This window comes from Triticum aestivum, chromosome 1D, assembly GCF_018294505.1.
Source record: "Triticum aestivum cultivar Chinese Spring chromosome 1D, IWGSC CS RefSeq v2.1, whole genome shotgun sequence".
NCBI lineage: Eukaryota > Viridiplantae > Streptophyta > Magnoliopsida > Poales > Poaceae > Triticum > Triticum aestivum.
In genome coordinates this window covers 490,502,844-490,574,397 of record NC_057796.1, presented here as the reverse complement: position 1 = coordinate 490,574,397, position 71,554 = coordinate 490,502,844, and the positions used below count along the sequence as shown (strand labels likewise).

General features: G+C 46.6%; 5 protein-coding genes and 1 long non-coding RNA gene across 8 annotated transcripts; 3 read left to right on the top strand and 3 right to left on the bottom strand.

The window, feature by feature from the left end:
- Window positions 1–8,270: 8,270 nt before the first annotated feature.
- On the bottom strand, window positions 8,271–9,495 carry LOC123178983 (uncharacterized abhydrolase domain-containing protein DDB_G0269086-like). The gene has a single exon (XM_044591524.1). It carries the CDS (start codon window positions 9,432–9,434, stop codon window positions 8,520–8,522), a length of 915 nt encoding a protein of 304 aa, XP_044447459.1. The 5' UTR covers window positions 9,435–9,495; the 3' UTR covers window positions 8,271–8,519.
- A 12,022-nt stretch (window positions 9,496–21,517) lies between these two features.
- LOC123183365 (disease resistance protein RGA5) lies at window positions 21,518–28,245 on the top strand. 3 transcript variants are annotated; one of them, XM_044596159.1, is made up of 5 exons: window positions 21,518–21,726; window positions 22,132–22,931; window positions 23,598–25,795; window positions 26,439–26,591; window positions 27,443–28,245. In XM_044596159.1, exons 2-3 carry the CDS (start codon window positions 22,132–22,134, stop codon window positions 25,528–25,530), a joined length of 2,733 nt encoding a protein of 910 aa, XP_044452094.1. In that variant the 5' UTR covers window positions 21,518–21,726; the 3' UTR covers window positions 25,531–25,795; window positions 26,439–26,591; window positions 27,443–28,245. The 3 variants fall into 3 exon arrangements, with proteins under 3 accessions (XP_044452094.1, XP_044452093.1, XP_044452092.1); XM_044596158.1 differs by lacking the exon at window positions 27,443–28,245 and adding an exon at window positions 26,703–27,021; XM_044596157.1 differs by lacking the exon at window positions 27,443–28,245 and having other exon boundaries at window positions 26,439–27,021.
- Window positions 28,246–30,120: 1,875 nt separating this feature from the next.
- Window positions 30,121–31,180, bottom strand: LOC123178972 (uncharacterized). Its single transcript, XR_006490005.1, has 3 exons — window positions 30,763–31,180; window positions 30,462–30,644; window positions 30,121–30,231 (listed from the first exon to the last, which is right to left on the bottom strand). It is a non-coding gene; the product is annotated as an uncharacterized lncRNA (long non-coding RNA).
- A 4,137-nt stretch (window positions 31,181–35,317) lies between these two features.
- Window positions 35,318–35,904, bottom strand: LOC123178959 (uncharacterized). The gene has a single exon (XM_044591521.1). The coding sequence runs from the start codon at window positions 35,876–35,878 to the stop codon at window positions 35,318–35,320; it is 561 nt and encodes a 186-aa protein (XP_044447456.1). The 5' UTR covers window positions 35,879–35,904.
- Window positions 35,905–54,169: 18,265 nt separating this feature from the next.
- LOC123178926 (uncharacterized) lies at window positions 54,170–55,134 on the top strand. Its single transcript, XM_044591517.1, has one exon. The coding sequence runs from the start codon at window positions 54,455–54,457 to the stop codon at window positions 55,013–55,015; it is 561 nt and encodes a 186-aa protein (XP_044447452.1). The 5' UTR covers window positions 54,170–54,454; the 3' UTR covers window positions 55,016–55,134.
- Window positions 55,135–59,633: 4,499 nt separating this feature from the next.
- On the top strand, window positions 59,634–60,994 carry LOC123178942 (uncharacterized). Its single transcript, XM_044591519.1, has one exon. The coding sequence runs from the start codon at window positions 59,715–59,717 to the stop codon at window positions 60,000–60,002; it is 288 nt and encodes a 95-aa protein (XP_044447454.1). The 5' UTR covers window positions 59,634–59,714; the 3' UTR covers window positions 60,003–60,994.
- The last annotated feature ends 10,560 nt before the right edge of the window (window positions 60,995–71,554 follow it).

Sequence of the window (71,554 nt, the reverse complement as noted above, 5' to 3'; positions counted from 1 at the left end):
CTGAACTTTTCCCAAGAATCAAGCTCTACTTCTGCTTTGGTACCCTCCTCAGTCATCATCGAGGAGCTATCTGATCATGCTAGCTTGGACAACACCAATGAGCCTGCCATGCTGCCCAACACTAAGGACGCCCCTATGGATACAGAACAAGTTGCGCACACTACAACTTCAGCACCTTCTATGATCTCGGAAGCAATTGCACCTAGGGCCACCACTGGTCCATGCTCCCATAGGGCCAGGGCTGCTGCTCCTATCTCCACAACTGAAGTGCGCCGCAGCCTCCGCTCCAACAAGTACGATGGGTTCAAGGTACCCCCCTCTCTGACATTCGCAAGAACACTTCCAAAGTTAAGCCTTGTGTCATTCCGTCTATTGGCACATCAGCTTCTGCTGATTCTTCTGCTGGTGAGATCCCCCCAACTCCTATAGCTTCTCTGCAATCCATTGGAGTTAACAGGTGTGCTATACCTACTGCTGAACTTTCTGAAGAAGCCCTGCTTGCTGAAACTGCCGCGGTGTCTGAACTTTCTGCTCCTGTGACTGACATGGCTGACCAGGGAGAGGATCTCTCCCACAACCCTGCCTAATCTTTGGAGTTCTCTATGACGCTGTTGAGCTGCTGGAATGTGCTCTCATGGAATATTCGAGGGCTCAATTCTGAGAAGAAGCAACTGGCTCTGAATAATGCTATCTCTACCAGTGGTTGTGCTATCGTTTGTCTTCAGGAGACTATGCCTGAGGTTACTTTTGCTTTTATTAAAACTTGCTGTCCTAGACAATTTGATCGTTTTGCTTTTGTCCCGTCGCGAGGCGCCTCTCGGGGGTTGCTAACGATCTGGAAAATTTCGGTCTTCTCTGGTTCGGTAATTTCGTCTGATCCATTTGCGCTAGCCATCGATTTCATTAGCACACAATCCTCTCAGCGTTGGACGTTAGTTAATGTGTATGGGCCTTGCACTGGTACGGACAGAGATGTTTTCACGCAATGGTTGTATAACGTTCAAATCCCCAATAATCAAGACTGGTTACTTTTGGGCGACTTTAACTACATGTGAGGCCCGGACAATTGTAATAAACCTGGGGGTAACATTCAATGACATAATTCGTAAGCAGCAACTGATTGAGCTTCCGGTGAAAGGGAGAACCTATACTTGGAGCAATATGAAGATCGACCCGCTACTTGAGCAGATTGACTGGTTCTTCACATCCTTGCATTGGACCAACGCATACCCTAAGACGCTCGTTAAACCCCTCGGCAAGCCTGTTTCTGATCACATCCCTTGCGTTGTCTCTATCGAGACCAAAATCCCCCGATCCAAGCTCTTTCATTTTGAATCCTACTGGACCCTGCATCCAGGGTTTATGGACACTGTTCGTGAAGTTTGGGAGCGGCCAGTTAGGGACGCAAATGCTGCCACGGTCCTTTGTCGAAAATTCAAAGCTCTTCGACACACTCTCAAAATCTGGAGTAAGCATATTTCTCGTCTTTCAGTGGCCATCACGAACTGTAACGATGTCCTTGCGGACTTAGACGAGCTGGAGAATAAACGAAACCTTTCAATCCCAGAAATGAATTTCAGACGAATCCTAAAGTCACACTTGCTGAGACTGCTCAAATATCAAAAACTCTAATGGAAGAAACGCTTTACTATTCGTTGGATCAAATTTGGAGATGAAAACTCAAAAAATTTCCAAGCAATGGCCACGGAACGCTATCGCCAAAACAATATCTCTTCCTTCACACTTGAGGATGGCACACTGGTTGACAATCATCCTGCAAAAGAAGCCCTCTTGTTTCAAACCTACAAAAACCGCCTGGGGACGGTCTCCCCTTCAGACATGAAATTTGATCTTCCAACCATCATCCCCCGTGCCACCGATCTTGATCAGCTCACCACTCCTTTTACCCATGAGGAAATCGACAATGTGGTCAAAGGTATGCCTCCTGACTGCGCACCTGGACCAGACTGTTTTAGTGGGGCGTTTTTGAAAGCATGTTGGCCCATCATTCGACACGACTTCTATGCCCTATGTGATCAGTTCTATGAAGGTACGTTAGATGTGACAAGTATCAACGATGGTCTAATCACACTCATACCTAAAATCAACTCTTCAGAGACAGTCAACGACTTCAGACCCATTACTCTGCTCAACTGCTGCCTCAAGTTAATTACCAAACTGCTAGCAGACAGACTTCAACGTGTCATCCTTACCCTTATTCACCGCAATCAATATGGGTTCATTAAAGGGCGCACTATACAGGACTGTCTGGCATGGGCATATCAATATCTCTATCAATGTCAAAGCTCGGGTCGGCCAATCATTCTTCTTAAGCTTGACTTCGCCAAAGCATTCGATATTATTGCACACGAACCGATGATTCGCATTATGCAGCAAATGGGTTTCAACGACAAGTGGGTTTCCTGGATCAAGTGCCTCTTCTCCTCGGGTCGCTCGTCCGTCCTTCTTAATGGGGTCCCAGGCCGACAGTTCCTTCGCCTATGCGGTGTGCGGCAAGGTGATCCTCTGTCCCCCCTCATCTTTGTCCTCGCAGCTGAGCTACTTCAAGGCGCGGTCAATGATGCTTTCCGAAGTGGAGATATCAGCTTGCCTTTCCCCTGCAATGGGCAAAATGACTACCCAGTGATCCAATACGCGGACGACACCCTCCTTGTTTTGCCTGCCTGCCCACAACAAGCTACCCGTGTCAAGAACATTCTTTCTGACTATGCATCCTCAATTGGCCTCAAAATTAACTTTCATAAATCCACGCTCATACCAATCAACCTGGACGCAAGTACAACGACTAGCCTAGCCGCTATTTTCGGTTGCAATGTAGGTACAATGCCTTTCACCTACCTTGGCCTACCGCTCGGCACTACAAAACCAACCATCCAGGAATTCATGCCTCTAGTTTGCAAAATGGAGCGTCGCCTCACTGCCACGATCGCCATGATGTCCTATGGGGGCCGTCTCTCCTGGCTCAATGCATCTGTCACATCCCTTCTGGTGTTTGCCATGTGCACGCTCAAGTTCCCTCCGAAACTGATTGAAATTCTAGACAAGATTAGAAGGAGATGTCTCTGGACAAAGAAAACCGATCAAGGCGACAAATGTAATTCGCTAGCAGCCTGGGAGCTGGTGTGCAAGCCCAAGAGTAAAGGTGGGTTAGGAGTGATCAACATTAAAATCCACAATGATGCCCTCTTGTTTAAATTACTGCACAAGTTCTATAACAAACTGGACGTACCGTGGGTTACTATGCTTTGGGATAATCAGTATGTCCACCATGTGCCTCATGCGGTTGATTTGGTCGGATCTTTTTGGTGGAAAGACATTCTCAAGTTAACGCCCATTTACCGGGGAATCACCCGTGTCCAAGTGGTTGATGGCTCGACTACGCTGCTCTGGAAGGACTTGTGGTCAAATGATGTGCTCCAATCATCACACCCGCGTGCCTTTTCTTTTGCTCTGCATGAAGACATGACGGTCGCTGACTTCTGGGCCAACACAGAGCTGCATGAAACCTTTCACCTACCACTGTCCGCTCGTGCTCTCAATGAGGTGCAATATGTCCAACATGCAGCATCCAACATACACCCATCAACAACAATTTCTGATGTCTGGCACTACACTTGGGGTGCCGCTGAGTACAGACCAAAAGACTACTATAACAGCTTCTTCCGTGACGCAACAGCTCATCCCGTTTTTCGGCCCCTTTGGAAATCAAACTGTACGATGAAAATCAAAGTGTTTGGATGGCTACTGCTACAGGACAGGTTGAACACACGTGACATGCTAAGGAGAAGACACTATGACATTGGGGATGATTTCACATGTCTCCTTTGTGGGCAAAATACGGATGAGACTCTCGAGCATATGATCTTCACTTGCCAGTTCAGCGAAAGGTGTTGGGCCAAGATACGTATTGACTGGCCTGATTTTCAAAATAGGTTCGCTGCGTTGCAAAACGCACAACCCAATTGGCCCAATCCTTTCTTCTTTGAAGTATTCTTCACTGCTGCCTGGAGTTTGTGGAAAGAAAGAAACAATAAACACTTCAGAGGTGTCGCCCCAAGCATTGCATCTTGGTTCCATCGATTCAAAGAGGACCTGGGGCTTTTGCAACATAGAGTTAAGGTTGCACGTAGAGCTGCCTTGCTTTCATACTGTGACACACTTAGTTGAGTCCTACTTTGGCTTTTTTTTTCTTTTTTAAGATACATAGAGACAAGTGTATAACAGTGATCATGGCGTAGTTGCCCGCCCCCGGTGGTAACACCAGGAGTGGAGTTGGATGTATGTGAGTTGTATGTCTATGTAAACACCCCATTTATATAGATATATGAAAAATACAGTGGGAGTTCTCTCCCACTGTCAAGTTCCTCAAAAAAACACTAGTTAATTAGATTAATTAAACAGAATTAATTAACTTAGTTAATTCATTAATTAATTAGTTAATCAATTATTTATTTATTTTAATTATTACTTATTTATATTTTTATAATTCTTTTTTTAAACGTTCCAGGGGCGTGGGGCCCCCATGTCATAGGGCCAGGGGGGACTAGCGGGGCGGGCGTTGCAGGTGCCCGACCCGGGCGACGACCAGCGGGTGCGGAGGGGGTGACGACGCCAGGCGCCGGAGATGGCAGCGGCGAGGCCGCGGCGGGGCGGCGCCGGGGCCGCCCTAGTGCGGGCGCTGTCGGGCGGAGCCGGTGCGGCCAGGGCGGAAGCGGGTGAGGGAGTGGGGCGATGCGAGGGCCGGCGGGTGCGGCAAGGCGCCGTGGGGGAAACCGGTGGCCAGGGGCGGCCGGAGCGGCGGGGCTGCAAGGGCGGGGCGGGCGGGGGCGCACAACAGCAGAAGCCAGGGGCGGCGGCGACGGGCGGTGACCGGGGAGCAGCAGGGGAAGCGGGCGGCAAGGCGGAGCAGTGCGAGGGAGGCATGGGCGCGGCAGGGCCGCGGTGAGCGCGACGAGCAGCCGGAGTGGTGGCCGCGGTGGGCGCTGGCGCGCGCCTGCGCGGGACAAGGCCACGGCGAGTGAAGCGGCAGAGCGAGGCGAGGTTCGGGTGTGCGCGCGCGGGGGCACGCCGGGCGGGGCGGGGCGCGGCGCGGCGATGTAGGGACGAGCGAGAGACGAGGAGAGGGGGGCTCACGAGGGGAAGTAGGGGACTGGGCAGCGGGGCTCGTGGTGGGGGGACGGGGACGTCGCGACGGAGATGAAGCAGGCCGGCGAGGGAGTCCGGCGGCGATGGACAAGGGCGAGGCGATGTCCGGCGACGGGGTCGGGGCGGCACCGGGCGGCGGCGTCGGGGGGGAGTGCCCTGATCCCGATCTGGATCGGGGGTAGGAGAAGAGGAGCGTGGGGGTCGTGGGGGAGGAGTGGGAGGTGCTGCGGTGGTGGGCTAGGGTTACGGGGGATAAGGGGAAGCGAGGGTGGGCCGGTTGGGCCGGCCTGGTGGGTCGTGGCCCAGTTGGGCCGGTGGCCTGCTAGGCCGGAGCCCAGTGGGGGGTGATTGCTTTTCTTTTCCTCTTTTTTTGTTAGTTTTGTTTTTTCCTTTTTCTTTTATTTATTTCCCTTTTCTGTTTTAATTCAATTTAAAATATTTATGCATTTTCTAAGCATGTGTTTTCTTCACCAAATTAACTATGTAATATTGGGCACAAACCGAACATTTTTGTTTTAATGTTTGAAAACTTTTATCGTTTGACTTAATTTCAAATTTGACTTTGAATCGGTTTTGAACTAACAAGAGATTAGCAACAGTAACAAAGGTGACGTGGCATCATTAGCAGAGTTTTACTGTAGTCTAATTATCCGGGCGTCACACTCATTTCCCCCGCCTGGTGCTTCGCCGAGCTCCAGCGCCCAGATCCAATCTCACACTCTCCTTCCTCAGCAAATCCAAGCTCCCCCACCCAGCCATGGCCGATACCCTCAAAGGGCACTGGGTTGGCTCCATCATGACAGAGGCCACCATCACAGAGCTGTGCGATGCGGGATACGTCCCCGCCAACGTCACTACACGCGCTCCTGGCGCCAACGAGCAGGTGCCCGCTCCCAACCCAGGGGAGCGGGTAGTCTTCGTCCCCACCTCATCCGAGGCTTAGGGTTCCCGGTGCACCCGTTCATGCGCGGGATGATGTTCTATTATGGGCTTGACTTCGACCACATGGCCCCGAACTCCATCTTGCGCCTCGCCTCCTTTATCACAGTCTGTGAGGTCTTCCTCGGCATTGAACCACACTGAGGCCTATGGCTGAAGACTTTTGGCGTCAAGCCGAAATCCAGCGGCTCCGATCTGGCGGAGTGAGGAGGGGCCATGGCCATCAAGAACCAAAATGCTAATTGGTTCAAAGGCACCTTCATCGAGATGGCCAAGGAATGGCAGCGTGAGTGGTTTTATATCGCTGAGCCGCTTGCCCCTGGCCAAACCGAAGTCCCAGCCTTTTCGGTCGGGCGTTCGAGGAAGCTCAAGTTCTGAAAGGAGAAGGGCGTCATCTGGGGGAACCCAGAGGAGGCGGAGACCCTGATCAAGAAGATCAAGTGGTGGTCCATTGAGAAGGACCTCCAACTCGCTGACGTAGTCAACGTCATGCTCAACGCCGCATTTTCCCGCTCTAACTCCAGGCCAACCCGATGTGGCAGCACAAACCCGAGGACGTGGGGCCCGTCCTCCACTTCTTCCACAACACCTTGGCCGGCACGTGGACGCGCCTTTTGAAGCTGGCCAAGGACAAGATCCCTAAGGAGGGGGAGGACCTCGGCTTCGAGGTCGGCTACGGAGCCCCATCGGTAAGTGTTTTAACACACACGTTGATATTCTTCCTTTCATGGAAGGTGAGACAGATTTTGATGAATCATCCTGTTTTAGAATTGTAGAAATGGTCAAATAGCTCATAGCTCTCACCGAGTTATATGCTCAACTTAAAGCCTCTACCTTTATGTCTCTTGCCACCATTCCTCCGGTTGATATGCATGATGGGGCTTGTTCTTCTAATTCTACACTTGACTATGCATCCGTCCTTGAGGAGAATAAGAAGTTGAAATATCAACTAGAGAAAGGGTTTGTGTCTTGCATTCAAAGGGAAAATAACCTTAATGACCTCTTAATCAACGGAAGGGAATGTGCTGCTAAGGAGGGGATTGGGTTTGATCCTTACTCTAAGAAGAAGAAGACGATGAACAAGAAGAAATATCAAGCTCCTCCTCCACAACAAAAGATAGCTTTTGTGCGAGAAGGGCACAATGAAAAGGAGCAGTGAAAGGAGAAAGTTGGGGATGGAAATGTTACTAGGAACAAGGCCATTCCTAATGACTTTGTAGGAAAGAGTTGGAGGAGTAGGATAGTTGTCATGGAGTTTGTGTTGGGTCCTAGATGCTGCTGAAGGTGGGCGAACATGGTCCAAGAAATAGCATCTGGTTTCGGCTAAGGGTCACTGGTTGTCGCAATGACGAGGTAGTAGCCGGCGGTGGGAAGTCAAGACTAATAGGTGGTGCTGGCATGCACCACCGTGCCATATCACATCATGCGGATACTGGGACGATAGACTGAAGTCTGGACTCTGGAGTGGGGCACGCATAGGGAGTTGTAGAGATGAGGGACGAACGGATTTTTTTTTGAAAAGGAAGTTAAACCTCCGGCATATACATCAATCGATGCATGTAGCCATTTTATTAGTTATTCTCTGAGGGTCTGACAAGAACATACATCAAGCCACCCGAAACCATCACTCACACCTACAAACTTGATAATGTGGAGTGCTCTCACTCCCCTTATCTATAACCGATGTCGTCCCCGATCTATCCATATAATGTATCGTAACAAACAACTGGTGCAGCAGACCTAAAGTATACACCACATGCATACGTTTTAGAAGCCGCCATCATCATCGAACCGTTGTCCCATATTTAGAGATATCCGCATCATCCTTGCTAGTCCGGCCATCCTTCGACGCCACCACAACGCGCAATGACTCCACCGCCCTGCGCTCGTCTATCCCAACGCGGAGACTCTGGAAGATCTGTCGTGCGTAGCACCTGCCGACCAGGCATGACACAACGTAGCACCTGTCGGTCAGGCATGACTTGACATCTCTTACCAGACGCATCTGACGCCGTGGATAGAACGCCACTCTTCCTCCCAACCTCCACACCATTGTCGCTACTGGAGCTGACACGCGGAGCCCTTCACCCACAGCAACTCTTCCCCGAGCACCCAAGCCTCCCAAGACGGCGCCTCCATGAAGGGACGGACGGATGAAGTTAGGATTTTCATCATATATTTTGTACTATATGCTCTTGAGTCAATATCATATAATTCATGGTCGTATAGGACCAGATATGATGATTGACTCCATGTCTGTTGTCTGAATGTACACACTTTGATTGATTCCACAGATATCTTACATGGTTGTTGAGTCAATGTACATTTTACTAACACAACAATAGCCTGTACATATTACGTACCCACTGTTGGTGTATGTATGTGAGATGGTCGTCCTTGGTACGCATTGCTGCTCACTTACCGAAGAGCCGCTGGGAGACGAAGAAGCCGAGCGAGAAGGCGGCGACGCCGACGGCGACCACCTCCTTGTTCTTCCTCGCAATCTCCAATGTGTTGTCCGCCCACTTCATGTCTGTCAGACCCTTCAGCTCCCCTACAATGCGCTCCTTCCAGGCGGTGCATGTCGCCGCCGCCGCCTTCTTCTCGTGCTCCGCTTTCGCGTCCATGGCTGTCGGCGTGGCAGCTGCCTTGGCCCTCACTTCTTCACCGTCGCCGCACAGCCTAACCCTGTCCTCCAGGCTCTCCCGGTCAACTGCCGCCTTGTCCTTCTCGCCGATGGCAGGCTCTTGCTTCTCGGGTGTCGCCGCAGCTGCTGCCGCCGCTTGAGGAGCCTTGGGCCTCGGGTGCTGGTCCTTCTTCGCCGCCGGCGCTGGCTTCTTCTCTTCCTCTTGCTTGCGTCTGTTGGCCTCCTCTTCCATGCGCTGAACGCGCTCGGCGACCTGCCGAGTCGTCCGGCTGAGCGTGCTCTCCTTCACGGCTCCATCGGTGGCTTCCTTTTTCTGGACGGTGTCGCTGAGTCTCTCCTCCTTGGCCACACCGGCACCGGAAGAGGCGAGCTTGGGCACGGTGAGCGTGAGCACGCCGGCCTCGAAGCGGCCAGCGATGTCCTCGAGGCTGGCTGTTGCGGGCAGCTGGAAGACCCTGTAGAGGGCGGAGCCAGGCCCGCCGGCGCCCGGCCTGGTCGCCCCTCGCACGGTGAGCTTCCCGGTGCCGTCCACCTGCACCCGGAAGTCCTCCTTCCTGAAGCCCGTCAGGGTGAGGCGGAGCACGTAGCTGTCCTCCTTCTCTGCCCACTCGAACTTGGGGTCCACCACCGTCGCCACCGGCGTTGCCGTCGGCTGCTGCTGCTTGGTGCCGGTGGCCGCCATGAGGAAGCGTAGGCAAGAGCTCTGTCGTTGGTTGGTGCCTTGGTGGTGGTGCTTAGATGATCGAGAGGTGAGATGAGATGGGAAGGTTCATGATACGCCGTGTATATATATGAAGGTGTTGGCATGGCGATGGTCGATTCGAAGCTTGGGTGCTGTGAGGAGAGAGGTGGAAGGAGGAGATTGCTGTATGGAATTAACCCGGCCGGGCCGACCATGCATGCATACGTGTAGGTAGGAAGAGGTGTAGCTTAGCTTGCAAGCTACGTACATCCATGGAGTCGTGCATAGGTGAGGAGGAAAGGTTTAGGGATATTTGCGCGGGAGGGTAAATGGGTTTCCAGGGTGGCAAGCTGAGCTATGGAGGTGAAGAAAGAAAGGAGAATGCTTCCGGAAGCTAGCTAAGCTATGGATGTGAAGAAGAGATGCTTCTTGTGCATCATCGTGGCAGCCAAGCTATGTGCGGCCGGCGATCCATAGGGTATGTCACTAGCACCCAATTGGATATGCATCGCATCTTAATTCTATCTCACTTCAAGTATATACAACTTTATTTTTTTGAGCGCCAAGTATATGTAACTTGTGTAAGATGGTGGCACAACTTCTGGATGTGCATTCTTCCACTTGGCGAGCGCGCGCATGAACGGAGGACGGACCCTCGGTCAAAAAATAAAATCCAGGCATATTCATTTGTATTCTTATGGAAAAATGCCAAAACCATTTTGATTTTCTACCTATATATTCCGAAACACACTAAGGCAAAACCCCTTCCAATCATAATAGATTTCACAAAATAAAGAATAAACTCGCGCCATCAGATTTTCGAAAAACCTTATCGATGGAGATATATCTTTTTTTAGGGAGATAAAAAGGTTTTCTCCTTCCCCACAGCTGAAAGAAGGTTCATGCAACAATTATCACATTGATTCCACATGCAGAAAAACTAACCAATTATTTGTTGCGATATTTACATCTCGGTGTACAGTAGCTAACTTTGCCATTCTATTTTCTAACTACTTTGTTATTGTCTTTCAGCCCAGAGTTTATCGCGTTGTTCTACCATCTACTGTATTTCACAAGGGAGTTATCTGCTATATGTGCATATGCTTTTTTTTCCATAACTTGACATATTTGATATATTTTTCACTCTTTTGCCGGTCCAAACGAAACCGAAAGAAAGTAATCCGCAAAATAAGCCCGCAAAAAGAAAGAAAGTAATCCGCCGCTGCAACTGAAATCAGGCCCTGGGTCAGTGCTGCTAAAACGGGTTTCTTTCCGGAAGCAGGACAAAAGGATTTTGCACATGTGCGCTACCGTACACCCGCGAGGACTATATCACCCTTACAGCAAGTTTTCTGGAGCAATCTACGAAAACTTCTATGGACCAGTTTTAGAAGGTTCCATGCAGTTTTTTCACTCTTCATTATTTTATTTTTCTATCTTCTCTGTTTGTTTTTTCATTTTTTACCTTTTTCCTCATTTTTCTAAATCCATACAAACTTTCTGAAATACAGGTTGAACACATTATAGGTACAAATTAAACATTTTTCAATTACACACTGCAATATTTTCCGAAATACACATTCACAAGTTATCAAATACCCATTGAAATATTTCTGAATACATGGTGAATATTCTAAAAATAAATTAACTATTTTAAATAAATACCATACACATTTTTCTAAAACACGCAAAATAATTTCTTATGTGTTTCAAAGAAATCACTTTTATTATAATTTTAAATGAGAATATTTTATTTCTAAATTGTGCAATCATTATTTACATTGAGTAAATATATTTTAAAATCTCGTGTACATTTATAAATTGTAAGATTTATTTTGTTAATTAGGTAAGCATTTTTTAGATTTCGTATATATATTTAAAAATATCACTAACATATTTCTGAACACAAAAGCTTTTGAAAAATATTTGAATTTTCTAAATGGTACTAAAAATTCATTTAAATCAAGAATTTTCGAAATTATGTATACATTTGTTAAAAATGTCAGGAAATTAATTTTGAAATGCCTGAAGATTCATTTCAAAGTCACAATATTTTTTTGAATGGAACTAAACACTTTTTTTAATTACATGATTTTTTTTACATTTCATAGATATTTTAAATATCACTCATATTTTAAATGTCACAATTACTTTTTTGAATTGCATGAACATTCTTTTAAAAGTCATAATATTGGTTATTATTAAAAGTAACAAATATTTTCTTTATTAAAAGCGACAATATTGTTCTTTGTTAAAAGTCATAATATTTTTTTGGATGGAACATAACCCTTTTTTAATTATATGAACATTTTTTTACATTGCATGAATATTGTAATTGTCACTCATTTTTTAAATGTCACAATTATACTTTTTAAAAGTCACAATATTGTTTTTCTGAAAAGTCACAATACTGTTTTTATTAAAAGTCAAAACATTTTTCGAATGGAAAAACATTTTTTTAATTACATGAACATTTTTTTACATTGCGTAAGTATTTTAAATGTCATGATTAGTTTTTTTCAAAGGCACATACATTTGTTAAATGTCACTAACTTATTTTAGTGGTATGAATAATTTTAAAATTTGCGCGAACAAGTTTGTTGCACTGCATGAACATTTTCTAAATGTGATCACCGACAAGGAACATTATTATTAAGTAATTGTGGAGTATATGTATTGTGAATATTTTCCAAATAGGGACAAAAGAAAAGAAAGAAGGGAAATGAACAAACGAACAAACTAAGAAATAAAAGTATGAGAAAAAAGAAGAGGAACCGGCTACTAGACCAACCCAATAGAAGCGAGTCGAGAATTGCCCTGAGGCGAGAGGTATTCTTTTGTTTTAACCCTAAAAAAAGAGTGGTCCTTTTCTTTAAGACAAGTCGGGTGGTCCTTTTTCTTAACATAATAGAATCGAAATCGCTCACATACACGAGCATACAGTCACCCATATGAATGCACGCTCGCACACCGTGCCCCTATGAGCACATTCGAGAGACTGAGCCGGCATAGCATCTTGACATTGTACGAAGTCACCATCGACGCCTCGTAGTCGATGGAAACATCTCCTCCCACTGAACGGACATCGCCGAAAGCCTGAAATAATTCAAAAATAATGCAAGCACCATTTTCAAATCTAGGATTTGAACTCTGGTGGGCTGGGGATACCACTGTCCTCCTAACCATCCAACCACATGTTGGTTTGCGAGTGAGTGCTCCTTCTAGGAGCGCCTATTTGGCGTAGAGCGCGCTGCGAAGAAGCGGGCGTGTACCCGGTTCCGTATGTCATTTTTTCATTTCAAGATTTCCTTGTTTTTAATTTATTTTTCTTTAAAATAGTTGTGGATTTAAAAAAGTTTTGCTTTTTTAAAAGTGAATTTTCACATGATTTTTGGAAAATCAATTTTTTTAATTCGCAATAATGTTCATGATTTTTCCAACTGTTCATAAAATTTAAAATATGTTTGCAAATTTCAAAAATTGTTCCCAATTTTCAGAAAAATCTTCCCTTCAGAAAACAGTTAGATGATTTAAAAAATGTTGATGAACTCAAAAAATATCATGCATTTCAAAACTATTCGTTACAAAAAGTTCAAGAACTAAAAAATAGTGCGCCAATTCCAAATAATTGTTCAAGATTTCAAAAAATATTCCTGAATCTGTAAAAAAATTCACAAATTTGAAAAAAAATCGTGATTCTGTGAATTTGTAAAATATTCACGAATTGAAAAATATTGATGATTTCAAACACAAAACATGAATTTGTAAAATTTTCATGAATTTGAAAGATGTTCGCAAAATGAAAAAGAATCAAAAAAGGCAAAAAATTAAGAAAAAAGAAATGTAAAAGGAAAAGGAAAAAATTAAATTACTGGAAGAAAAAACAAAGAAGAAAAACGATTCAGGGAGGTTCTATAACCATCGCAAGCCGGTGTGGGAAGAAACCCAGTATGGCCACAGGGGGGACATGTGCTTGGTTACCTATTCCGATACATAAAGCCTATACCTAATAAAGCCAAACAGTACGCAAATCAAATTAATAATATCCCATGGCATTCTTGTTAATCTACCTTGATGTTTTGCGTAGCATAGGTAACTGATGATAATAAGAGCAGGTCCTTCTATCATACAGTAAAAATTGCCATCTTTTGTATTTCTATTTTATACCTAATAATAAAGAAAGGTACGTTTCTTCATATATTTGGTCCATCCACCATATATGATTATTTTCGTCCGTCACGAGAAGCCGCAAAAACTGTACCTATCTGAGGTGGCACTAAAATTTTATACAAAATGGTACTAATAATTCAGTACAAAGTGACTAAAAAATGTGTATGAAGCCAGCCCACCTAATTAACCTTGGCCCTTTTAAATAAGAATTAAATGGATTCGCCTAAAAAGTAGCAGCAAATACATTTGAACCCTGCTTGGTGCTTTGAAAGCGCCTCTCACTAACCAACTCATCCAGTCTTAGCCACGTGTCCTTAGTAAAGAAAAAAGGTTCATATAGCAGCTTCGGGCCACGTCCTTCTTTTACCTCTGTAGCCCGTGTACCATACTATGGCTCGGCGAAAAATTAGTTCCACCTCGCCCCTTTAAACCAAATCACATCAGTTTATACACGTTGTGAGAATCATCAGCTGCCTCAACGATTAGCTTCGTAAATTGTGGTTATGTGCGCCCATGATAAATGTACAAAGACGTCCAGACGCAATGCAAGAAGGAGCGGAGGAGACATGCACAACGGCTCAATTTTATCATTTTGTTGCAATGCAAGAGCTCTTTTGCTAGTATTTCTTATGTATGGTGGACGTCTTCACTGATTTTTCTGGCTGTGTGACCTGTCCGAGTGGGACAAGGAGGAGGAGGAGACATACCCAAGTAGCGGTGGTAAAAAAAAAACTAACGTGTGCCGTCCCTTCCTTGCTTGCATGGCCGTGCATCGTGAGCCCTATCCAACACCTTCGCGCCATAAAAATGCACCTACTCACGCCTTGCTCGACCACACCGTGCTTGTGTGCAGGTCATGAGAAACCGAAAGCCACAAATGGCGACCCAGATTGAGCAAAAGAGAATATTTGGCCAGATTATGGGCTTCATGATTTGATGCACGTCCTTCAAAGTTTACCACACAGCTGCTAAAATGCTTCTCCAAGCATTGATCTCTTTGATAAATGGACCTGCGGATTATTTTATGTTATTGGCCCATGTAGGGGAGGTACTGGTGTTGGGCATGCCCAGTGTAATGTTTTTTCTGTCGGGGTGGACTTTTTTGTGTGGTGGGCTGTGTGTGAGTTAGGGCAAGGGGCCCTTTTTCTTGGCGTCCCCTATTACGGGTAGGTCGCACGCGAGCAACCACACGTGTACCCCCTGGCTCCCCGAAATCACTAATTGAGGAGTATTCCTTTCAAAGATCATTTCCACCTCCCTAGGTTGCGACAAGTAGCACTTTTCGCAACCTGTGAGTTTTACCCTTTTTCCATAGATCCCTTTATTCAAAATGTTTTATCTTTTAAATCGTGCGTCCAAATCTCAAACTGTTTTCACCGTTGGATTCCTCTTGCGAAGGAAAAAAATAAAACACATTTTTTTTTTGTTTTCTAGAGACATGGTCGTGCCTCTCACGGAAGAAAAAAAATCACTTTTTCCACTTCCGGAAGCAAAACTATGCTTCTTGCGGAAGCAAAACCGTGCCAAACTGGTTTTTCTCTTTTTTTTCTTGTTATTTGTTTGGTATAATTTTCTCCTTTTCTCTTTCTTTTCCCTTTATCTTTCAATTTTATTTTTTCAAATTGCTGAACATTTTCTGAAATTGGAACACTGTTTTTCCAATTTGGGTGAATATTTTTTGAATTCGAAACCTATTCATCAACTTTGAAACACTTTCATCATATTTAAGAATTTGAGAATTTTTTCTAAATTAGTGAACATTTTTTTACAAATTCGTGAACATTTTTTGAATTCAAGAACATCTTCTGAAATGGGGAGCGCTACGCGTCTGCCGGTAGATTAATTGAAAACATCAACCGCAACGTGCGCCACTGGATTGAGCCACATATAGCCGTTAGATTTCCTTGATGAGGTGTGTCACGATAGCAACGAGATAGATGTTGCGTAGCTCGCTGTGCAACAACAATTTTGTTGCAAAAACACCGGAAGCGTTATTTTGCTTGATTTTTATTTATTTTCATCTTCACCTTTTTCTACAACATAGATGATGTTGTAGGAGGACTTTTGCAACAAAGGCAGTGTTGCGGGATTTTTTGCCTTTACGTTTTGCAACATAGATAATGTTGTGGGAGGACTTTTGCATGAATGATGTTGCGGAGATTTTTCATTGAAAATTTATGAAGTCGTGTGATGTGTGAATCAAGAAATTTATGCAACAAAGATGTTGCGGAAGGACTTCTGCAACAAGGTTCTTGTTGCAAAAATTATAAAATGCATCGCCGGCCGGAGCGACAGCAGAGAGCGAGACGGGAGGCTGGAGCGGCGCAACTGGGTTGATGGTGGCTAGAGCGGTACTCGGGCGTGCACACTCGAGTGGTGGCCATGGCTGCAAACAGGCATAAAGAGGCGGGGAAGGAGATGCAATGTTCGTGATGTTTCTAGAGAAGGGGCATGTGTTGCTTTGGACCACAAGGGCACGTGTCTATTGATGGGGAAGATCGATGCATCCACCGGCTCATGGGAATAGTTTCCCTTTTGAAATTGCATACATTTTTTGGAATTCATGAACAAGTTTCTTGCATAGGCGGATGTTTTTTGAAATTTTCAAACAACTTTTGAAATTCAGGAGCATTTATTTGATGACCTTTTTCGAATTCATGGATAATTTTTTAATCAGTGATCTTTTTTGAAGTTTGTGAATATTTTTAAAATTTTCAGAACATTTTTAAAATTTCTGCATATTCTTTGATTATTTTCGATATTTTTTTGAAATGATGAGCATTTATCATTTCCTAAACATCTTTTGAATTCACTAACATTTTTTCACAATTCACAATTTTTCCAATTATAGCATTTATTTTGCAATGATGAATTATTTTTTTAAGAAAAGTAAAATAGAAAAAACAAAAACACAAGTGACGTCCCGCCCCGCACATGGGCTGGCCTAAAAGGGCGCGCGGTGTACGCGAGGTGGTATGCGCTTGGAAGAACCTGGCGTGTAGGTCACGATATAGGGGGAATCTTATTTGATGCTAACTGCGTCAAAATGTCGAGCATTCGCAGCGGCTATCCCCCGCCTGCGACAATTGGGCCGGCCCACTTCCCCAGCGAGGCAGCCGGTTTTGGGAACCATCTTCCCAGTACCTTTTTTTTATTTTTATACCAGTTTTTTGGTTTTTTTTCTGTTTCATTTCTTTTTTTTCTGTTTTCCGTTTTCTGTTTCTTTTCATTTTTTCATTTCTCGTTTTTTTTTCTTTTGAAAATTGTTCGGAAATTTAAAAATCTGTTCGTGTTTCTAAAAAAGTTTAAAAGTTTAAGAAATGTTTGTGTTTAAAAAATGTGTTCATAAATTTAGAAAATATTTATGTTTTTCAAAAAAAATTGGGCATTTCCAAACATGTTCTTGTTTTAAAAAAAGTGTTTGCAATGTTTTTGTTCAAAATTTTCAAACTTTAGGTTGCGCGCTGCTGTACAGACAACAAAGCTTGTTTGGTGGAGTGGCTGTGAGCTTGCAATCACAAGCGGTCGGTCTCGTGTTTGAATTCTCGCGACGTCGTTTGTTTTTGCTGTCTTTTTACGTCCCGCGGTACCTCTCGATGGGCCAGCCCATTCGTGCTCTCTCATGTGCGTTCGTCAAATAGGGTCTCCCTGATATAGGAGCTTCACTTTCTCTTTGTCTATCGAGTTTTTTTTTACTTTTTCTGTTGCACCGAAGGGATGGGACGCGAGGCCTTCGTGTTCTTGCGCCCCTCTTTCATGCATTTTCGTTTTTATAGTTGTGGTTTTCCTTTTGGTTCTTTTATTTTTATTTTTCCTTTTTTCTCTATTATTATTATTACATTTTTTGTTTCACATTAGTTTTTATTTTTTTTGTTTTATTTATTTATCGAACAATAGTTTTAGTTTTGAAATTAAAAATATTGTCATGTGGTCGTACAATTGTCCGGACTTTAACTGCATGTTTGACTGCAATTCAGTCTTGTTTTGTCGGGGAGAGGGGGTAGTTGCATCTCTACAACTAGGCACACAACTGTAAGTGCCACATTAGACTGCAACTGCATGTTTTCAACACGAATGCAACTCTATAGCATTTTGTGAGGAGGGTGCAGTTGCACATCTGCCATTAGACCCTCCTCCCTCCTCCTCCCTAGCCGCCCCTTCCTCGCTGCCGCCTGAGGCAGCCGCCGGGCAAGCCCGGGGCGCCAAGGATGGTGGCGGCGGGGCCTCGGTTGCCCTGCCTCTGCGTGGGGAACCCCGGATCTGGAGCGGCGGCTTCATTGGCAAGGCACATCCGGCTAGCAGCCGTGCAGGCGGTGGATCTGGCATCCCGGTCGCGCGGGCGGCGGGATCCGGTGGTCGTTGCGGCCGGCGGCGGTTTCTGCAGTGGCTGGTGCGCGCGATCTGGCGCCTCCCCTCCTTTCCTGTTCGGCGTGCGGGCCAACCTCGTCGGGCCACGCTTCCTTGGGTCGCCGGTTCTGTACAGGAGGCGCTGCTGATGGCGGGGATCTAGTTCAGGAGAAATCCCTGGTCGGCCATGGCCGGCCGCGTCGATGGCGACGCCTGAGGGCGTCGTTCCCCTCCTTGGAGGCGTCGGTATGGACTATCCCCTCACTTCCCCTTCCCCTAGGTCTCCCGGGCGAAAACCCTAACTTTGTTGGGCGGCGACGGCGCTCACGGCGTCGTTCCCTTCTTGAAGGCGCCGCTTTGGGAACCTTGGGGCTTGGTGGCGCTTGTGGGTGGTGGGCGACGACGGTGGTGCGGCCCTATCCTAGCATGGATCTGCGTCCGTTGCTTGGAGATGAACTCGCGTAGGTGGAGGTGGTCGTTTGGCGTCATGGTGGCGTCGATGGCGGAGGCACCTGCCAAGGTTGGCACCTCAATCTTCTCTGAAGATGGACCAGTGGAAGATGGCTGCGACGGCACATGTGAGTGCGTCGGACCGATTTGTGCCTCGGACCCGGTATGTGGCTCGGTCGGGGCCTCCGGCTTTTGATGTTAGGCTTAGGTGAGAGGTCTGGGTATTTGGCCCAGCTTGCACCCCTTCATCATATGGATTGGAGTAGCGGCAGATGTTGCCAAGATGGTGGATTCAGGCATATTGTTGTACTACTTTGTAAGGTCCTCAAGAATAATCAATAAAATGGCCGCATGCATCTCCCAGATGCAGAGGCCGGGGGTCATCCTCCTTTTCTAAAAAAAATGTAACAACAAGTACCGTCCCGACTATAACTCTATGGTGTTTTGTCAGAGAGGAGTCGTTGCAGGTCTACCACTAGGCATGTAGTTGCAAATATCACCTCTGGTTGCAAACTTGCAATTGCATGTCTTCAAGGCGACGGCAGCTCTGTGGTGTTTTGTCGGGGAGGGGCAGTTATTTGTCTGCCACTAGGCATGCTACTGCAAGTGTCGCTCGTAACTGCCACTATGTTGTGTTTTGTCAAGGGGGCTCAGTCGTGCGGGCAGGTGCATGTCTGCCACTAGGCATCCAATTGCACCTGTCGTCCTAACTGCAACTGCATGTCTTCCACACAATTGTAACTTAGTGGTGTTTTGTATGTTTTTTACTATTCTTTATTCTCTAAGTGCTTTATAATGCCTTTTGTGTCCGTATTATTTTCGTGATGTTGATTTTCTTTTTCATTTATATTTTCACTTTTTCTTTGTTTTTCTTTGTTTATTTCTATGTTTAAACATTTTTCTAGCTGACAACACGATTCTTGCTGCCACTTTTTAAGTTCTGTTACTATATTTTTCGGCTCCTTTTTGGATTCGACACTTTTATTTATTAAAAAGGATATGATAGATCCCCTAAACTTACGAGTTATCAGATATCTGCCACTAGACATGTAACCATAAGCGTCGTCGCCAGCCGCAACTCTGCGATGTTTTATCTAGAGGGAGAGGTTGCATGTCAGCCACTAGGCATGCAACTGCAAGCATCGCCCCTCACTGCAACTTTGTGAATGTTTTATCATGGATGGGGCAATTGCATGTCTGTTACTAGGCATGCAAGTCAAAGTGTCGCCCCGACTACAACCGCATGTCTTTCACATGACTGCAAATCTGTGGTATTTTTTATTCTGTTTTCATTTTATCTTTTGCACGGTATCCCCACCTCTAGCATACCCACGCGCAACCACAATTGCATGTGTTTTTGTTTTCATTTTTTACGCAGCCTTTTATGGATTTTTAAAGGCGGATTATTTTTTAGAATTACATGAAGATTTTGAAAATATGCTAGTATGCTTTTTAAAATTTCATAAAAAATTCTTTGGAATGTACGTGCACTGTTCGAATCTTTCATGAACATTTAGAAAAATGAATAAACACTTATTTTTCATATTCATGAACATTTTTTGTGTGTATGCATGAACATTTGTTTACATATGCACCAACATTTATTCTCACAACACTTTTTGGAATATAGGGAAATATTTTATTTATTCATATCAATATTTTTTCCTATGGGAGAAAACATGCGCACGGTGCATATTTAAAATTTTAACAACATTTATTCTCATATGTTGTTTTGTTCAAGCAAAATAATAGTTTATGTTTTATTAAAAAATTAGCCTGAAGGTGTCAAAGTTTTGATTTTATCTAACTTTCATTTAAAAGGCCACATACTCACAAAATACTATTTCCTAGTACTCATGTACTACACGAGCTATATTATCATTATCCAACAATGCAGACTACTTCGCAAATGAAAAATACTACATTAACTCTCAGCTGCTTGGCCCCAAGTTGGAGGCGTGGTTTTTGTTGGCTGTCCAAGGTGGGCGACACTCCAATATAGAGTGCCTCAGCCGGTAGACTAACTACAATGAATAAAAGGTAAATAAAACAATAAATAAAAGGCTTGTGAACAAGACCAGCCCAAAAAAGAACAACACGGAAACAACCTGACTAGCCCACACACAACCCAAAAGAAAAATGAAAACAACAACCCCCAACAACCTTGTGACGTGGGAAAATCAAATAAACCAAATACGTCATGCTGATGTTGTTAAGCCTCAGTTGGCTGAGACATAGCCACACCCTTAAATTAATATTAACATGCTGAAAACTGAAAAGAGACTTTAATGATGAAGAAAAAGCACAAACTTCGACGCCGCAGTGCATCACTATTCACCAAACTCATAGATGTGTTGCAGGGGTATACATCTCGCCAAGACATGGAGTAGAACACCTCCTAACTCCTTTTTGCCCATGTTGTTTGATGTGTGGGATTGGAATACAAAAAAACACAATAGAAAGAAAGAATTGCACACCAAATTAAGCGTGCTTGTCGACTCAAGTCATTATGTTCATCAGGATCACATTTTTGCGAAACACAACACCTATCACATGTATAGAAAGAAGGAAACATATTTATAAAAGTGCAAATAATAGGGCCAAACCAAAGACCAATGGCTGACCAACAACAGTAGATATCGCTAATCCAAAGCAACCATGAAACCTGTCGTGCATCGTCCTCGAGGAAAAAATCATGCACTACAGTATACTCCCTCCGTTCCTAAATACTTGTCTTTCTAGGCATTTCAAATGACTATCACATACGGATGTATGTAAACATATTTTAGAGTGTAAATTCACTCATTTTACTCCGTATGTAGTCACTTGTTGAAATGCCTAGAAAGACAAGTATTTAGGAACAGAGGGAGTATGTGTTTTTAGCATGATACACTGTATGTTTTATTTTCTGAGAATATATGATACAGTATATGTGCTGACGTTTTTGGGGGGGGGGGGGGGGGGGGGGGGAATGTGCCTACGTGATTTATTTGCAGTTTCTTAATTTTAGTCAGTGGGCTGGGCCGTGAGGGAGAACGTGCGGAAGTGGGCCTGGTTCGCGAGGCAGCCAAGTCGTCGTGTCGGTCGTCGCGTGGGGTCGTCGTCGAGCACTCCTCGCCACTCACTCCTCACTCCCACTGACTGGCTCATCTCCTCTAGTAGTGCCTCCCAGCGTCCCTTCTCCTTGCTAGCACACACAATCCAGATCCGCTTCCTTCCCCGACCGCCTCCTCCGCTTCCGGCTCGCCGCCGCCCGATCCCCGTCCGCCTCCTCTCCTTCACCCGTGGAGCCTTCCCGACATCCCCATCTACGTGCCCACATCAGGTAACTGACCAATCGTCCGCCTCCTCTCCTTCATTAGGGTTAATTCAGCTGAACACGCTTTTTTTTTGTTTGTGTGTGTGTGGAGTAGATTCAGTGCCACTTATGCTGTACTTACTGCTTATAAGAAATTTTAGCACTTTATTAATTCACCCATCTGCCAAATGTGTTGTTGTATTGTTGTGAACCCATCTAAATCCAGTATATCGTTCTGAACCCTATGTACTGTTTTACTACACCCTCCGTCTCAAAATTTAGTGACACTTATTTTGGGTCGGAGGGAGTATTCAACAACAACAAAAATGTATTGTCATGGACCTATCTGCAGACTTAGTTCACAGACGTTGCTGTATTATCTGAAAAATACATGTCTTTATCGGAAAAGCCACACTAATTCTTGCTTCACAGATGGCTTACGAAATCGTGACCGTGGCGAGTGGGGTGATGGACCCCCTCATCGGCAAGCTCAACGCGCTGATGGGAGAAGAGTACGGCAAGTTCACAGGGGTCAGGAAGCAGGCCTCGTTCCTCGAGAAGGAACTCAGCGCCATGAAGGCTGTTCTTCACAAGTTGGAGCTCGTGGATGAGCTCGACCCAACCGCCAAGGACTGGGTGGATCATGTTAGGGATATGTCCTATGACATGGAGAATTGTATCGACGACTTCATGCACCAATTTCGAGCTGATGATGCCAAGGCAGGCTTCATAGAGAAGATTACTCAATTCATCAAGAAGTTTCGACAACGCCTTCGAATAGCCGACCGAATGGAAGAGCTCAAGACTCTTGCCTTGGAGGCAAATGATCGGCGCGAGAGGTATAAGATTGATGATTGGAAGCCTGCATCTAGCTCTGTCGTTGTTGACCCTCGGCTGCGAGCGATATACCAGGAGGCGGATACTCTCGTTGGCATTGATGGCCAAAGGGAGGAGGTTGTGACTCAGTTGATGGATACTCAGAAGAAACTCAAGGTGGTGTCAGTTGTTGGATTTGGTGGTCTTGGTAAAACTACACTTGCCAAGCAGGTGTATGACAAGATTGACTCGCAATTCGATTGCAAGGCATTCTTTTCAGTTTCACAGAGGCCTGATATGAGTGAGCTACTCAACAATTTACAATATAAACTAGGGATGAACAACCCTGTCTCGTCTCGTCCTCGTAAGGTTGACGACATCATTAAAGAGATAAGGAATTATCTGAAAGAGAAAAGGTATTACATATACTATTGACAGCCACTTGCATGGGCAAAACTTGTTAATTTTGAGCTAAGTAATTGGTCAATGTACATTTCGTACTGATATCCTGTTCGGTTATGATAGAAATTTAAAGTCAGAGAGAAAACATGTACAAAAAATACATCTTTCAGAAAAACCAATAAATTATTGCTATATTTCCAGCTAGTGTCATAATTGATAGGGTAATAGAAACATGTTAAACCCATGTGCCTTCAGTGAGAAGAGATTTTTTTAAAGACAGGCTATTGAATGTCTATGTGACACATGTGCTAAACTTGTTGGAAGTTTTGACATTTGTACATTTAGGATTAAACATACCTCCACTCCACACCTTTTCTTTTTCTGAAAATAGTTGATCTAAAGATCGAGCTATGACATCAAATTCACATATCTGGTACTGATTCTTTGTCCAGGCGTGCAAGATTTGTGATTGCTTTTCTTTTTTGGGCCTTTGTGGTAGACATGGGCAATTATATGCTTTGGTATTACTTTTCCATCCATTCATTATGATAATTCGCAGCTTCTTGGAAAATTCCATATTCCTTTTTGCTGGAAACTATTTGTCCATATTTTGATGATTTCGTCTATAATTTAATCATATTATTTTATAATGTAATTAACCTTTACAAACATTTGAACAGGTACCTTATTGTTGTTGACGATGTGTGGGATGAATCAGCATGGTACATTATTAAGTGCGTGTTTCCAGAAGAGGGTAATGGAAGTAGAGTAATAGTCACAACGCGAGTGGAAGTTGTGGCTGGTGCAGCCTGTCAGAATGACCGTGAGGGCATCTACAAATTGGAACCTCTCAGCGAAGAAAACTCAAGAATGTTATTGTTGAACAGAGTATTTGGGTCCGAACATGGTTGTCCACCCCAATTGGAACAAGTCATGACTGAGATTTTAAAGAAGTGTCATGGGCTGCCTCTTGCAATTATCACAATAGGTAGCCTATTAGCCAGTCAAGAAAGATCAAGGAAGGGCTGGGAGGGTATAAGGGATTCTCTGGGTGCCCACTCTGCCACAAATCCCTCCTTGGAAGAGATGAAGAGTATATTAAACCTTAGCTACATGCATCTTCCTGCTTACCTGCGGGCTTGTTTTTTATACCTTGGTATGTATGTTGAGGACTATGTGATCTCACGGGACGATCTTGTTCGACAATGGATAGCTGAAGGCCTTGTAGGTAATTTGCAGGGGCAAAATATGGAGGATGTAGGCAGGAGTTATTTCAATGAGCTTATCAATAGAAGCATGATTCAGCCTTGGAAAACAGAGTATGGAGAGGTGTTTTCTTGCAAAGTACATGATCTGATGCTTGATTTAATCCTAAGCAAGTGTGATAAAGATAATTTTGTAAGTGTGGCATACAATTATGAAGACATGGCAAGACTGCATGCCAGCAAATACAAGGTCCGGCGATTATCTCTGAGCTCGATGGCTGGTGGTGGAGCAACATATGGACCAACTATTACTGTTAACCTATCACAAGTTCGGTCCTTTACACTGTTGGGGAAATCCATGCCTCCTCTTGTGCTGTTCAAGTATCTCCGGGTGCTCAGGATTGATCAAGGAAGGACCATGGAAGACGAGGATATCCTTGACCTCACCGCTATTAGCCAATTGTTTCAGCTCAGGTATTTGTATGTTTCTGGACCAAAATTTGTGCAGCTCCCTGCTGAACTTCAAGGGCTTGTTTACTTGGAGACGTTGCACATTGATTCAGAGCTCAAGAGCATTCCCTCAGATATAGTCCATTTGTCCCGCTTGTCCTATCTTCATATTGGGTATTGCAACCACGGACTGCTGTCTGAATGGATTGGGAATATGAAATCACTGAACAGTCTGAGAATGCCGTTAGGCATGAGGACCGGTCAGAGGGAAGATTTGAATGGGATGAACGGCATTATGGGTCTCGGTGAGCTGACCAATCTCAGGGACCTAACAATCAGTCTGTGGTGTTTGGAGGAGCCAGAACTTGATGCTTTGGTCTGCTCCATTGGAAAGCTCTGTAACCTCAAACATCTTCGAATCTTAGGGTTTTATCCTAAAATCGACATCCAGATGAGCTCATTATCTAATCCTTTCCAACACATCGAGAAAATTAGCGTGCTTGTGTTGAATTTCCCTAGAGTTCCCATATGGATGGGTGGTCTCCATTGCCTTCGCGTCCTCGACCTGCGTGTGGAGGAGACCTCAACTGGCGAGGTTCGTCTTCTTGGAGAGCTTCCCTCCCTCGTCAATCTCAGATTCTGTCCGTCACATATCCCTAAAGAAAGGGCTATACTAGGCACGGGACTATTCCCCGTTCTGGAGTACTTCGGATTTTGGAGTGAGGAAGACGCTATGGCATACCTGGGATTCGAGGCGGGGGCCATGCCCAACCTACAAACGCTCTCTCTCCAAACCAGGAAGTGGGGTGGCGGCACACCAGTTGGCATGGAGCACCTGTTACGCCTCCAGAAGATCCATCTGTGTGGTGTTGACTCCGGTGATGCCACCATAGTGTCTGCTTTCAGGAACGCCTTATCAGCGCACCCAAACCGCCGTTCCATTGAAAACTTTTGGTAGTTAGATTTCTTCTGTCGGATTGCAGTCTGATTTTTCTTTTAGAGTGTGCGGCCAATCAGTTTAACCCACAATGCGGCTATGTAGAGTTGGAAATCTCATGGCGCTGTAAGTGAGTTGCATGACCCCTGCCCGTAATCCAGGGCAGCTAAGCGCCTAGCTAGTGTCCTGATTTGGTTAGAGACGAGATGAGAAGTTGGACTTGTGCAAATGGACCGTAAAACAATCCAGAGTTTTATGAAAGGGTCACTTTACATTACAGAACCAGGTAATTGCACAATTATGTTACTATTGTCTTTCTCCAGTGGCAATTTAGTTATGTTTCGAGTATTTAAATTGAGATGTCATGAATGCCATATACTTATGTTTCATTTTTGTTGTTAGGCAGTTGAGAACTTGGGATATAATGTTAATATTATGATTGTTGTGCTTGTTGGCATGCATACTTTTACTTAGTTGCTAGACAAGTTCAGGGGCCCTTGTTGGCATAAATCAATTGTTCATATAGCGTTGTCCAAATACAAAGAGGAAGCTTATCATCACTACTGCTATGCTCTAAAAATGATGTTCTCTTCAGTTAATGTTTTAGAAAACATCACGCTACCGATATACTCCCTCCGTCTCAAAATATAAGACAATTTTTTGGCACTATTATAGTGTCAAAAAACGTCCTACATTTTGGGACAGAGGGAGTACATCTGTTTTGGCACACAAAAGATTATGTGATTAAGGTTTAACTTGTTGATACAGAGTACGCATGAGAACAATTAGCACTCAATAGAGTGTACTTATCTGGTTTCCTTTCTGCTCAGTGGTTTATAGTTTGTACTGTAGTCGATGCACAGATCGTTATTAGTTATATTCGAGTTATTTCTGCTGATCCAGTTCGGTCTCGTTTTCCTTTGCAACAGAGAAGCTGCCATCATAGGGTGTGCCGGTGCTTGACTCAACCCACCCTGGCTACTCTTTGTACAATCCTGCAATTGATAGCTGCTGCAAGCCTGCAGCCAATTGGAGATCCTCTGGGTGCCCGCTCATTTATGATCGACGGCGCTGGCTACTGGGTGGGTTTGTAAGCCAGGTTTTGGCTGGTTTTTCAGAGGCCCTGGCACATTTATTACTGCTTATGTGATTCAGTAGGCTACCAAGTTCTTTATAAATCTTTCTTGTACCAGGGGTTTTTGCTTTTGCTGGGAGAAAGAAGCTGCACTTGAGTCTACTCCCTCCGTTCCATATTACTCGTCGCTTATTTAGTACAACTTTGTACCAAATCAGCGACGAGTAATATGGAACGGAGGGAGTATGTACGAGGCAGCAGAGAAGAGAGCAGAGGTACAAGTAGAACCAACAAAAGAAGCAACTGTGTGCGGCAAAGAAGAGAGCAGACACAGACTGTAAAATATCGTTAGGCCTGAGAAGGATATAAATGGGTGGTTTGCCTGAGAAGGCAGCCTGAATGTGCACAAGAGAAGAATGGAGGATAATTACCGTCAAGCCTGAGCTGAGACTCTGCGTTCCTTCATGTTGAGCCAGGTTGCATTTTCATCTGCCTTTGGCTTGCCGTACCGTACCGTACCGGCCCTCGGAGCACGTGGTCACCGACCGACGACCTCTCTTTTGGCGTTTCGCGCTTTTATCCAGGCACGTCATTTACTAGTTAACAGCAGTGCTTTAGTCGGAACAGTAACATCAGACGAGCCAAGTGATGATAGTCTTATGCCACAAGCAAATTCGCAAAGAACACAGAGGAATGAGAGACAGAAATACAAACTCCACCCTTGCTGTTTGTTTGTTTATTCCTTGAGAAAAAAAATGCATCTAACAATATTGATTTCATACTGTGAATCTTTATATTTTCTTCTATAAACTTAGTCAAAGTTAACAAAGTTTCACTTTGGCCAAATCTTATATGCAGACTAAAAAGAAACAGAGGGAGTACCCTCTTGCTCCGCAAACGCCCCGCTCTGACACGACAAGGCCGCTCTCAGCGCGCATCCGTGGCACAGTGCGGGCGCAGCCGGTGTGGATGCGCGTTGAACTGTGGAGGGACGCACAAGAGGGCAAGCGCCACCCCGGCAACCAGAAAAGGGTCGCGGGGGAAGATGGACGCCACGAGAAGCACTGGGCCGCCTCCCAGTGCAGCGCCTAGGATCCCGGCAACGCACTGCCCGGCCACCTTGGGGAAAGACCCGCCGAGGTGTATTGGCGCAACAAAGCATTTGAAGATGGAGAGTAGGTACGCTACACGAAGAGTGTAGAGCTCCTCCGACGACGAGAGAATGATGGCAAGGAAAGAAACGGTGTACACCCCAGTGCACAAATTCCGGATCACGACATCCGTCAGTTTATGAGGCAGCTAGTCATCGCCCGCACGCTCGGATACGTGCTGTCCTGTGCATGTTGTCTATGAATCGTGTTCTGCTATCAGAACGCCGGTCTGCGAGATGGCAATTGATCCAATCTTACTAGCATTCCCTAGAAAGCAGTACGAAGACAACTCAGACCAGGGGGGCGTTGCCCCCCCCCCCCTCCCCTCCCCTAATTTTTTATCTTAATTACTCCCTCTAGTTCGGTGTAAAGAGCGCGATAGGAAATTCTCTACGACCAAGGTGACAGGTAGTTGGTTGAGAAATAGAGAGGAGGCAATCATGATTTTTGATGAGTGCAAACAGTATGCAGAAAAAGACCGATATTCGGGAATATATTTATGTTATTCACCGTCATGATTGATCTTTTTTTTGTGCGGGAACGTCATGATTGATCTTAGTGTGTAATCTAGAATTTCATTGGATTTCAGATAAAAAAGATGGAAGCCGAGCACTCATGTCGACCAGGAGGGGGATTTATTTCAGGATTTCCGGCGATGCGCATTCAGTGAGAGAAGACGTTTCCGTCGACGACGAGGCGCCTATGGTGACTTTGTAAATCTCAAGAAGATATATTGGCTCAGTCTTTCGGAGATGCTCATAGGGGTAGGGTGTGCATGTGTGCGTCCATAGGGATGAGTGTATATGCGTGTAATGTTAAAGAAAAAAGACGCAGGACATGACGCGGTCGTGCCTTCCTAGGTGCGGGACTCGACGCGGTCGGGTCGTTCCCAGGCGCGCGCAGGACTCGGATCGATCGAGAGCTAAGCATCGACTCGGACTCGCTTACAAATTCATTCCAGGGGCAGGCAGCCTCAGTTTGTTGCCGGCATCGCCATTACGTTTGACTCATCACTTGTACCCTGCCGACAACACAGATTTCTGCTTCGCGTGGCTTTTTTTTGGCCAATTACCGATCGAACGCACGCGAGCAGTAATTTAAAGCAGCAATTTCGCGCGTTGCACCGAAGGTACCGCACGGGTCGACTATGGCCGGAAAATTAGTTTATAGCATGCATAAAACCATCACTTTTGTGTTCAAATTTACCGAATGGTAACAGTTTTCGTTTACGGGATAAAAAACCGCCACATTTTCGTTAGTTTTTTTGCAAAAAATACAAAACTTCGGTTAAACACGAATTGATGTTGCTTCTGACAGCACGGGCCTACATGCTGACTGGCGTGGCAGGGGAGACGGTGATAGATAACGGCCGTTATTCAACCAGTGGTTAAGTGTAGGTAGGGCCCACTGGCAGCCGCCGACATTTTCTTACACGTTCTCTCACCCCGTTGACCGCCGCTCTCCTCACGCGAATTGAACACCAGTTGACACCAACTCTAATAGGGCGGGCCCACATGTCATGAGTGATTTGCTGAGGTGCACGTGGGTCCCATCTGTCAGCGTCCCATCTCATTTTCTTCCCCCCTCTCGCATCCCGTTGACCGAATCGAGACGACCGCGGCCGGAGTCGAGCACGCACGGGTGAATCCGGTGTCCTGTTAGACGCCGACGGTGCCACAACGTGGCGGCGACGCACAGGATAGCACCATCCACGACCTGCATGGAAGCAACTACTACGACAACTCGCCTGCACGTCAGGTGAGCGGAGGCGGTGCGGCAGTCCAAAAGGACGGCACCGCGGCATGCCCCTCCAAGCGACGGCGACGGTGAACCACGGGATCCTCCCGGCACCGACCCGACTCGAGGCAGAGGCGGTAGCCCAACGCCGGTGCGGCGCCCTCCGCGTCGGTTGGTTTCAGAGCAACTGCGGCCCCAGGGCGGCGTTCGCCTTGCGCTGGCTCCCAGTCCGGCGGGAGCCATCCAGCACGAGGCGACGACGTCCGTCGCGTTCCCAACCAAGCCTTGGGGCAACGGCGGCGGCTGGCGCGCTCCCAATCCGGCGCATATGCTTGTGCCAGGCGGCGGTTAAGGGCCAGTGCGGCGTTGTTCGGCCCCGCGGGCAGCGGCGGCTCGAGGCGAGGCCTGGCCAACGGCGACGCCCCACCACGGCGACGGCGGTCGTCCACGGGACCGTCTGGTGCGGCGGCCTCAAAGAGGCTGGTGGCGGCGCTGCCATTCCCGTCTGGAGCGGAGATGTTGCAGTCCGGGAACCCGATGGCAGCAAGCCTGGACGGCGGAAGGCGACCTACTCGCCGAGGATTGGGACGGCAGCAACAGCGCGGGGCTCGCCGGCGGTTGGCAATTTGGTGAGAGAGAGAGGACATGCAGGGACGGAGCCAGGAATTTTGTATAGGGGGGGCGAGTTGCAGACTTGAGCTCTTATAGGCAGTTGGGCATCGGTTAACCATAAAAAAAATTCCTTGCAAAAACCTAAGCCTGAACTAGTGTTTTCATTAGTGTGAACACTACAAAAAACTATTAAAATGTGCATTTTTGGCAAGACAAATTTAGTTTCCAAATTGATTGCATTACGAATTTGGTAGACAATACAATATCTATCTATTGATTCCAAATTCAGTTTTCATGTCGATCAATTAACAATCATTCGTTTTAACCCACAAAAATCAGATATTTGAAGCTGATATTAATTATGAGAGTGGACGTACCATACACGCAAAGAGGATGTCAGATTCCGTGCATCATCTCCTCCGTGGTCGCTCATGGTGGTGGTGTTTCTCCTAATCTCCTTTATGGTTGCTGAGGAAATGATCAATTGGGATTGCTAGGCTTGAACGGTTGGAAGCAAGTGCCCTAGGAAACGTTTTCCATTCTTCTCTTCCTCTTCGTATCTACACACAACAGCCAATATTTCCTACTGTAATTAACTTCTCATGTTCGTAGGTTTTTATGGAACAACCACACAAATTAGAGCAGATTAAAGATCAGGAGATGAAGTAAGGGACTAACCGTGCAGGTAATCAGCCGTGGCGGATCTCGATCAACCCCCCTATGATCTTCGCTTGGAGACTGAAGCTAATCTTGCGGGTAGGCGGAGATTGGAGGCGACGACAGATGGAAAGATCGCACGAGCCGCAATCTGCGTGCGTTCTGTTGGAGCGATATAAAATCGTGTCGATCGCCAGGATTGTAGCAGACTGCGTTGGTGCTCCTGGTCGCAAGCCCTTGACCGGTGGGCTCTGTTTTCTTTGACCTCGATGGTGGGCCTTTTTTTTGCTGGGTTGTGATCTGTTGTTTCTTGTACATGGGCTGCCCGAGGGGTTTCACGGTGTTACACGAGACAAGTGGACAGGGGGGGCGAATCAAGTCAAAAGGCCTGCTAATAAACGGATCTAACTAATCGCTATTGAGGAGAACAACTTCGTTGGGGGGGTCTAGCCCCCCCTCGTCCCCCCTTGTCTCCGTCCCTGAGGACATGTGGTTGGGTTAGTCAACGGGTGAGAGAGGGGGGGGGGGGGGGGACAAGAATATAAGAGGCTGAGAAGTGGGACCCACATCCACCTCACTCTTGACGTGTGTGTCCACTATGTCAGGATTGAGTGGCCAACGGGGTGAGGGAGTGAGGAAAAAAGATGTGAGACTGACATGTCCACCTCAGCAAATCACTCCTAACGTGTGGGTCCGAGTTGTCAGAAACAATATAATGTCAATTCGCTCTCAATTCATGTTTAGTGTTTTTTGTAAAAAAAGAAACTAACGAAAATGTGCAAACGAAAACTGGTACCATTCAGTAGTAAATTTGAACATAAAAGTGATGCTATAAACTCGGGTTTCACTGTCAGATTGTACGTACTAGCTAGTACCGTTGTCTCGGGCTCTCGATCGGCCTGCTTCGGTGCGATCGATTGAAGATCTTTACTGTACTTGTCAGCGTGCGGGGCTGGCGTGCTGTTTCCTTTGGCATGTCGTCGTTCTCGATCTCTTTCGGCTGCTTGCCGTGGATTCCAAGGGAAGATCTTTGGCGGTCGCCATAATTAGAGGGATCTTCACTTTGTTTTCTTCTTGTGATTTCTTGAACCGTGATGGCAGACTTGAGGTACTCCCTCCGTCCAAAAATACTTGTTCTAGAAATAGATAAAATGAATGTATCTATAATTAAAATAAGTCTAGATACAATCATTTCGAGGACAAGTATTTCTGGACGGAGGGATTACGTACCACCGATCCTGCTCCTGCCTGCCTTGAGCATTTTGCTGGAACGTACCGCCCGTGATACTCCTCATCTTTTGCCTCTTGCGCGCTCGATCTGTGACGTGATATCGTGCCAGGAAACCAGATCTCCACGTACGTACTAGGTCGATCCCTTTCTCTGCTGGTCATGCATGCGCGCGACGAAAATTGCGTCAGGATTCACGACCAAAGCGGAATCTAATCTAAAAAAAAAGAAGCGGAAAGCGGTAAATAAAGAAGATCTAGCTACTGGTCCGAACGCATGCGAAGCTTTTACCTGCCAGAGACTTTTGCAAGCCCATATGCAGAGTTCTACGTGCACGAGTGGTGCACGGACACGCGAGTGCGCGTGCTTTTGTCGCTTCTCATCTCGCGGTAAAATAAGTCTAATTTGTCGGCGCTTTTTTTTGACACCTTTACCGCAGGGGAAGCCCCTAAAGTAATATTTTATATTATATTAAAAAAGTAACATTGTACAGAATTTTTTTAATTGGCGCTATTGGACAATCAAGGTTGCTTTAATCCAAAATCTAATATTTGTGGATGCACCCGGCCGCCGGGAGTGGCCTCATGCAAACTATATATGGAGGTGTGGGCAAGGCAAAGATGAGTTGTCATCAATGGTTTTTGCCGGTTCCCGATTCAGATGCTTATATATACACGGGTATGCATGGGTCAATGTGTCATCCATGGTTGACTTGTCTGAAATAGCTAGGCAAGTACGTACATAATTTCTCAAGTCTCATCTGCTGCTGGAGAAGAGGATCACATGATCGAATAACTCAAATGATGATGACGACGGCGACATGGACTGCATGCATAACCAATAGCCTTCATCACCTACTCAATGGAAAGAAGGTACTCAGCTCGTCATTTTAATGACCTGTGCGCCGGTGGAAGCTGCCTCCACATCGATACACGTGCTCTGGTCTATTATAATGGCTCAGTTATTATTATCCGTTATATCGCCCATATAATACACGTGCTCTGGTGTATTATAATGTACGATAAAATTTTCCTTCATGAACCGGCAAACAATAGCTATATAGCTTAGTGATAAACACATACTTGCTCCGTTTCAAAATATAAGATGTTTTAGTCTTTTTCAGATTCGTATGTATCTAGATGCATTTTAGTGTATCTATTCACCCATTTTAATCCGCATCTAGTTTAATTATATTGAAATAGCTAAAACATGTTATAATTTGAAACGGAGGTAGTAGATGATAGATCGAGTCGGAACGGAACAGCTCTGATTTAGGCCGGACCTAGTTCCTAGCTGTGCCTAGTTGCAAACCATAGCAGGAAGGATTCCACTGAATTGGTCGATCGAGATGTGCATCTGCGAGAAGCCCAAACGAAATTCAAAACGGAACACCAGAACTGATCCATTATGAACTACTACATTAGCGGCAACCATGCAAGCGATGGAGCATATGATTCCGTTATGAGAAAGAGTCTCGGAGAGAAGCGCAACCTGCATTCCAGTTCTAGTGACTGCATTATGCAAGCCTGGTATTGCCCTGTATATATCTTCCATAAGTGATTCTCCCTTCATATCAAAATATAAGACGTTTTTTACCCTGTTATAGACTCTATAAAAACGTCTTAATTATAAAAGTAAAGATAAGAGACGGTGACGGTAATCTACTCTATTCAAGCAAAATCTCTGGGTGAGGGCAATCCGTTAGAAGTATTGCTGCCAGATAGAGCATCTCAAGGATTTAGAGGTTCATTCACTATAGGCATGACTGAGGCCAAGTAGATGAAGCTGAAAATTAGCACTGAATTATGCAGATGTTATTATCCACTTCAGCACTGCACTGTTACAACTTTCACTGGCACTGTGCATGGGGGCACAACTGGCAGCTGGTTGTCATGCACACCAATGGGAACATAAATAAAATAACTACAGAGCTCAATATAAAGACTAAAAAATAATGCTCAGGAAACGAAGATATTCTGAACTCTAAAGAGATACTGCCCTGGATTGGGGAACAAAAAAAAGTTTTCCAACAAAAAAATGTTTACAGGACTGGGGAAAGAACAATGACAAATTTAACAAAGATAATTTCTGTGTACTGTTTTACCAAGATGCAGTGGTCAACATAATATGCTATTTTTGATTATTACTAGATTCTGACAATTGCACACAGCCTATTACCTTCACTATAACTTGAACAATTCAGTACAAACAGGAGCCATACCACCTTCAGTCCTGCTAGTACTATGCTATGTAGTTCCAAACTCGTACCACAGGCCACAACTATCAAGCAAACGAAGAGTCTTTGTTGTCTGTTGAGGGAAAGTAGATGGATGGACCCACTTCGAAAAGCCCATTTCTAAATGCCAAAAAATTATGAAAAAAGTTACACGCATACGTCTTCACATTCTATGTGCGTGCAGAAAGTTTTGCGAAAAAAGAACCTTTTCTATGGCCTATGCAAAAAAGAAAAAATAATGTGTTGTGGAACGCTATTTAAAAGCACTGAAATTTGTCTTTTTTGCATAGACAAAATAACAAGATATCTTCTCACAAAACTTTGTGCCGCGCACACATGTTGCGAAGATGTATGTGTGAAATTTTCTTTCGAAAATTTTGACATTGTAAAATGCGTTTGCAATACATTTTTAAAAAGTGAGTTCATATGCCCATGGGTCCGGGACGTCCCCACTCTCTTCCTTTGTTGAGTCTGAAAATTTGGAACCATTGGTCAATACATATTCCTTACGCAGCCACCTTCCATACAGATCCAAAGGGAGAACATAGTGGAGATAGCTTTTGGTGATAGCCTGAGATCTGAACAAAGATGAAGTTGCATCCATTGGGCAGTACAATTCTCATGTGGCTGCAAACCGGCAAAGCAGAGATTGCAGAGAAACGAGCGATCCGAGCAGCAATGAGAAGACAGACAGGGCCAAAATTTGCAGGTTTCGAACCGGCAAAGCAGTGTGAGCTCTGTCGCACTCGCACGAACATGAGCTCGGTGGTTCCATCTAATTGCAGGTTTCGAACATGTCAGAGATAGAGAAATGTAGAAACTTGGGAAAAAGTTTTGGCAAAATCAGGAACTTATATTCACATTAATTTTGTTGTCTCCGTCACAGCGTCAACTTCAAAGACAAACTCGACTAACCGGTCAAAATTTTGTTCCTACAAATTAGTACAGCCTATCTGCCTATGAGTGTAACTTCCACGCGAAACAGGCACCGTCCATCCGATCAGAATCCCACGACTGCCACCTTCCTTCGCTCGACCTGTTTTCAGAATCGCCCGATATTCAAGCCATCTTGTATGATCTATCGATCCATCCGCGAAAGCCATTGTGTTCCTTCACTCACACTCGGGAATAGCGCTCAGATCGGGTGCGAAGCGCGGCTGCATCCTGCCGGCACTCTTCGCACGCGCCACCGGCCGCCTCTTCGCCGCCAGCGCCGACACAGTCTTGTAAGGGATGGCCTCCTGTGGTGGAGCGAATACGAGCGGGGCCACCGAGCTGGCGCGCCTCCATCGTCGTCCGGCGCAGGAGGCGGTGTTGGCCTTATTAACGAGCGCCGCGGACGCCCTGACAGCGAGAGCAGCGAGGTCCTCACGCCGGAGGCCGTTCCGTCGAACCTCAGCGGGGAGCACGAAGTAGATCTGCCCCGGGCGGAGCTCCTCGGCCTGGGGCACGGCGGCCACGCGGGCATCGAACCCCATCTCGTCGGCGTCGCACAGGAACCAACCGGCGTCCCCAGCCACCAGGTCGTCGAGTGCCTGGCCCGCTGTGGCCGGGCGCGGGTACTCCCGCAGCTCACCCACTGGAAGCAGTACCATCGCCGTCGAGGCAGGCTGCTCCTTTGCCAGCACCGCCGCCGCCGCGGCCGCGCTGCCGCTAGACATGCAGAGCCCCATTTGTCTTGGAGCTGCGTTTGTGGTGATCTTTGTGATGTCGTTGTGTGAGCTTTGGGTTGAGACGGGGATGGAGGAGGGCCAGTTATATATAGGAGGAGGACTCAAACGTACGTACTCACCGTTTGGGAGTGGAAGCTGCGTGTACGTGGTGGAGTATTTTTTCTTCTCGTCTGTCTGGATTTCCCTTTTGGTATGGTGCAAAAACATCTAACTGCCCCTCTCCCATACAGGATCTGAAGAGATGGGGTTTGGGAGGCCTATTTTCCCGTACAACCATGCATGTGGTGGAAGGACGATGGGCAGTGTGCATGGAGGCAGGGCAGATGTGATCTGTTCTTCATGACGGCTAGATTAGACTCCTCCTCCAATATATAGGCGCGGTCAGGTAGAGAGATGTGGGATGAACCCACGTTCAAGTCGGCGACAAGCCCACGATCTAATGTCTCAGATTCATGGCGCGTCTGTTAAGAACTCTTCGTACATGATCCAGAACAGAGAAAATTCTTTAGGTTATCCACCCCATAAATTTGCGCCAAGCAATTATACCTCGGTTGCACACTGCTGCTGCTAAGCAGCTGAGTTGTTGCATGACATGGATAGATAAAGGCAGGCATGGTAGTGCGCCCACCAAGATAACGGATGACTAAGGCATGGGTAAGCCCAGGATATCCTATCTGGTAGTGAACGTTCAAGTTTAGTGTGTGTGTGTGTGCATTACGTTGTACAACGCATCCCTACTACCCATTAAAAGAGCGTGAAACAATTATCACATATTTATTAGCAATGTATATACTGAAATTGGTAGCTTGAAACGAGCTACTTAAGCGGTTGAATAACTTTCATCTCATGGAGGCCGGGACGTGTTTTGTGGGAACGTTCTCATAACAGCACACTCCTGGTTAGATCTTAACTGGGAGTGATGTAAATTAAATGCTCACCTAAAAACTTCACAATATTTTGTTGGTTTTTATGCAAGGGCTTCATTTTAATAAAAATAAATAAGCTGTGATGATAGATTTTTAGTGAGATTGAGAACAAAATAACATCAGATTTTTCTTTACAGGCATTGACGCTTAGCATTATTGTCAATAATGTCTTAGTTGCATGTACAGGGTGTCAGATCGCTGCACCGAAGTCCATGAAACACTCTGTCATAGTGAAAACTCACGGATCACAGTTGTGAGTGCCAGTGGAACGAGTGATGCTCGTACGTGGTGTGTGACCTTACCATGTCATAAACAATGGAGCAAAAGTGTGATGTTATCTACTACTGCAATAGGAGTGGGTGGGTTTATGTGGTGTGTGTCCCACTGTATCCGAAGGGAAAAGAGCAAAAGCATGAGCTTTGGTTTCCATGGCTACGAAATGATCTGCCACGGCATCGTGGATGACGCTGATGTGGATTGCTTTTCTTACATATTTCTTGAGTGCTTAAGATGACAAGTATTTAAGTGGGCGGTACTAAATCACACGGTGATTGATAGTAGTTAGTAGCAGTAGTGCCCTGTTTTGTTTATTTGCGGTTTCGTGATATCTTGTAGCCAAGGTTGATCGTAAACTGATTGGCCGAGAGATTGGGAGGATACTAACGAGTTTTCTAAACGATCCAGAACAGAGTGAGTTGTTTAGTTTATCCATCCCGCAAAGTTGTGTCAAGCAGTTAGGTCATCTCCAACGCTAACCCGTAAATGGACATCGCAAATGTCCGTTTTTATGTCCGGACATGATCCACGGACATGATGTGGGAGCCGGTGATCCAATGCTATTTCCAAATTAATCCGGTTGGAAGAAGAGAGAGGAGTGGGACCATGCATGTAAAGACAGAGAAAAGAGAGGAGGACCACGTGGTTACTTTTGATTGGTCAGGTGGATGTCTCTGGCAAAGCTTTCCCATGTTTGTTTCAAGGCAAAAGTGGTCTGGACATTGCGCTTCAGACATATAGAGGAGTTTTGAAGGTACACTTTATAGATGCCCTTAGACATCAGACTATGAAGTGCACCAAACTAAATAGTATGTTGGTCTCAAGTGTGGCTATTTGGCTCCCGGGCTCATCTGCACCCGTGGTGAACAGTAATTTCAAAACAAATACTAGATAAATGAAAAACCATTTGTGCATGGAAGATGCTTAGGTGCGTTAGGTCTGCTTCAATTTCATCTCATTTGGCCATCTGAGTAGTTCTCGGCAAAAAAGATAAATCTGGGGATCTCTAAAAAAGTTTACTATTCATGTACTGTTCTGACACAATTTGTTATTTTTTTGCTGAGAGCTCGTAATATGTCCAAATGAGCTAAAATTTGGAGCGAACCTCACGCATCAAATCATCTTCCATGTAAAACAAATTTGAATTTTTAGATTTTTTTTAGAATTTGATTTGAATTTTATTTTAACCGGGTGCAGATGAGCCCAGACTCAGAAATGGATATTCGATTGGTCTCCGTGTACTTTTCAATAGCGATTTAGAACAGAGTTACTTGGGTACTGGTTAATATCTTCCTTATTATCATAAATAAAAACACTAGCAAATATCTTTCTCTAAACATAAAGTTCTTTCTTAAATGATACAGAGCAGGGTTAATATATTCCCCTGCGTAATATCTGCTCTTTTTTTTGAAAAAACTTCCAATCTATTCATCTTCAATCATGGCAGTACAACGAACACCAGAAATAAAAATTACATCCAGATCCATAGACCACCTAGCGACGACTATAAGCACTGAAGCGAGCCGAAGGCGCGCCGCCATCATCACCCCTCCATCGCCGGAGTCGGGCACAACTTGTTGTAGTAGACAGTCGGGAAGTCGTCATGCTAAGGCCCCATAGGACAAGCGCACCAGCACAGCAACCGCCGCCGATGAAGAATAACGTAGGTTGAAAGGATTCAACCCGAAGACACACGAACGTAAACGAATAACGACGAGATCCGAGCAAATCCACCAAAGATAGATCCGCCGGAGACACACCTCCACACGCCCACCAACGATGCTAGATGCACTGCCGGAACGGGGGCTAGGCGGGAGACCTTTATTCCATCTTCAGGGAGCCGCCGCCGTCTCGCCTTCCTGAGTAGGACACAAACCCTAACAAGACAGGAAAAAACGACTGAAAATGGAGCCCTCCCGCTGGCTCCTTGGTAGGATCCACCGCGCCCCCATGGCCCTAGAGCCACCGGAGACGAGGCGGACCTGCGGTGGCGCCAGCGAGAGGCAGAAACCCTAACTTTCTTTCTTGGAGGAGGAGGAGGAGCGACTTGGCGTGGCAGTTTTTCAAAGATGAGTACTTAGAGTCAGTTTGACATAATTGTTTTTTAAGCCCTTCAGAAAAACAGAACAAATACTAGTTCCTTAACAATTCGTACGAGTTGTTTGACTTTTCCTTCCAGTAAAGATGCGCCAAGCAAGCAGTTCTCTTCTAGTCTATCATTCACATTGCCCAACATATATGATATTCATTTTTGGCGTTTGGTGTCATCACTGAATGGAGGTGGTGGATATGATTTTGCCTATATGTATGTAGCAGATTGTGCACTACCCATGCATCACATCAGTGAGATATTATTCTTTATTTGATAGTGTCATGTATAGTCAGCTATATCTTGTTGTTATATCGTTGTGCTTTGGTAATCCTCCACGGAAAAATTTGTTTTCTTCATCATGAAGACAAAGGCATGGTAAATCATGTATGTACAGTGCAAAGCCTCCCTGGTGGCAGTGGCCTCCTCACTATCGCCCGGGGAAAGAAGATGCAAATATCTTATTTCATCACACATTATATAGTTATTTCGCTTTAGATAACTCACAAAGAGTTATTTGGGACATGGAGTTTCTTAAATAAATAAATATTCTGAAATTTTTAGTGACAAACATTTAAAAAAATTTCAACGCTTGCAAAATTTCATCGTGAAATGGTATTTTGTAGAAGCCGTGGCTAAAAACAAAACTGATGCTCCAAAAATGTTATTTCCAAAATCATTTTCGAGTGATAAACCTCTTTTTTGCTACAACTTCTACAAATGTCGTTTCACGATGAAATTTTGCATCCATCGAAAACTTTTCTCAATGGTTGTCACTAAAAAAATTCAGAATTTTTTGAACTCATTTTCAATATTTTTTCAATTTTATTGTTCACCCGAGCTCAGTTGAGCTTGGGATTAGAAGAGTACTTTCAAGTTATTTGACTTATACCTTTCCTATAAATATATCCCTAACAAATATCGTACTTCTGACAAACTATTCCCAATGGGTAATGTCATGCATTTGGTACCACAAATGACAGAGCCGGGGATATGTTTCTGCTGATGTCCATGGATGGTTGTGCATCGGTTGTTAATATTTCGAATATAACTTGGACATGTTGAATGGACTTTAGCACATACTGGAAGTGTTTTCCGCCGTTCGTCGCGCTGGGTTTTCCTCTGCACATGTCTAGCCACAAGTGGACCATGATGGGGCGGGTCAGACCTAGGCCATTATCTGATGTGCATAGCCACCTTACTCCATCCGCTCTGCTCACAAGCCCATAGCGACCGTCTGTCATACATCTATTTGCATTACTATTGTTAGAGTTGTGTCGAATATAGTGTACAAGGTAGGTTACAGTTGGACTAGGAGTTGTATTGTGTTTACATAGGATGTGGAGTCATGTCCTAATAGGACACTTGTATCCTAGGCCTCTCATATATAGCGGGGGTAGACACACGATGTAACCTATGCCAACATAATAGCACAGGAACCCAGGGGAAGCCGGTGACATGTGCCGGCGTCCAGGGCGACCTGGTGCGGTATTGTGACGGTGTCATGGGGAGGAGCACCCGTAGTCAAGCCCCAGGGATGCAGCCATATCGGTGAACCTCGTTATCAAATCTCGGTGCCGTGCGTGCTCGTGTGATTGCTTGGTTCTCGGATGATCAACGGTATGCCTCGGATTTATTCTAACAACTATTTACTACTAACCCCACCACCCCTTTCGCTCCCTCAATGGCATCCTCATCCACTTCATCTAGATTGACGGCTCCAGAGGTTGTCAACCTCTAATCTTCATGGCACAATGATCGTTCACTTGTGACATCTATCTTCGATGGAATAGGGAAAAGATCTTCCGTGTTTGCGTCCTTCTCGATCGGTTCGTCATGTTATGAGGGAAGCCAACACTCCGGCAAATTTTTGTGCTAAGCACGCTGCCGAGGGTTTAGCAGTTCTGATTGCTGGATTGAAGAAAGTCCGGGTTTCTTGTTACCCTTGTGGCTGATTGTAACGAAATTTCTATTAAGCAATGAAGATCCCTAAGTTTCGAGTAAAAAAATAAACACCGAAAAAAAGCCTCTTAAGCCCATTGATTTTCCTTTTTTTAAACATGTAGCCCCACAAAAAACCTACAACTATTTCGCAAAAACTAAAGAGCCCACAGGTACTATGACATCCACGCAGCAGGCTCGACAGGTGGCCGCACGATTCCATACAATGTACGCAACGGGAGCCCCTATCAGCAACTACGCGCCGAATAGGGAGCAAACCCGCACCTCGCGCTCCCCAACACGTGTTCTTGTGCCGGCCCATGTGCGGGCAGTCTGCAGATAGTGCACATCCGCCTGAAGCTGAAGAAGAATGTGCGTGCATTCTTCTCTGCAATTTTGTTGAAGCAATATCTCTGTCACAAATTCTTGCCACAATCCTGACACTGCTACAGCTTACATGTGCCGGCCCTTGGACGCGAACAGGTTCCACCGGCCCTTGGAGCATGGCGACGTTGGCCGGGTCCATGGTCCGCGCCATTGACGACCTCATACATGCTCCACATGGGGCGTGCAAAGCAGGCTGGGAGCGGCGAGCCCCAGATGTGCGCGTTGTCCTGAGCCGGACTGCCGAGAACCAGTGCAGTGCAGTCTGTGGACGGAGGACTTGGCGCCGTCTACGCGCGCATCCTGGAACATCGTATTGCTTGCAGGAGGCCAGTGTTGGTCAGCAGTCGACACTGGTGACTGGGCTAGCTGGGCGCCATGCCGTGTCGGTGTCGCCCTACCTGACTTTGGCACTGAACTGAATTAGGAGATGCTGGAGAGGACGTGTTTGGTGCCCCTCCTCAGATCACCGTGGCTGGGGTGTCTTTGGTTGCAGCTAATCTACGACTTTTTTTTTTTGCGGGGGAAACTTTGGGAGCTTTATTCAACGAAGGCATTCGCTGAGCAGTCAGCCAACAAGCTGCTGATCAGGAAGCTAGGAGTGTTGTCAAGCCATCTCTCGGTCACATCAATCGTGCAAGCATGCTTAGCACATATATGAGCTGGACCGTTCGCTGACCTGGATACATGCTGAATTACAAAGGAAGTAAAAGTGCTAGCTAGCTCCCCAATTTCTACTAAGATAGGTGCCACAATAGAGCGAGAATCGTGTCGAGCGGCCCAAAGGTTGACGACCTCCAAGCAATCTGTCTCGAGAACGACTTTCGAAAAACCCCGTAGCTTGGCGAAGATGACGCCGTCACGAACTGCCATCGTCTCCGCGATGAAGGGGGTCAGTCACACCCGGGTATGGTTTGCTCCAAGCACCCTGAAAGGAGCTTGTTGATCGAGCAACTCCGCCCCTGCCACCCTTGTCGTCCTCCCGACGGATCGCAACATCGGTGTTGATTTTAACAAATTCCATGTCCGGGGGGCGCCACCCATGCCCAGGCAACAATATTGCATGACGCCGAGGGATATCCAGGACTGAAAGTGTTTCCCTGGTTCTGCGAACTGAAAACCTAAGATCATTGATCGTGTGATGATGGTGCTCGTGCTCTATTCCCTTCTTGGAGGCGTCATCTTTGGAGGACCTATTTTGTCGGGTGCTCTCTTTGGTGGTTGTTAGTGTGGTGCTATTGTGAGTGACTAATCACTGTGTCGGGGCTTTTTTCTTCTTCTTGTTTTTCCCTTTTTGCCTGTGTGCATCCTCAATGTCTAGTCGTACATTTTGTTGTTGCATAGGCTGGGTGTAATTGGTATCTTCTCAATATTAATATATTCCCTTTGTCAAAATATATCCTGAAAATTAATTGTTGGACAAACACTATGAGATTAGAGGATGAACTAACCAGATAGAGCTCGACACCTTCGATATGTGTTGCACTTACCGAGGAATGGACGGCCGACAGGCGTGGAGTTTAACTTTGGGCTGGTCGAGAACCGCCTATGCACATATCAAACACATTTGGAGGACGCAGATCGAGCTCCAACCGCTGCAACCGACACATATAACTTGCCTTGTATCGATAGATTATTCTCAGCCTCTGGTGATGATTGGACATGTCCCATGGTAGTCAGCGGCACAGATTGGACTTGCGCCATGGTACCCACTCCAGCGGCTCCGAGAGGAATCACCCAAACGACACCGACTCCCCCAGTGCCGACATGCAGTGCTAAAACCAAAGCAAAATCAAGAAATCGGACAACTGAAAAATGACCCAGAATGCAACAAACAAGATGGCGCTGCCTCTTGCCTGATCCTTGTTGCGTACATTCTTCGACTCTGGTGGCGGTGGAGAGAGGTTGTCTCGGCCTCCTCAGTACTTTAGAGAGTTCAAATTGGATATGAGCAAAGGACTGTCTCCCCTAAACTCTAGCTCGATCGTGAGAGAGAGAATTCAGAGAGGAAGAACACACAGAGACACTGAAGTTTTTGTGCTGCGCTCAACACCTGCAGCTTTTCTGTTTTCCTCTTCTTATTCATCAAGAGTACACCAACGTGCCCGAGCAACGTGCTCCACTACTGACCACGTCCATCCCCATGATCCGAGCTTCGTGCTGGGCCTACTACGACTGAGCCAAGGCGCACAAAACGCAACCAATTGGCAAGAAAAAACGCTAACAGAAAAACGACTAGCTACTGTCGAAACTGAATGTGTCTAGCGACACTTCTCTGAAGAAAAAACCAACTAAATCCAGAGAAAGCCGAGGGAGATAGGGTTTAAGCCAACAAGGACTCGGGAAGCGGGCATGAAACAAATAGGCTATGTATTATTGGGGCTAGCAAGCATGGATGGGGCTGCCGGCATGGTGGCCAGTGGCGGTGAAACCACCCCCATGTGCCTGGCAGCGGCGGCGGCTGGGAACGACCATGACCGGCGAATAGGACGAAGGGAACGAGACTTGTTGCTCAGTTACAAGATAGTCTAGGGTGCATTATGCATATTATGTTGTGGAATGGGAGGCTGCTCCGTCATGCCCCTCCAGTACAGATCCAACGCTCGAGATAGTACAAGATCAACGTATCATATGATGTGTCGTATCACCAGATAAGCACTCGCAGATGGAGTAAGGAGGCTATGTCTATCACATCATGGCCTAGGTCCGACCAGCCCCATCATGGTCCACGTGTGGCCGGACATGTGCAGAGGAAAAACCAGCGAGGAAAACACTTCTAGTATGTGCTAAAGTCCATAATATTCAACATCGCCAAGTTATATTCGAAATGTTACCAACCGATGCACAACCATCCATGGACATATCCTCTGCTCTGTTCATTTGCGGTACCAAATGCATGGCATTAGTCATTGGGAATATTTCGTTAGAAGTACGATATTTGTTAGGTGACCTTTATAGGAAAGGCAAGTCAAATAACTCTTCGTAAACCGTTTAAAAATGAAATAACTATATAATGTGTGCTAAAATGAAAGGCAAGTCAAATGCATGTTTTGCCCTTCTTTCCTTGGGCCTATCAACGCAGGTGTGGATGCCACTGCTTTGAATATCAACGCATGTGTGGAGGCCGCATGGGAATATATTAACTCTACTCTGAATCATGTAAAAAGAACATTATGTTTACAGCATGACTTTGCAAAACACGATATTGGCTGGTGTTTATATTTATGATAATAATGAAGATATTAGCCAGTACCCAAGTAACTTTGTTCTAAATCCCTATTGAGAAGTACGCTCCGACCAACATACTATTTACTTCGATGCACTTTCTGAGTCTGAGGTCTAATTGCTTGGCGCAACTTTAGAGGATATGTAAACTAAAAAACTCAGTCTGTTATGGATCGTTTAGAAAACTCGTTAGTATCCTTGCAATCTCTCGGCCAATCAGCTTACGATCAACCTTGTCTGCAAGATACCATGAAACTGCGAATAAACAAAACATAGCACTACTGCTACTAACTACTGTCAATCACCGTGTGATTTAGTACAACCCACTTGACTACTTGTCATCTTAAGCACTCAAGAAATATGTAAGAAAAGCAATCCACATCAGCGTCAGCCACGATGTCGTGGCAGATCATTTTGTAGCAAAGGAAACAAAGCTCATGCTTTTGCTCTTTTCCCTTCAGATACAGTGGGACATGCACCACATAAACCAACCCTCTTTTGTTGCAGTAGTAGATAACATCGCGCTTTTGCTCCATTGTTTATGACATGGTAAGGTCATACACCACGTCCGTGGATCACCTCCGGACATAAAAATGGACATTCGCGATGTCCATTTACGGGTCAGTGTTGGAGATGCCCTAACTGCTTGACGCAACTTTACAGGATGGACAAACTAAACAACTCACTCTGTTCTGGATTGTTTATAAAAATGGTTAGTATCCTCCCAATCTCTTGGCCAATCATCTTACGATCAACCTTATCTAGAAGATACCACGAAACTGCAAATAAACAAAATAGGGCACTACTACTACTAACTAGCATCAATCACCGTGTGATTTAGTACCGCCCACTTGAGTACTTGTCATCTTAAAAGAAATATGCAAGAAAAGCAATCCTCATCAGCATCAGCCATGATGTCGTGGCAGATCATTTCGTAGCCAAGGAAAGAAAGCTCACGCTTTTGCTCTTATCCCTTCGGATACAGTGGGGACATGCACCACATAAACCCACCCTCTTCTATTGTAGTAGTAGATAACATCACACCTTTTCTCCATTATTTATGACATGGTAAAGTAACACACCACGTCCGTGGATCATCCCCGGACATAAAAACGGACATTTGCGATGTCCATTTACTGGTCAGCGTTGGAGATGCCCCAACTGCTTGACGCAACTTTACATGATGGATAAACTAAACAACTCACTATGTTATGGATCGCTTAGAAAACTCTTTAGTATCCTCCCAATCTCTCGGCCAATCATCTTACAATCAACCTTCTCTACAAGATACCACGAAACTGCAAATAAGCAAAATAGAGCACTACCGCTACTAACTACTATCAATCACCGTGCGATTTATATAGTACTGCCCACTTGACTACTCGTCATCTTAAGCACTAAAGAAATATGTATGAAAAGCAACCCACATTAGCGTCACCTACGATTGCTATGGCAGATCATTTCGTAGCCAAGGAAACAAAGCTCACACTTTTGCTCTTTTCCCTTCGGATACAGTGGGGACGCGCATCACGTAAACCCACCCTCTTCTGTTGCGGTAGTAGATAACATCGCGCTTTTGCTCCATTGTTTATGACATGGTAAGGTCAGACATCACGTACGCCGTACCACTAGCACTCACAACTATGATACATGAGCTTTCACTAGGATGGAGGGTTTCATGGACTTCGGTGCAGCGATCTGACGTACCGTACAAACAAGTATAACACTATTGAAAATAATGCTGAGCATCAATATTGGTAAGGAAAAATATGATGTCATTTTGTTCTCAATCGCACCACAAACCTATCATCGCAGATTATTTATTTTTATTAAAATGAAAACCTTGCATATAGATGTACATATAATTTACATAACTCCAAGTTAAGATCTAACCAAGAATGTGCCATTATGAGAAGGTTCCCACAAAACTCATCCCGGCATCCATGAGATGAATGCAATTCAACCGGTTAAGTAGCTCGTTCCAAGGTAGCACTTTCATCTCAATTAGGCATTGCTAATAAATATGCAATTATGGTTTCAGCCCTTTTTATTGGGCAGTAGGGACCCGTACAACGTAATACACATGCACACAGACTAGACGTGAACTTTTACTACCAGATAGGCTTATCCATCCCTTCGTCATCCGTCATCTTGGTGAGCGCACTCCTCACGCCCGCTCACCTCAACCAAAAGAATTCTCTCTGTTGTGGATCGTGTACAAACATCTTAGCATCCTATGAATCTCACGGCTAAAGCAGCTCATGGGAGTGATGCGGTTAATCACATCAATCTACGATACCACAATATGCACTTGCATCCAGAACCTCGGGTACAAGATATACCAAGAAAGAGCACATAAACAAAAGACAGAGAACCGCCAGCACTACTACTAATAATAAACTATTGACCACTGGCTTCTTTAGCGCATGCACCGTCATCTTAAGCACTCAAGTACGATAATAAACTCCCCACGGGGATTACAAGATATCAAGAAATGTGTAAAGAGCAATCCAGATCAGCTCCAGTCATGATGCTATGAAGGATGTCATGGCAGATCCTTTCATAGCCATGGAAACAAAGTGCACACTTTGCCCTTTTGTTTTGGATACGGTGGGGACACACACCACGGGCATCCACACTACACCGCTCTAGCAGATAAGACTGCACTTTTGCTCTATTGTTTAGGACACAGTAGGGACGTACACCAGGTACGCGCACATCCATGCCGCTAGCACTCATAGAAGTGAGCTTTCACTACGACATGGGATTTATTACGCGACTTCAGAGTTATGATTCCACCGTCCCGTGCGCACAACTATGATATAATTAAAAATAATGTTACGTGTCAATACCGAAAAGAAAAATATGATGTCATCAGCTTTGGACCATCCACACAACAACATGTATTTATTCGCACAAAAGCTTATCACCATGGACAACAATCTGTCAACAGAGCAGCATAATACCTAACAAAGAATTGATGTTGTCAGGTTGAACCAATAAACATCGGATGCTATCACCCCCGAAGTGAAACATCGAGTCAACACCTTCACCAAGTTAACGACATACAAAGCGGTGATGTTGCTTGAACCAAATCTTACATGTCATCAACCACCCTCTTTACAAGCATGCCCAACCAGAGCATCTCACTTGTAGAAACACGAGCATTGTAGACGTTTTTTGTAGATGGGCCGGAGGCGGTTCCAGTTTACGCCTCAAAGCCTATGTCGCTAATACTTGAAACAACGCATGCGTGTAAGTGGTTTGTTTTGGTAAACCGTCTCCAATACACGGACGCCCAGAGACCAATGTGTATTTCTAACGACCTCCAAGATCTTCATGAGCAGCCATTCCATTTTGTAATCAGTCATGATACCAAAATTCACATAGAACTACTATTCAACATTTCTCGTACAATTCCATGGGGGTTGTCATTTCATTTCTTAACCAGTCACGCGAATGAAATTTAAAGAAAACATTGAGATAAACACAAGCATACAGTTGCCAACTCTAGAAGCAGAACTAAACACACAGAAATATATAAACCATGGCGAAACATAATTATATAACCAGCAACTAATCATACAAAAGGATATAAGCATACAATCGCCAACCCTAGAAGTAGCAACTAAACATACAAAAATATATAATCCATGGCAAAACATATTTATGTAAGCAACAACTAATCATACAAAAAGATATAAGCATACATTCGCAAACCCTATAAGCAGCAACTAAACGCACATAATTATATAATCTATGGTGAAACATTTGTGAGCTCACCATGCCGGAGATTCGGAGACCTCTATGGAGGTCAGCAGCGGCGACAATCCAATGCCCGCAGAGTCACCGCGTCGTCGGGCAGCCGCCAACGCGCGGATCTACCACTACACCATCAGGCAGGCGCCAAAGGGCAGATCTGCCACCATGACACCGTGGATGGGTGGAGCTTCCATCGCGCCGCCTCAGATGGGCAGATCATCCACCGCGCCGATGTGGATTGGTGGTTGTGCCACCGCACTGCCTGAGATGGTTTGATCGGCCACCTCGCCGTGAATGAGCGGATCGGCCACATGGTTGCCGTGGACGGTCAGATCTTCCACCCACTGCCCCGCCTCGGATGGGCGGGTGACCACCGTGCCGCCGCGGAAGGGCGGAGTGCCACGAGGGATGGGTGCAAGGGTTTGCCCATGGAATGGGGAGGGCAAGGGAAAATGTTAGGGAAATAGAGAGTAGCAAACCTATCCCCCCCCCCCCCCCCCCCCCCCGACGAACAGAACAGACGCAAGTGGCCACCAAATAGAAAATGGCTACGTTGACAAGAATTTTAGGCGGTTACAAATTAGCAACCGACTCTAATGTTTCTTCCTGGCAGTTTTGTTGTTCTAGCTGCCTCTGGAGCTATCTATAGTAATGTAAACCGCTTGCGCTTGATATATTACAGGCGGCTTTGATCAACTTAGTTACTACCGCCTCCGGTGGCCACTAAAAATGCTTGTTTTTCTGCTCGCGTCTTTTAGCCGACTCGTGACGCAAAAAAGTCATACGTTGCTTGTGTAGAAGGACAATTTGCCGGACCAAGCCGTTGTAGCCGCCGATGCACACATGGTAGCACGAGAAGCATCCGACCCTCCCCGCCATATCATGTGCCCCACCAGGGCACCACAACTCGAAAGGGCCTCCCTACCACCACCGGCACTTTCCTCGGTGGCGCACCATGGCAACGATGAGTGGAGTAGATGCAATCTAGGCCCCCTGGTGGCACGTGAAGAAGAACCCACTTATTCATTTTTCATAATTTGGATTTAATAAACTCTTTTTACAAAGGAAATTAACAAAGAACTATTTCCATTTGCAAGTAATATATTGGTCCAATAATTGTGGTTATATAGATATGGGTGTGTCTAGGGCACATCTAGATGTGCTCTAGTTATTGCACATCTAAGTGAGTGAATCAAGCATAATGATGAAAAAGAAAAAAGAAAAGGAAAATATCCACACCAATCTCGATGTAAAATCAATGATATAAGACTTAGATGTGCAATATTATGGCACATCTAGATGTGCTTTAGCAAAACTGTATAGATATTTTCTATACTAGGGTCTTTACCCTCGTTATAAGAGGGTTAACAGAACTAAGAGTTTTTTTGATAAGGTTGTTATTGATGGAATTACCAAAGGAGTGGATCTTGCTTTTTTTTTGCGGGGAGAAAGGAGACTGTATTAAATTAAGGGGGCATAATATCGTTCATACAAAGGGTAGCAATCTCCCCTAAGCTAGAGCCTAACCACACAGCCGTGCGTGGCATTGTACGCCCATACGCAGCTAGGGCATCACTCACTCTATTTTGACTTCGGCTGATAAGCTTAACCACCACTTCCCTATCATTTTCCAACAACGCCTTGATTTCCTGGATACATGCCATATTGCTGGATCGATCTATGCCTGGAGTTGTTATCATGGATACAGCCTCCTTACAATCCAGCTCCATCAAGATGGGTCGATCAGTTCGCTCCAGGGCCAACGCAAGGCCTTCTCGATAGCCAACTCAGCCTGGAGGGCATTATCACATATGAAAGAGCCCCTGCAAGCAGTAAAAATTATGGCCCCCCACATCATCTCTCAACACCATCCCCGCTCCAGCTGATCCGTCCGCTGCCTGATAAGCTCCATCCGTGTTAAGCTTTGTCCAGCCCTCCGGCGATGGTGACCAGGTGAGTTCATCCTTCCTAGTGGCTGACCGAGGTGCATGTTTCTTCACATGTGGAGCTCCAGCAACGTGCATAGGCATCTTGCCCTTGGCAATATCACTAGTTGGGTGGAACTGAATGCACAGCAGCGAGTTGACGTACCCCTGAAGAAAACGACAGGAAGCTTCGGTTGGCGGAGGGACTTTCTCATGAGTTATCTCGTTACGTACGTGCCAAACACGCCAGAGAGTCATCGACAACACCATTCGGGATGTGTCTGGCAATGGTTCCAACACACCCAACAGCCATTCCGGGCCGGTGTTCGGAACACTCATCACATCAGGCAACGCCCAATCTGTTTGCATAGCACGCCACAACTCAACTGCACAGGGGCACACGCAGAATGCGTGGAAGCAGTCATCGCGTTCCGTACCGCACAAGGGGCATATGTCAGAGACTTCCAAACCACGAGAAAACTTATTTTTCCAAGTCACAAGGAAATTTTTGGCAAGGCGCCAAGCAAAAACGCGTACCTTAGGGAGAGCAGGGCATCCCCATATGATCTTTCAGATGGCGCGCTGACCATCCGGTGCCCTGCTAGAAGCGCTTGCCAATGGGTGTTCACGCTCGTCCATGGCGAAGCGGTATGCTGACCGAACCAAGAACACCCCGGTTTTCTCTGGAGCCCACGCGAGGACATCATCAATAGCCCGTGGGGAGAGTCGTGTCCTCGTGATGGTGTAGATGTCAACCGGGAGGAAGTACCATTGGAGGAGGTCCATGCGCCACGTCCCACACGCGTCAATAAGCTCTGAAACCCTGCGCAGCCTGCAGGTTTCCTGCGGAGTGATAAGCCTCCCCGAGTGCTGACGCGGGAGCCACTGACTGCGCCATATACGAATTTTCTCGCCGTTTCCCACGCGCCACCAGGGGGCCTAGTAAGGTATGATACCCTATTTTACTAGTTGAAATGAAGAACACACATATGCTGCTAACTCAAGTTCACAATCATGTCATATTTTTAACCCTCATTCGTGGAGAAGATATTAGCAACTTGTTTTTTTAACATAGATGTAAACGCGCATACATACGCACATATACTCACCCCTATGAAAACACACACACACCCTACCCTTACGAGAACCTCTGAGAGACTGAGCCGGCACATCTCTTGAGATTGACGAAGTCACCACAAACACCTTTGTAGTTGACGAGAACGTCACCTCCAACTGAACGCACATCGCCGGAAGTTCTGAAATTAATCCAGGAAAATGCGAGCACCGGTGTCAAGTCTAGGACTTGAACCCTGGTGGGTTGTGTACCACTGTCCTTCTAACCATTCATCCGCAGGTTGATTCGCGAAAATTGTAGCAATTAAATAGCCATTAACACATTACTAATTTCCTCTTTTTACCTTGACATTCATAATTTCTGTGTGATCATACATGGATATACATGCAAATGATGGAAGGCAAGATATCTTGAATCATGCGCTCAAAACCGTCCCTACCCACTTTCCTACCATGGTACACCTAATTTTTTTGTGTCATATATGGTCATATATCTGTAAATGATAGTGTCATACATCTTAAATTATACGTTGAAAAATGAAAACCCTCCAATTTTTCACTTATATCCCACGTGTCTCGTATAACAAGAGAGGTGGCGATATACCGTCACCATCAACTCCCTTTTTTCTCCAACTTCAAAAAATATTTCACTCAAATTTTTTTTCGCGCACCTAAATATTACTTATGGTTGTGTCGTCCGTTATTTCTTTCCTCCTATCTCTCCACCTCACATCATCTGTTTTCGGTTTTGTCGATTTTTTCAACTGGTGTTGCCAATAGTCCAGAATGGAACATTTGCAACAGTTCTTGTAGGCCATTTTTCCTTGAGGACAACCTCAACTGGCCCATGTCTTATTGACTTAAATAAGAAATAAAATCATGCTTTCTTTGATAAGTCAATAAGTACTGATTCAATTTCCATTTTATACATAATCACATTAACAATAAAAATGACCGTAAATTGTGTTTATGCAATTATTCAGTAATATTAAAGAAGGGGAGATCCCATATATAAGCGCATCAGAACATCCACGTGAATGAGAAATGATATTCACTCATGTGTGTATCCATCGTCTGTCGGTTCGTTAAGATTTGTGCCGTGTTTTGGGTTTTTCGCAAGGTTTCTTTTGTTTTCTAGTGTTACATGATTTTTCATTGGGTTTTTTTTTTAGTGTATCATAACGTTTCTTTGTGCACCAATAAGTATGAGTGCATTTGTTTTAGAGTGGATTTGCTGGTACACATGATGACATGAAACATGACGATGCAGATTGAAAAAAAATATAAACCCAATGAAAACATTATCTAGTACTTTGAAACATGATAAAATTTGCCAAAATAAAAAAAGTAGCACAAATCTCAAAGTAATGCCGTGATGCATGCATGAACGGAATAACATGCATAATAGAAAATCACTCTCCCACATGTATGCACTAGTTTTATTGGGTTTTTTTTCCCCACTGAATTTTGAGTAAGAACACATACTCTGAAGTTGGAGCACAAGACAAGTCTAAGTTTAGCAATCTATCTAGCTATTCATTTCAGATTATGATAACTACTGTGGTTACATGACGTATGTATATATGGTTACGAAAGATAAAAGAATGATGGATAGATGGATTCGCACCGTACCAAAACCGAACCAAAAGTGTAACGCCCACACGTGTGGGCGTTAGCCAACTCACGCACACGTCTCCATCACCGTCCAGTAACTTCTGCACGAATCTTGGCACGAATTAGCTGATTTTGTACGCCACGTAGGACAACTCGCGTGTGTGGTGTGTGAGAGAGGTCGCCCACACATTCGTTTTACCACACGGAGGGGCCGGTGTGTGGGCGTTTAGCAGTTCGCCCACACACTAGTTTTCAGTCACGCACAAGGGCTGGTGTGTGGGTGTTTGCCATCTCGCCCACACGCCCGCCTCCTCTTCAACACCCAAGCTGCCAGTTGCCATGCGTTTTGCAGTGTACATGGCAACTGCCCTAGTATGATTGCAAGCAGATGGCAACTCTTTTTTTTTACCCAAACATGTCAGTTGCCATATATTTTGCATGGTACATGGCAAACTGCCCTAGCGTGCACGTAAGCAGATGGCAACTCTTTCTTTTTACATGGCAACTGCCCTAGCGTGCTTGTGAGCACATGGCAACTCTCTCTTTTACCCGAACATGTTTTTTTGCCATGCCTTTTTTTGTAGTGCTACATGGCAACTGCCTAGTGTTAGTAGGTGGCAACTCCTAAAATTTTGAAATCATGGCAACTGCAGTAGACCAGACCACACATGGCAACAGATGTAGTTGTCCAAAAAATGGCAATCTGGAATTTTGACCTGAGATGGCAACTGCAGTTGAGCAAACATGGCAACTGTAGTTGTCCGACATGGCAACCGTAGTTAAGCGACATGGCAACTGCACTTAAACGAACATGGACGAGGGTCCGACCCATGGCAACTGCGGGCGCGCGGTAAAGTGTCACGTGGGGCGTGCGGGACCACGAGGTACGAGGCCTGACGTACCGGGTGTGTGGGCGTTATCTATTTTACCCACACGCACGCGTGTAAAAGGGACCGGAAGGGAAAAAAGAGGCGTGTGAGCGCTAGTTGTTTTGGCCACACACAAGCGTGTGGGCTGGTCCTCTTAGGCACCACACAGAACGTGTGGGCAGATCCCTTAACACCCATACGTGTGGCAGTTATCGGCGTCCAACCCGAAATACAATACTCCGCCACGTACACGCAGCTTCCACTCCCAAACGGTTTTGGGAAAACGAAGCAAATATCCCGAGTCCCCGGCGTATATGCTGCCCTGGCCCTGCCAAACAACACTGAGTCATACTCCTCCCTATATATAAGTGGCCCGACCAAGCCTCCTCCTCCATCGCCATCGCCATCTCCCAACCCAAAGCTCACACAACAACATCACAAAGATCACCACAGACGCAGCTCCAACCTAAAATCAGAAGCCAAGAGTGACAATGGGGCTTTGCATGTCCAGCGGCAGCGCGGTGCCGGAGGCGGCGGTGTGGGCAAAGGGGCAGCCTGCCTCGACGGCTATGGTACTGCTTCCGATGGGTGAGCTGCGGGAGTACCCGCGCCCGGCCACAGCGGGCCAGGCGCTCGAGGACTCAGTGGCTGGGGACGCCAGCTGGTTCCTGTGCGACGCCGACGAGATGGGGTTCGAGGGCCCCGTGGCCGCGGTGGCTGTGGCAGAGGAGCTACGCCCGGGGCAGATATATTTCGTGCTCCCCGCTGAGGCTCGACGGAACGGCCTCCAGCGCGAGGACCTCGCCGCTCTCGCTGTCAGGGCGTCCGTGGCGCTCGTTAATAAGGCCAACGCCGGCGGCGGACGACGGAGGCGAGCCGGCGCGGTGGCGCCGCTCATTTTCGCCCCACCCCAGGAGGTAGTCGAGACCATCGCTTACAAGAACGTGCCGGCGCTGGCGGCAAAGAGGCGGCCGGTGGCGCGTGCGAAGAGTGCTGGGAGGATGCAGCCGCGCTTCGCACCCGATCTGACCGCCATCCCTGAGTGCGAGTGAACCAACACAATGGCGTTTCCCGTGCAAGGTATAGGCAGATGGGGAGGTGGATTAGACTCTGTAATTTGTAGGAACGAAATTTTGGCTTGTTAGTCGAGTTTGTGTCTGAACACGCTACGAGGGAGAAAACAAAATTAATGTGAATATAAAATTCCTGATTTTGCCAAAGCATCTCCTCTAGTTTCTACGATGGAGAAAACAAAATTAAACACGCTACGACGGCGTCTCTATCTCTGACATGTTCAAAACCTGCAATTAGATGGAATCACAGAGCGAGCTGATGTTGGTGCGACAGAGCACTCTTTCTTCTCATTGCTGCTCCGTTCGCTCGTTCCCGGCGCACACTGCTTACTTTGCCGGTAGCTCATGTCAGTTACGATCATCTTTCCAGCCACATGAGAATTGTACTGCCCAGTGGATGCAACTTCATCTCTGTTCAGTCTCAGGCAGTCAGGCTATCACCGAAAGCTATTCAGAATTTTTTGAATTGTTTTTTATTTATTTTTCTAATTTTACTGTTCAGTGAGCTCATATGAGCTCGGGCTAAGAAACTCCATGTCCCTAATAACTCTTTGTGAATTGTCTAAAAATGAAATAACTATATAATGTGTGCTGAAATAAGATATTTGCATCTTCTTTCCTCGTGCCTATCAGCGCAGGTGTGGAGGATTACCAAAGTACACCGAAATAACAACAAGATATAGCTGACTATACATGACACTATCAAAAAAAAAAAGAATAATATCTCACCGACGTGATGCATGGGTAATGCACAATCTGCTTACATACATATAGGCAAAACCATATCCACCACCTCCATTCACTGATGACACCAATCGCAAATAAAATAAAATAAATGAATATCATATATGTTGGCCAATGTGAGTGATAGACTAGAAGAGCACTGCTTGCTTGGTGCATCTTTACTGGAAGGAAAAGTCAAGCAACTCTTACGAATCGTTAAGGAACTAATATTAGTTCTCTTCTTCTGAAGGGCTTAAAAAACAATTATGTCAAACTATAAAAGGGCAGATATACTGCAGGAGAATATATTAACCCTGCTCTGAATCATTCAAAAGATAACATTATGATTAGAGCAAGATATTTGCTAGTGTTTATATTTATGACAATAAGGAAGATATTAGCCAGTACCCAAGTAACTATTTTATAAATCGCTATTGAAAAGTACGCGTATACCAACCGAATATCCATCTCTAATTCAGGGCTCTTCTGCACCCGGTTAAAAGAAAATTCAAAAGAAATACTAAAAAAATTCTAAAAATAAATAAATTTGTTTAACATGGAAGATGATTTGGTGTGTGACGTTCTCTAAATTTCAGCTCATTTGGACATATTAGTACCTCTCAGCAAAAGAAAACAAATTGGGTCAGAACAGTACATGAATAGTAAACTATTTCACATACCCCAAATTTATCCTTTTTGCCAAGAGCTACTCAGATGGCCAAATGAGCTGAAATTGAAGCAGACCTAACGCACCTAAGCATCTTCCATGCAAAAAAATTGATTTTTTTTTAAAAACAATCTAGTATTTGTTTTGAATTTAATATTCACCATGGGCGCAGATGAGCCCGGGAGCCAAACGGCCACACTCGAGACCAACATACTATTTAATTTGGTGCACTTCAGAGTCTGATGTCTAAGTGCATCTTTAAAGTGGACCCACAAAACTCCTCTATACGTCTGGACTGCAGTGTTCGGACCACTTTTGGCATCCAACAGGGACCCTTAGATGTCCGCTTAGCAGTCGGGATGTACGGATTCTGGTATCCTAACAACAAACTTGGGGAAGCTTTGCTAGAGTCCAAACATCCACTTGACCAACCAAAAGTAACCACGTGGTCGTCCTCTCTTTTCTATCTTCCAACTGGATTAATATGGGAATAGCATTGAATCACCGGCTCCCGCATCATGCATGTGGATCACGCCCGGACATAAAAACAGATATTTATGATGTCCATTTACGGGTCAGTGTTGGAGATGCCCTAACTGCTTGACGTAACTTTACATGGTGGATACACTAAACAACTCACTCTGTTCTGTAATGTTTAGAAAACTCGTTAGTATGCTCCCAATCTCTCGGCCAATCAACTTACAATCAACCGTGGCTACAAGATACCACAAATCTGCAAATAAACAAAACAGGGAACTACTGCTACTAACTACTATCAATCACCGTGTGATTTAGTACCACCCACTTGACTACTTGTCATCTTAAGCACTCAGGAAATATGTAAGAAAAGCAATCCACATCAGCATCAGCCATGATGCCGTGGCAGATCATTTCGTAGCCAGGGAAATAAAGCATTTGGTCTTTTCCCTTCGGATACAGTGGGGGACGCGCACCACGTAAACCCACTCTCTTCTATTGCAGTAGTAGATAAGATCGCGGTTTTGCTCCATTGTTTATGACATGGTAAGGTCACACACCACGTACCAGCACCACTCGCGCCACTAGCGCTCACAACTGTGATCCATGAGTGTTCACTAGGACAGAGGGTTTCATGGACTTTGGTCCAGTGATATGACGTCCGGTACATACAACTCAAGACATTATTGTCTGGCCAAAAAAACTAAGACATTATTGAAAATAACGCCAAGCATCAATACTTCTAAAGAAAAATTTGATGTCATTTTTTTTCTCAATCGCACCACAAACCTACGTCGTAGATTATTTATTTTTATGACAAGGAAGCCCTTGCTTAAAAACCAACAAAATATTGTGAGTTTTTAGAGGAACATTTAATTTACACAACTCCTGGTTAAGGCCTAATCTGGAGTGTGCCGTTATGAGAAGGTTCCCACAGAACTTGTCCCGACCTCCATGAGATGAACGTTATTCAACCACTTAAGTAGTTCGTTCCAAGGTACCAATTTCAGTTCAATTAGACATTGCTAATAAATATGCGATTATGGTTTCACCCTTTTTTAAATGGCAGTAGGGACGCATTCTATAACATAATACACATACACACACTAGACGTGAACTTTCACTACCATATATGTTATCCCGGGCTTACCCATCCCTTCGTCATCGGTTATCTTGGTGAGCGCACTCTCTTGCCTGCCGCTATCTATCCATTCAACAACTCAGTTGCTGCTGCAGCAGTGTGCAACTGAGGTATAATTGCTTGGCGCAAATTTACCGGGTGGATAACCTAAAGAATTCTCTCTGTTCTGGATCATGTTCAAAACATGTGAACATCCACCGAAAACTTTTAAAGCAGCCCCTGGGAGTGATGTGGTTAATCACATCAATCTACGATACCTCAATGCGCACTTGGATTCAGATCCACGTACAAGATATACCATGAAAGAGCAAATAAACAAAACAAAGAGCACTACTGCTACTACTACAGTACTGCTGATTAACTATTGACCACTAGCTTCTTTAGCGCATGCACTGTCATCTTAAGCACTCAAGTACGATAATAAACTCCCTGCAGGGATTACATGAAATCAAGAAATGTGTAAAGAGCAATCAGGTCAGCCACAACCATGATACTATGAAGGATGTCGTGGCAGATCCTTTCATAGCCGCGGAAACAAAGCGCACACTTTGCTCTTTTTGTTTTGGATACGGTGGGGACAGACACTACGGACATCCACACTATACCGTTGTAGCAGATAAGACTACACTTTTGCTCTGTTGTTTAGGACGTGGTAGGGACGTACACCAGGTATGCGCACATCCATGCCACTAGCACTCATAGAAGTAAGATAAGACTGCACTTTTGCCCCATCGCTTATGTGATCAAATATCAGTATATCGTTAATATTGTCAATATCATGCTCATGGTTCTTTGGATTAAATTAATCAAGAAATTTCTAATTTACTCAACAGAAATTCTATTCACTCATGTGTGTATCCATCTTCTGTAGGTACTTTAAGATTTGTGCATGTTTTTGGTTTGTGGCAAAGTTTGTTTTGTTTTCTAGTGTTACATGATTTTTCATTGGGTTTTGTTTTTTTCGTAGTGTATCATAACGATTCTTTGTGCACCAATAAGTATGGGTGCATTTGTTTTAGCGTGGACTTGCTGGTACACATGATTGAAACAAGAAATAACCCAATGAAAACATTATCTAGTACTTTGAAACACGCTAAAATTTGCCAAAAAATAAAAAAAAAATGTGGCACAAACCTCAAAGTAATGCCGTGATGCATGCATGAACGGAATAACATGCATAATAGAAAATCAGTCTTCCACATGTTTGCACTAGTTTTATTGTTTTTTTCCCACTGAATTTTGAGTAAGAACACATAATCTATGTGGGTGAAAAAAAGATTAAAAAAATAGAGCGGTCAAATCCACAATCGGCAAACTACACCATAACGTATATATGTATATGGTTACGAAAGATCAAAGAATGGTGGATAGATGGATGCGCACCATACCAAAACCGAAATACAATACTCCACCACGTACACACAGCTTCCACTCCCAAACGGTTTGGGGAAAACGAAGCAAATATCCGATCGAGTCCACGCATACATATACGCTGCCCTGGCCCTGCCAAACGCCACTGTGTCATATTCTCCTCCTATATATAACTGGCCCGACCAAGGCTACTCCATCGCCATCGCCGTCTCCCAACCCAAATCTCTATCTCACACAACAACATCACAAAGATCACCACACACGCAGCTCCAACCTAAAATCAGACGCCAAGAGTCACAATGAGGCTCTGCATGTCCAGCGGCAGCGTGGTCGCGGCGGCGGCGGTGCGGGCAAAGGGGCAGCTTGCCTCGACGGCTATGGTATTGCTTCCAACGGGGAAGCTGCGGGAGTACCCGCGCCCGGCCACAGCGGGCCAGGCGCTCGAGGACTTGGTGGATGGGGACGCCGGCTGGTTCGTATGCGACGCCGACGAGATGGGGTTTGAGGGGCCCGTGGCCCCCGTGGGCGGGGCCGAGGAGCTACGCCCGGGGCAGATGTTGGGAGTAAACCACGCCTCCAGGAAATGACTGGCGTGCGCGCGCGGGTATGCGCTCCAGGTCTGGCTCGTAAGGCAGCGGCCGTTGGCGAGAGTGGAGGGCTGGTGCGTTGGTTCGTTAGCTAGCCCGCATGGCCGGGTCTCCTGTGTACGCGCATGCACCGTAGTTAGCAGGTTAGTTGGTTAGTGCATGCATGCATCATGGATATGGACGCCGTGCATGTAGCTGACTTAGTGAGTTTGTTAGCTAGACAAGTGCGTGCGTGCGTGGAGTTAGTGGCCGGTGTGGTGGCCGGATGTTATGTGCAGCCGGGTATAAAAGGCCCCCTGATGTATTGATCGAGGTGAGCCGGTGTTGTAGCCATGTAGCCACCGTAAAGAAGAAAAGGATTGGGGCGTTCGTGCGCCCGTGGCGGCGTTCGTGCGTCGGCCCAGAATTTCTTGTGTCTTGTGTCTTCTTCTACCTTTAGCCGAGAGTGAGAGAGGACTGCGGTTCCAACAGCAGATATACTTCGCGCTCCCCGCTGAGGCTCGACGGAACGGCCTCCGGCGCGAGGACATCGCCGCTCTCGCTGTCAGGGCATCCGCGGCGCTTGTTAATAAGGCCCACAGCGTAGCATCCTGCGCCGGCGCTGGACAACGGAGGCGCGCCGGCTCGGTGGCGCCGCTCGTTTTCGCCCCACCCCAGGAGGACGAGACCGTCGCTTAAAAGACCGTGCCGGCACTGGCAGCAAAGAGGCGGCCGGTGGCGCGCGCGAAGAGTGCCGGGAGGATGCAGCCACGCTTCGCACCCGATCTGAGCGCCATTCCCGAGTGATGGATGGATAGACCGTAGCGAGATGGAAAAAATAGTATCCAAATTCCCATGCAAGATGGCTCGAATATCCAACGGTTCTGGAAACAGATGGAGCAAGCTACGGTTAGACTCCGTAATTTGTAGGAACAAAATTTTGTCCGGTTAGTCGAGTTTGTGTCTGAACACGCTACGGCGGTGAAAACAAAATTAATGTGAATATAAATTCCTGCCCATTGCTGCTCGAGCTAGCTGATGTTGGTGCGAGTGCGACAGAGCACTCTGTCTTCTCATTGCTGCTCGTTTCTCTGCGATGTCTAGCGGGCACGGCCACTGCCACGCGTCAGTGATAGCCGAAGCTCATGTTTGCTGCTTTGCGGGTTTGCTGGAAGCGGAAGCTCATGTCAGTTACGATCAGCTTTTCAGACACATGAGAATTGCACTGCCCAGTGGATGCAACTTCTAACGGATTGCCTTCTCCCATAGATTTTGCTTTAGTAGATGTAGATTACCTCTTATCTTTTATAGGAGTATCTCTTAAGGAAGATGTATGCAGGTCATATACACACATACGCATAAATGCTCTATTTGTTGTCAAGAAACAATAAGAAGATAAACGTGTCACGGGTGAAGGTGGGGAATGAAACTATCCCATTTACTGCAGTTTGGCATTTTTTTTCCAAGGGGTAAACAAACAAACACAAGAGGGGCAATGGGTGAAGGAATTTATATTTCTGCCTCTTTCTTGTTCCTCTGTTTATTGAAGGGAAAATGGGTGTGGAACATATTAGCCTCAGTAACACACAAGAAAAGGGCAGCAAGGATCGTGGTTCAGCAACTACTCTGTTTCCTTCCTTCAGAAAATATATTGTTCCCGTCCAACCACAAGATACGATGTCCCTGCCTTTTGGCCCATTCTAGTTTCATACTTGTAAGTTAGGAAGAATGAGATTGCATGCATCGATAATTTTATTGATCGTACACGAGGCACATATATAGATAAAAGGGGTGCACCAGATGTCTTGTCTCCCAAGCTACATACAAGTTATAGAGAGGGAGAGAGACATGACAGGTGCAAAATATACAACCCGGACTTATATATGTACACGCAGTTGAAGCGTCGCCGGAGACGCAAAGACTGGACCGAAAACCCTCAAAAGTCGAGGTAGGTAGTCCTTTCGTCATGACATCGGCGAACTGCTGATCGGTGGGCACATGCAGTACTCGAATGCAACCAGGCGCAACCTGCTCATGGACAAAGTGAATGTCGAGCTCAATATGCTTGGTCCGTCGATGATGGACCGGGTTGGCCGAGAGGTAAACCACGGAGACGCTGTCACAGTAGACAGTCATCGCCTTAGGAATCTCAACCAGCAACTCCTGAAGCAGCTGACGTAACCAAGAGCACTCCGCAACGGCGTTAGCCACAGCCCGATACTCCGCCCCAGCACTCGAGCGAGAAACCATGGGCTGTCGTTTAGACGACCACGAGATCAGCGAGGGCCCAAGGTAGACAAAGCAGTCAGAGGTGGAGCGTCGAGTGTCGGCGCAAATGGCCCAGTGGGCGTCGGAGTAGGCGACGAGGGCGGTGTCGGAGGAAGCCGTCAAGGTGAGACCCATAGCTGTGGTGCCACGTATATACCGCAGAATACGTTTCATCAGAGCCCAATGAGTGTTACGGGGGGGTGCATATGAAGGCACACCTGCTGCACTGTGTACTGTAGATCCGGCCGCGTGAGCGTGAGATACTAAAGAGCACCGACGATGGAGCCATAGAAAGCAGCGTCGGACGCCGGAGGGCCCTCAACGGCGGACACCTTGGCCTTCGTATCGATAGGCGTGGAAGCAGGGCGGCAATTAAGCATGCAGACTCGCTCCAGAAGCTCGTGGGCGTACTTCTGCTGATGCAGAAAGAAGCCCGTGGCACGGCGGACAACCTCGATGCCGAGGAAGTAGTGCAGAGTCCCCAAGTCCTTGAGGGCAAACTTCACGCTGAGGCGAGTGGTGACCTGCTGGAGCAGCGCGGGAGATGAAGCTGTCAGGATGATGCCGTCGACGTAGAGGAGGAGGTACGCAGTGGCGGCACCCTGATGATACACAAACAGGGAGGCATTGGAGCTAGTAGACCGAAACCCCGGCTGCTGAAGGAAGGCCACAATCCGCTGGTACCAAGCCCGGGGTGCTTGCTTCAACCCATAGAGAGAACGGGAGAGCAAGCGCACATAGTCCGGATGCGCAGCGTCGACGAAACCAGTAGGCTGCTGATAGAACACCTGCTCATCAAGGTGACCATGCAAGAAGGCATTGGACACGTCCAGCTGGTGAACAGGCCAAGCGCATGAGACCGTCAACTGAAGCCACTACAAAAAAATACACTTCTGTGATGATACGTGTTTGTCACAGTAGGTCGCGTTTTTTGTCATGCATGTACATCCATGACGATTTTATGACGGAATCAAGATAGTCATACCTGTGCTATCGTAGAAGTGTTCCATGACATTACCAAAATTATCATCATGGAAGTGTCCACTTCCATGACGATAAATCGCGCGTCACAGAAGTGCTTTCGTCAAGGGTGACCGACACGTGGCATCCACCGTAACGGAACGACGTTAAGCTATCGGGTCGGGTTTTGGATCCGATAACCCGTTAACAGCCCCGACCAATGGGAAATTTCCACGTGTAAAATTCTTATTGGCCGGACAAAACACGTGTCAGCTCGTCAGTGGGTCAGATAGGCGCCTATGATATGTCGACACGTGCCACGGCCCACCACTGGCCCATTTAGCTTACAAAGCCGGCCCGTTTGACTTGGTCAAAAGTTAACGGGCTGGCCCATGAAAAGCCTGTTAACGGTCTCTTCGCAAATAGCCCATTTTACGGCCCGTTAGGCCCTAAAGGAAATCGGCCCAACAACGTCATGTGGGCCGTCGAATATAACACCAGCCCATTTCACTTTCGGCCCATGTATGGCCCACGACGTCTTTCGGCCCATATAAGGCCTTCATATCTTTCGGCCCTTTAGAGGCCCACGGTGACTCTAGCCCATAATGAACAGTAATTTTCTTTATACCCGTTAACGGCCCGTGATTTACATGGGCCGTTTCCAGCCCGTGTTAGCTTTCGGCCTATTGACGGCCCATACGTTCTTGGGCTCCTTTTCGGCCCTCGATTACTTCCGGCCCGTTACTGGCCTGTTCCCCTAATGGGCCAAATTCGGCCCATGGCAAGAGTCGGCCCATTGCTGGCCTGTTCCCCTAATGAGCCAAATTCGGCACATGGCAAGAGTCGGCCCGTTACTGGCCTGTTACCCTAATGGGCCAAATTCAGCCCATGGCAAGAGTCGGCCCGTTTCTGGCCTGTTAACCCGTTGCGCCGTTTCCAGCCCGTCCTATATTCTGGCCCATTAACGACCCGTTATGCCTGTGACAGAATTAAGCCTTTGCTGTCCTACGGCCTGTTAATGGCCTGTTACCGTGCTGGGCCGATACCAATTACGCCCGATTACGGCCCATGTAGACCCATTTATCCGACGGCCCGAGGCCCACCGATTACAGGCCCATTTATTGACGGCCCGTAGGAGACCCATGGATCCTACGGCCCGTATATGGCCCATGGTAGTTGCGGCCACTAGCAAACCAGGGAAAAAGAAGACTAGGAAATAAATAAGGCCGAAACTAACGCTAGGCTATTAAGGCGATTGCACACATTACATCCACTCGGCATCAAAGATCGCCACCAGTGCAAATATAGGGAACACCCTACACTATACAAAAATGGCTTGCTGTTTTCTTCAGCCGGTGGCTGCACGTTAAGAATAAATTTTGTATCGCACCAAAACAAATTACAATTATATAACAAAAGGAAGGTTGGCATAAAACTAAACAGTCTAGCAGATAAATGCACCACCAGAAGTTCAGAAGCTCAGTTCATTTGACCTGACTGTTATGTTTTCATGTTGTATTGTCCGATGGAGCACCATAACCCCCGCCTTCATTTCTCCTAGGCTCCTGAACAACATAGCAAATGTCTGGTAGTCTAGTTTCAAAACCATGCATATCTTGACGACATTGAGCAATGTTTCTCCTTGTTTCACAAAGGGTCTCTGTTAGGGAATGGACTTGTGTCTGGAGCGCAGATACAACATTGCTTTGAGCTTGCATATCTTGATCATGAGGCAGTTTGGACGTTATTGCCTTGACAACCATCCCAGTATTACGCAGGAACGTGCTTTTGGCACTGTTAGTGGACAGGTACTGACCGACTGCAGCAAGAGCTGACATTGCGGTTATAGTTGCCTCGCCACCTTCAGAAGGTGGCGGTTCCACCATTTTTTCCATAGCTCGCTGAAAAGTTGAGGTTTTACATTAGTAGTACCAGAACATAAGATATTAAGGAGGCAGCAAAACCAAACAAAATAGCTTTGGTCTATATACAGAACTTATTCTGGTGAACCCATGTAAAATATTAGTTGTATTTTATTGCAAAGTATATAATAAAACCAGGTTCCAAACATATAACCATGTACCATCGCTAATGTATTGTCTATTTCTTCACATTGTATTGAGGGCTAAGGATAAAGAGACGAAGTTTATAATACGGTAAGCATAGTATGACATCATTCATATCACAAAACAACTGAGAACAGACAAACAGGCAATTGTAACGTTGTGTGGGCAAGTCCAGCACGGAACTAGATTACGGGTCAAGATCAAAGGAACATCACTCCTCTCTTTTAAACCTTGTAAGGTGCAATGATACGCTAAGACAATTGTGTATAAAATTGAAAAGAGTAATAGACATTGGCTGCAAACCATGCAGTTCAAGGCATAAGTCAGAGTAAGTAGTAGTTAAAAGGCATGAGGATTAAGGACTTACAACAGCGGCTTTGACTGGTGTAGTCATGCCCTTCTTCTTGCTGGTGTGACAGTCCTTGAAGATTTCCACAGGATTTGGTTCAGGTACTTTTTGGTCCTTGCGGGCTTTACTCTGCATTTCGAACAAGTCAATATAGATCTGATAATATGGTACAGCGAAAAGAGTGAAACAACAGCTAATTACAAGAGCCTCGCAGTGTGCAATATAGCTACGAGATCCTGTCGTCTGTTGGAATTTCACTTTCGTACGGTTGGCCTTGTTCTTTGAACAGTTCACCTACAAGAAGATAGATTTGTGTGGCACATGCGTAAATAGGACTTCAACATGTGATCTGATCACATATATATAATGTACCTGATACTTCAGATCAGACCAGTGTTTAACAAGGCCCCTCCAGTCTTCATCCGATATATTTTCCACTGGAGATGTTTGAGAAAGTTCACTGTTAGCCTTGCCTTCAAAGTGAGTTTTCCTCAAGTTATACCGATACTGTCGCAGAGCAGACTTGAAAACATGGGTGCAAGCTTGTCTGGTTGCATCATCTTGGCTATCCAACTTGAACCTCATCCCCACTGTCGCGTCTTCCCCGGCTCCGCGTTGTCCCCTTCTTAGGCCTCGCCGTCGTCCACCGCCGTGGTGCTCTCGGTGCGGCCTGGTCAACGTGGTCAAGGAACGACTTCCATCGGACGTGGACTGTACGTGGAGAGGCTGACAGCTGGGTCCACGGCCGCAGCAAGGAAGTGCCTCCTTATTAGGCGGAAAATAATGATTCCTCCACCTGACAGCTGGGACCCACCAGACGGGCCACTGTTTTTCACGGAAAAAACGTTTCCTCCTGACTGCTGGGACCCACCAGCTTCATCTTCGCATGCAAGAAAGTGCGTCCGGGCAAAAAAACGATTCGCCCCTTGACTGCTGGGACCCACCAGCTACACCTTCGCACGCAAGGAAGTGCGTCCGGGCAAAAAAACGATTCGCCCCCTGACTGCTGGGACCCATCTGCTACATCTTCGCTTGCAAGGAAGTGCGTCCGGGCAAAAAAAAGATTCGCCCCCCTGACTGTTGGGACCCACCAGCTATATCTTCGCAGGCAAGGAAGTGCCTGATAGTCGGGACCCACCTGGTCGAAGCGTACGTAGCGTTGTCATTCTGGTCGCGAACGTGTACGTACATACTGGTCGATGTAGAGGCGCGCACGTGTCGTAGTAGAGGCGTGCACGTGTCGTAGTGGAGGCGCGCACGTCGCATGTACACGTACGTACAGCGGCCAGGGTGCAAGAAAGAAAATACGGCCACGTATGTGTACATACGGGCGGGGTCTCGAACGCCTACTCGCGCATACGTACGGCCAGGCTCGTGTACATGGCTGGGTCGGAACGGAGAAATAGCGTCGTCGTCATGTTCATGGGGAGGCAACGGAATGCGTCGTGTTCATGGGGAGGCAACGGAATGCGTCGTGTTCATCGGGAGGCAACAGAACGCATGGGAGCCAACCGGCTGGGTCGGAACGGAATGCGTGGTCGTGTTCATCGGGAGGGCTTGGACGGAACAGGCGATGGAAACGAGGCCTGGCGTACCGCAAAACGGAGGAAACAGACCTCCTACGTTCGGAACGGGGTCCTGTTGATCGGGAGGGGTGTGGCGTACCGCAAAACGGAGGAAACGGACCTCCTACGGTCGAAACGGGGGTCCTGTTGATCGGGAGGGGTGTGGCGTACCGCAAAACGGACGAAACGGACCTACTAAGGTCGAAACGGGGTCCTGTTGATCGAGAGGGGTGTGGCGTACCGCAAAACGGACGAAACGGACCTCCTACGGTCGAAACGGGGGTCCTGTTGATCGGGAGGGGTGTGGCGTACCACAAAACGGACGAAACGGACCTCCTACGGTCGAAACAGGGGTCCTGTTCATCGGGAGGGGTGTGGTGTACCGCAAAACGGGACTCCACGGGATACTGTTCATCTCCACCGTCGACCTCCTCCAGCCTCCACGGGCTACCGTCGACCTCCTCCAGTCTCCACGGGCTCCTGTTCATCCAGCCTCCACCGAGCGCTACTCCACCGGCTACTGTTCAACCACCCCTCTACGGGCACCCCTCCACCGTCTACTGTTCATCCAGCCCTCCACACCACGGGGTCCTGTTCAACCACCCCTCCACTGTCTACTGCTCATCCAGCCCTCCACACCACGGAGTCCTGTTCATCCACAGGCAACGCCACCGCTCACTGTTCATCCAACCCCCCCCCCCCCCCCCCCCCGGGGCAACGCTCACTGTTCATCCAATCGATCGGCTTCAGTTAGCAGCAGTAGCGAAGGAATCGCTCGATCGGGTTCAGTTAACAGCCATCGATCGATCACTCGGGTTCAGTAACGCATAGCCTGCAGTGCAATCGCTCGGATTCAGTTAGAGCCCAACGCCTCGCTCGGGTTCAGTTAGAGCCAACGCCTCGCACACACGCGCGTACGTGTACGAGAGAAACGCGCATCGCTCGGCCCCCGATCTCCCACGGTAACCGGGAACTCCCCGAAATTTTCCTCCCCCTCGCTTCTACCACGGTTTTTTCCGTCATGGACGGCCCAAAGAATGTCATGCAGCTGTGTCTCTGGCCCGCGCAGGACGAAAAGTGTTGGGGAACGTAGTAATTTCAAAAAAAAATTCCTACGCACACGAAAGATCATGGTGATGCATAGCAACGAGAGGGGAGAGTGTTGTCTACGTACCCTCGTAGACCGAAAGCGGAAGCGTTAGCACAATGCGGTTGATGTAGTCGTACGTCTTCACGATCCGACCGATCAAGTACCGAACGCACGACACCTCCGAGTTCAACACACGTTCAGCCCGATGACGTCCCTCGAACTCCGATCCAGCCGAGTGTTGAGGGAGAGTTTCGTTAGCACGACGGCGTGGTGACGATGATGATGTTCTACCGACGCAGGGCTTCGCCTAAGCACCGCTACAATATTATCAAGGTGGACTATGGTGGAGGGGGCACCGCACACGGCTAAAAGATCAAACGATCAATTGTTGTCTCTATGGGGTGCCCCCTGCCCCCGTATATAAAGGAGCAAGGGGGAAGGCGGCCGGCCAAGGAGGAGGGCGCGCCAAGGGGGGAGTCCTACTCCCACTGGGAGTAGGACTCCTCCTTTCCTTGTTGGAGTAGGAGAGAAGGAAAGAGGGAGAGAGGGAGAAGGAAAAGGGGGCTGCACCCCTTGTCCAATTCGGACCAGATGGGGGGTGCGTGCCTCCTTCCTTTTGGCCTCTCTCCTCTATTCCCGTATGGCCCAATAAGGCCCAATACTTCTCCCCGGCGAATTCCCGTAACTCTCTGGTACTCCGATAAATACCCGAATCATTTGGAACCTTTCCGAAGTCCGAATATAGTCGTCCAATATATCGATCTTTACATCTCGGCCATTTTGAGACTCCTCGTCATGTCCCCGATCTCATCCGGGACTCCGAACTACCTTCGGTACATCAAAACACATAAACTCATAATATAACCGTCATCGAACTTTAAGCGTGCGGACCCTGCGGGTTCGAGAACTATGTAGACATGACCGAGACACGTCTCCGGTCAATAACCAATAGCGGAACCTGGATGCTCATATTGGCTCCCACATATTCTACGAAGATCTTTATCGGTCAAACCGCATAACAACATACATTGTTCCCTTTGTCATCGGTATGTTACTTGCCCGAGATTCGATCGTCGCTATCTCAATACCTAGTTCAATCTCGTTACCGGCAAGTCTCTTTACTCGTTCCGTAATACATCATCCCGCAACTAACTCATTAGTTGAATGCTTGCAAGGCTTAAGTGATGTGCATTACCGAGTGGGCCCAGAGATACCTCTCCGGCAATCGGAGTGACAAATCCTAATATCGAAATACGCCAACCCAACAAGTACCTTCGGAGACACCTGTAGAGCACCTTTATAATCACTCAGTTACGTTGTGACGTTTGGTAGCACACAAAGTGTTCCTCCAGTAAACGGGAGTTGCATAATCTCATAGTCATAGGAACATGTATAAGTCATGAAGAAAGCAATAGCAGAATACTAAACGATCGTGTGCTAAGCTCACGGAATGGGTCAAGTCAATCACATCATTCTCCTAATGATATGATCCCGTTAATCAAATGACAACTCATGTCTATGGCTAGGAAACATAACCATCTTTGATCAACGAGCTAGTCAAGTAGAGGCATACTAGTGACACTCTCTTTGTCTATGTATTCACACATGTATCATGTTTCCGGTTAATACAATTCTAGCATGAATAATAAACATTTATCATGATATAAGGAAATAAATAATAACTTTATTATTGCCTCTAGGGCATATTTCCTTCAAAAAGCCCATTTTCTGTCATGATTTTTTGTCATAGAAGTAGGAGCCCACCACATCTATGATGATACCGGGTTTTGTCACAATTATCGTCATAGAAGTGTCATATGTATGACAGAAAAAATTTTCGTTCGGCCCAAAATGTCACGGATGTGTCTTTTTTTGTAGTGAGCACGGTGCGAATCGTGCCCGACTTGACAACCGGGGTGAAGGTGTCGGTGAAGTCCACGCCGACGCGCTCTCAAAAACCACGCACCACCCATCGCACCTTGTAGCGCTTGAGAGAACCGTCGGGGCGTGTCTTGTGGCGAAACATCCACTTGCCAGTGATAACATCGGCGTGAGGGGGTCGCGGAACAAGCTGCCACGTACAGTTGCGCTGAAGGGCATCGAACTCCTCGCGCATCGTGGCAAGCCAGTTCGGATCCCGAAGGGCTGCGCGAGCGGAGGAAGGCAGAGGGGATGGTGTCGAGTCGCAGCGACACACGCATACTCGTCAGAGGTGTAGTGCGTGCTCGGCCGGAAGGTCCCGGTGCGAGCCCTGGTCACCACTCCCGACCGGGGCGGAGCGACCGCGGAAGGCACGGCGGCGGGGCCATCGTCATCCGAGGAGACGGAGGCAGAGGGGACCGCGCCCGAGGCGGCAGCCGGGTCGGGGGCCAAGCCCGAGGCAATAGCCGGGTCGGGGCCGCGCCCGCCATGCCCGAGGCAGCCGCGCCTGAAGCCGCTGAGCTCGAGGCAGCCGCGCCCGAGGCCGGTGGGTCAGACAGGGTCGCGGCCGAGGGGCCGATTGGGCCAGAGGCATCCAACGGGGCGCGGCTCGGTGAGGAGGCAACCGAGGCAGGCGGGGCGGGGCTCAGGGAGGGCGACGGCCCGCCCAGTGTTAGGGCAGGGGCGGGTCACGGCCGAGGGCCATGCCAGGAGGAGGGTGCGGCGCGAGGGTCCGCTGAAGCCGCGACAGAGGGTGGTACCTGCTGAAATGGGAAAACCAACTCATCAAAGTACACGCGCCACGAGGTGTACACGCGATGGTACACTGGATCATAGCACCGGTAACCTTTGGTGCTGGGAGGGTAGCCGAGGAAGATGCAAGGGACAGATCGTGGGGCAAGTTTTGTGAGGAGTGGTGGACGCTGTGCTAGGATAATAGAGACACCCGAAGATGCGAAGACCATCATAAGACGAAGGTGCACCAAAGAGAAGATGATGGGGAGCATAGTTCCAGCATGGGCAGATGTTGATGAGGAGAGTGACGGTGGCGAGAGCGTCGGCCAAAACCGGGGAGGCACGTTGGAGTGAAAAAGCAACGTGCGTACGCAGTCGTTAAGAGTGCGTAGGATACGCTCGGCACGGCCATTTTGTTGGGACGTGTAGGGGCAAGTGAGACGAAATATGTGTGTAGCAAGAAGGTTGCGAACAGCAACGTTGTCAAATTCTTCTCCGTTATCAGTTTGGAGAGTAAGGATGGGACGACCGAATTGTGTGGTGACGTACGTGTGAAACGCGGTGAGTGTGGCAAGTGCATCGGACTTGCGACGATGAGGAAATGTCCACACATAATGAGA

Coding starts and splice junctions, on each gene's coding strand:
- LOC123178959 (XM_044591521.1), bottom strand. CDS start 35,878: ATGGGGCTCTGCATGTCTAGCGGCAGCGCGGCCGCGGCGGCGGCGGTG.
- LOC123178983 (XM_044591524.1), bottom strand. CDS start 9,434: ATGGCGGCCACCGGCACCAAGCAGCAGCAGCCGACGGCAACGCCGGTG.
- LOC123183365 (XM_044596159.1), top strand. CDS start 22,132: ATGGCTTACGAAATCGTGACCGTGGCGAGTGGGGTGATGGACCCCCTC. Junction 22,932..23,597: donor AATTATCTGAAAGAGAAAAG/GTATTACATATA, acceptor ACATTTGAACAG/GTACCTTATTGTTGTTGACG.
- LOC123178942 (XM_044591519.1), top strand. CDS start 59,715: ATGAGGCTCTGCATGTCCAGCGGCAGCGTGGTCGCGGCGGCGGCGGTG.
- LOC123178926 (XM_044591517.1), top strand. CDS start 54,455: ATGGGGCTTTGCATGTCCAGCGGCAGCGCGGTGCCGGAGGCGGCGGTG.